This window comes from Lycium ferocissimum, chromosome 7 (genome assembly GCF_029784015.1).
Source record: "Lycium ferocissimum isolate CSIRO_LF1 chromosome 7, AGI_CSIRO_Lferr_CH_V1, whole genome shotgun sequence".
Lineage (NCBI taxonomy): Eukaryota > Viridiplantae > Streptophyta > Magnoliopsida > Solanales > Solanaceae > Lycium > Lycium ferocissimum.
This window is the reverse complement of record NC_081348.1, coordinates 2800828-2857393: the sequence shown is the minus strand read 5'-3', so window position 1 is coordinate 2857393 and position 56566 is coordinate 2800828. Positions and strand designations below refer to the sequence as shown.

The window sequence follows — 56566 nt, the reverse complement described above, 5'->3', positions numbered from 1 at the left end:
TTTTTTAAATTGCTTGATTTTGTTAATATAGGTTCACTTTTTTTTTTCCCGTGACTTTGGAAATGGTGGGTTTCAATTTTTTTTTTTTTTTTTAGTATTGGTTTGTGTTTAATATGAGACCCACACTTTTTTTTTTTAATGGACTGACGACTGACGACGAAAAAGTAGCCAACCGGCTCTTCTATATAGTTAAAAAATTGGTTCAAAGGCGGGGATAAAATTGACATTTTACAAGAATCTTAGTATTCCATTGTTTAGGAAAAAAATGTGTCCCAAAGCTTCTTATTACTCCTTCCGGTTCAAAAAGAGTGTCCGCTTAGCCTTTACTTCTTCCAGATCTAAAAAAGTGTTCACTTAGCCTTTTTTTTCTTAGGTCAAAAAAAGTGTCCATTTATTAAATTAAGAAACAATTAATCTTATCTTTTCAGATTTGCCCCTATTAAGTGTTATGTGATTAAATCCCAATGCCTATTTAATTAGGGGTAGTTTAGTCAATTTACATATTTTTTTTTCTTGGAGTGAGTACTTTCTTAAGGAGTGTGCAAATGGCTAAGTGGACTCTTTTTTTTATCCGGATGAAATATTTTTTTGTTCAAAAGAAGTGTCCACTTACCAAATCAAGATAGAATTAATCTAATTTTTCAGATTTGCCCTTATTAAGTGTTAAGTGACTAAATCCCAATACCTATTTAATTAGGGATGATTTAGTCAAAATACCTAATTATTGTCTAGGAGTTAATATTTTCTTAAGGGATGTGCAAATAATTAAGTGGACACTCTTTTGAACTGGAGGAGTATAATTTAGGATAAATATATTTGGCACAACCACAAATGGCACAACTTGGCACAACTCCACCTTTTTAGGGGTATTAATGTCATTCCACATCGCCTTTGAGGGTGTAACAGTAAATTCTTCTTTTTTCTATTCCATTGATACCCTTCCTGAAAAGTTAGAGAAAAAAGTCAAAATAATTCAAATTTTACTCTCTTTCTTCAAGACCATAATTACTCTTTTCTTCCCAATAACATTCAACAAGAAAAAACGTGCAATAAACCTATTCCAAATCCATAAACAATACTAGTAAGACCTTTCTTTTTCTTTCTGCACTACTACACTTCATTAAGTTTAATGAAGCAGATTCCGATTAAAAGTACATATTTGCATGCCTATTTTTTTTTTTTAAATACAACTCCAAAAATATCTTCATTGGATAAAGCAGATAATTATCATATTCGTATGCAACATATTGTTGACATGTTGAAAAAATTCAAGCTCAATCTAAAGTCTAAGGAATTTTTTTTTTCCTTCTTATAATAATTGTGGTGGTTATCAGATGCTTCTCACTAATTTTGTCAATTTAAAAAAAATGTATGTAACAAGTAGTCAACACCATGGTTGGGACGAAAAAATGAATCAACTAGAACATAATCTAATCTAAAACCTAACGTTCTCTTCTCTCTCTACACAGAGGCTTGAGGGCGCAGCCATTGCTGCCACAACTAGTTGACTTTAACTAAAACATTAAATTATAGCAATTTAGCTAAGATTAGATATAATTGAGTAATAATTAGTAAGTTTTGATTTAATTCAATAACTTTTTTTTTAAAAAAAAAAAAAAAAAAACAGTGGATGTAACAAGTGTTCAACACTATGGTTGACTTTAATTGAAACATAGGATTGATTCAATTTAGCTAAGTATTATTTAAGATTACATAAAACAAGTTGATAACTATTGATTCAATTTCATCAATTTAAAAAATAAAAATAAAGTGGGTGTAAGATTGTCAACACTATGGTTGACTTTAATTGAAACATTAAATTATCTCAACTTAGCTAAGTATTAGATAGAATTAAGTAGCAATTAGTAAATTTAGATCTAATTTAATCAATAAAATAGTGGATGTAACAAGTACTGAACACTATGATTGACTTTGATTGAAACATTGAATTTCTTCAATTCACCTAAGTATTATATAAGATTGAGTAACAATTAGCAGCTTTTGATTTAATTCTATCGATTTTAAAAGAAAAAAGTATATGTAATTAGTAGTCAGTATTATGGTTGACTTTAACTGAAACATTGAATTATCTCGATTAGTTAAGTATTAAATGGAAAATAGTAACAATGAGCAACTTTAGATCTAATTCAATCAATTATTTTATTTTATTTTAAAAAGAGTGGATGTAACAAATAGTCAACACTACGGTTGACTTTAATTGAAATAATGAATTATCTCAATTTAGCTGAGTATTAGATAGAATTGAGTAGCAACTAGTAAGTTTATATCTAATTCAATCAATAAAACAGTGGATGTAACAAGTAATCAATATTACGATTAACTTTAATTGAAATATTGAATTGCTTCAATTTAGCTAAGTATTATATAAGATTGAATAACAATTAGCACCTTTTGATTTAATTCAATCATTTTTTTAAAAGTACATGTAGCAAATAGTCAATACTATGGTTGACTTTAATTGAAACATAGAATTATCTCAATCAGTTAAGTATTAAATAGAATTGAGTAGCAATTAGCAAGTTTAGATCTAATTCAATCAATTTAAACAAAAATAAAGGATGTAACAAGTAGTCAACACTATGGTCAACTTTCATTGAAACATTGAATTCCTTCAATTTAGCTAAGTATTAAATAGGATTGAATAACAATTTACAACTTCTGATTTAATTCAATCAATTTTTTTATAATAGTAGATGTAACAAATAGTCAATACTGTAGTTGTCTTTAATTGGAACATTGAATTATCTCAATTAGATAAGTATAAAGTAGAATTAAGTAACAATGACCAAGTTTAGATCTAATTCAATCAATTTGAACAAAAAAATGTAGATGTAACAAGTAGTCAACACTATGGTTGATTTTAATTGAAATATTGAATTGCTTCAATTTAGCTAAGCATTATATAGGATTGAGTAACAATTAGCAACTCTTGATTTAATTCAATCAATTTTTTTTAATAAAAAAGTAGACGCAACAAGTAGTCAATATATGGTTAACTTTTATTGAAAAATTGAATTATCTCAATTAGTCAAGTATTAAATAAAATTGAGTAACAATTGACAAGTTTTGATCTAATTTAATCACTCTAAACAAAAATAATGACAAGTAGTCAACACTATGATTAACTTTAATTAAAACGTAAAAATTATCTCAATTTAACTAAGTATTCGATAGAATTGAGTAGCAATTAGTAAGTTTAGATCTAATTCAATAAATAAAATAGTGGATGTAATAAGTAGTCAATACTATGGTTGACTTTAACTGAAACATTGAATTACTTCAATTTAGCTGAGTATAGGATTGATTAACAATTAGCAACTTTTGATTTAATTCAATCAATTAAAAAAAAAAAAGTAGATGTAACAACTAGTAAATACTATCGTTGACTTTAATTGAAATATGAATTATCTCAATTAGTTAATTATTAAATAGAAATGAGTGACAATTAACAAGTTCATATATAATTCATTCAATTTAAACAAAAATAGTGGATGTTACGAGAGTTAACACTATGATAATGGTTAACTTTGATTGGAGTATTTAATTATCTCAATTTAGAAAAGTATTAGATATGATTGAGTAACAATTAACAAGTTTTGATTTAAGTCTTTTTTTTTTTTTTAAAATATGAATGTAACAATTAACAAGTTTTGATTTAAGTCAATTTTTTTTTTTTTTAAAATATGGATGTAACAAGTAGTCAACACTATGGTTGTCTTTAATTACAATATTAAATTATCTCAGCTTAGTTAAGCATTAGATAGGATTGAATAACAATTAGCAAGTTTTGATTTAATTTAATTTATTTATTTTTAAAAAAAAATATAGACGATGTAACAAGTGGTGTCTCGTCGTAGACATTTGATAAAACTGAAACGATACAAAGAAACGTAACAAGTAGTCAACACTATAATTGACTTTGATTGAAGTTGAATTATCTAAATTTAGCTAAGCATCAACCATTATTAAGTAAAAGTTTTCCCAAGTGTTGATTCAATTCAATCATTTTTTTTTTTAAATAAGTGGATATAACAAGTAGTCAAACACTATGATTGACTTTAATTGAATTTTGAATTATCTTAGTTTTTCTAAGAGTTAGATAAATTTGAGCACCAATTAGCTAGTTTTTATTTAATTCCATCATTTTTTTAAAAGGATGTAACAAGCAGTCAACACTATGGTTACTCTAATTGAAATATTAAATTATCTCAAATTAGCTAAGTATTAGATATGATTGAGTAACAATTATCGGCTTTTAATTTAATTCAATCAACTTTAAAAAAAAATAATGGATGTAACAAGTAGTTGACATTGTGATTGGCTTTAATTAAAACATTGAATTATCTCAATTTGTTAAGCATTAGATAGGGTTAGATCGAATAAATATTTTGTAAGTGCTGATTTAATTAAATTAATTTAAGAAAATAAAAAAAATAGTGAATGTAACAATTAGTCAACACCTAGTTGACTTTAATGGAAACATTGAATTATCTCAATTTAGCTAAGTATTAGATAGAATTGAATAACAATTAGCAAATTTCGATTTACTTCAATCAATTTTTTTAAAAAAAAAAATAGCGGGTTTAACAGGTAGTCACACTATTGTTGACTTTGAATTAAAGATTTATTCTAGCAAGAATTTAGACAAGTATTAGATATAATTGAGGAACAATTAGCAAGTTTTAATTTAATTCAATCAATTTTTTTCAAAAATGACAAAAACTGGATGAAACAAGCAATCAACACTATGATTGACGATAATTGAAATGTTTAGTTACCTCAATTTAGCTAAATATTATATAGGATTGAGTAAATATTTTTACTAAATTTTGATTCAATTCAATCATTTTTTATATAAAATAATTGCAATTTTGTCAAAAAAATAGACAATTTTTGTATTTAATTTAGGACCTTTTTTATATTGTTTAAAAAATATTTATAGGGTACATTAACTTGTAGTTTGTATTGATAGACCATATATATAGGTTGACCAAATAACTAAATTAGGTGTATGTATAATTTTTTTTTTTTTAAACAAACCACTAAGTAGAATTAGTGGATATTTTATTAGGAAACCAAACAAAAAGAAACGTAAAACAAAAGAGTCTTAAAACAACAAACAAAAACAATTGTCAGCTAAGAAGCCTACCAAAAATGCTTTCTAGCTCCATGCTATGTATGAATAAATTATATAAAAATATTAGAGGGAGATAAATTATGGGTTCTAGGTATTGGAAGAATTAAAAGCTTAAGCATGCTATGTGTAATAATTGCTTTGTCTTGGAGGAAAAAAATTTGGAGGGAAATACCACTTATTGGAGCCAAATCTTCATTAAGGGTAATTAAGACTTTTTAATAGAGTTGTGCCGAGTTGTGCCAAGTTGTGCTATTTTGGGTTGTGCCAAATAGCAGCACCCTATAATTTATTACTAATAATTAGCGAAAAATAAGTAACATCTGTAACTTTTTTAACAGCTTTGCGAAAGTGAATCTGTTACACCTCGAAAAATTCTCCGTTGATGCACAGTGAATAGGCTAACGAAGGGCACGAAGTATACGATATTTCAATAAGTAAGAAATAGCATTTGATGACCCTAACTGAGATTGCAAAGACATTGGAGGTAAGAGAAGAAAGTTTGCCAAGGAAGGCAAGGTATACGTTATGTATCGGAAAGGATTTACGAGTACCGAATTAATGATGACTTAATGATGTCTTGGAGAAGAGTTATATCGTACCTTAGATTGTTAATGAGGTGCTAAACAAGTGTTAAGAACGTTCCATAAGGATTGGAGATTAAACGAATCAACGAGAACGAGTTCGGAAAAGGTGGGCATTATACGCCCAACATACTGGCCGTATAAAATATACTGGCCGTATGTTAGGCTGTATATTCAGCCCAGATTGGCAGCCTTCATTGGACCAAAATTACGTCCAAACATACGGTCAGTATAATTTATACGGACCGTATGTTGGTCCGTGAAATCAAAGCGGGACAGATTGTGAGATATTAAAAAGGGGACCAAGTTCATCTCATTTCATTTCATCTTCACTCCCCTTCTCTCAAGAACTCTCTAGAACATTTCTCCACACCTTTCCCACAAGAATTCAAGATATATTAATGATCAACTTCATCAACCAAGAGAATCAAGTGTAAGAAACTCATTAAAGTTCATCCTAAACAAGGAATTCAAGTGGAAGTGGAACTAGGGTTTTGCTCAAGTGAAGTGTCTCCACCCAAAGTCCATTCCTACACCATCTAAGGTAAGTTTTATGGTCATTCCATGTTGTTTAAAGTATTGAGGGGTCGAAAGACTCTGATTGTAGAAGGAGATAGGAAATGGGTCATGAATGTGAGAATAGTATCATTTTTGAGTAGTAGCTTGGATTGAGTCATAATTCTTGATATGTTGTGATTATGATTATGTTATAAATGACATTAAGAACATGGGATAGACATTGTATATGAGTGAATGTAATAGTGTGCTATGACCATGGATATGGATGACTTGAAGCGAATTGAGGAATATGGATAATGTAGGTGAATGAAGACTATTGCTATGATGTTGTGAATGCTATTATAGATGTTTGAGAGTTGATATATGATATGGGGGAAGTTGTATAAATAAAAGAGATGCTGCCCAATTTTCTCTAGCTTTAGTCAAGTATGCTAAGCTATCTATTTTCTAATGTTAGTATAGCTCTAATGAAGCTAGAAACGTGAGCATTGAAGGAGAACGTCCAAGCGATAGAATAGTTGAACGAAAAGGTATGTAAGGCTAACCCTTCTTTCAATAAGGCATAGTTCCTTGACCATATATCTATTCTTTCATGAGCCTATGATGTCCTCCAAAGGATTCTATCTTCAAAGCTACTAAAGCTCATGATTCTCGTTATGTTACGATTCTACTAAGTTCCTTATATGATGAGTAATCTTCTAAGGATAGATGGAATAAAACGACGATAGCAATGATGTCAAAGATACTTATGAGCTCCTACGTATATGTGTCTATGTATGACTATTATGTAACACCGAGCTTATATGGCCGGGTATGATATGTATCGCGCGCGCACCACTACAGTTGGGTACGGATAACCCTGAGCCTTGGTAAGGCCAGGTATGTATAATCACCGAGCCTTGCCATGGCCGGGTATGTGAAACACCGATCCTTCATGGTCGGGTATGCTATGAATACGAATATGAATACGATTATGAATATGAATATGGATATGGAAATGTAAATAAGTATGGATACGAATACGGATACGGATATGGATGTATGTACACAACCACGCATTAGAAATGGAAGGTCCCTATGAAAAGCAAGTAAGTGTTTATGACGATGGTTCTACTACCTCCCATCTTATGCTATTCCTTATGTTGTCTTTTATGCTTCTATAATGATGTTGATCATGCTTTACATACTCAGTACATTATTCGTACTGACGTCCTTTTGTTTGTGGATGCCGCGTCATACTGGCAGTGGCCGGAGACGAGCTTGATCCATAGCTCTATTACTCGGGGACTACGTAGCGAGCTCTACTTCATTCGAAGCTACGGCTTTTGGTATCTATTCTTTTGTGTATATACTTATGGGCATGGCGGGGTCCTGTCCCGCCTAAATGATGTGACATACTCTCTTAGAGGCTCGTAGACATGTGTATATGGTTAGATGTGTTTGGCCTTGTCGGCTTATATTTTGGATATCGTTTTGTTAGCCTCGTCGGCTTATGTACCTTGATATGGGCATAGTTATTGATGGTGATATAAATGTATTGTTGCCCAAAGGGGGTTAGTATGAATGATGGATAGGAAGTATGATTTAGCTATGTGGCTCACCTAGATGTAAATGGGAATGTATGATAAGAGGTGCCCGGGTGGGTTAGCACCGGGTACCCGTCATGGCCCTTCGGTTGGGTCGTGACAGAATCACTATCCGAATATTAGGTACAATTAAAAACAAGAGAGTTAATACTCCTTCAGGATAAAAAAGAGTGTCCACTTAGTCTTTTTTTTTTTTGAGTCAAAAAGAGTGTCCACTTATCAAATCAAGAAAAAATTAAGGTTATTTTTTCAGATTTATCCGATTAAGTGTTGTGCGATCAAATTTCAATATTTATTTAATTAGGGGCAGTTCAGTCAAAATTGATAATCTTTTTTATTCGAAGGGAGTAGTAATTAATTAAAGAATTTCTAGGAATTTTCCACTTCCCGAGTCAATTGTGTTAATCAACAACGTAATCAAGTTAGTAGAAAATTCAGGGGAGAGACAAATTAATATTCAAAAATTCTGGGAAGGTAGTAGCTAGGAAGCTGCGGAGGGATGATAGCAACTGAAAAAACATGGACTTCATGTTATTTTTTTTACTTGGTCACCAAGCATATCAAACAAGCTAAGCCACCTTTATATATTAATATTTGCCTATAAATACTTCTTGATGGATTATCAGCTCTCAGCAGTAAACAAAAACATTCATAAGATATGGCTCTGTTTTCAGGGTTTTTGAGCTGTTTCAGTAGCAGTGTTCCTTCTTCATCTTCAAGAGTTAGTGATGATGCTTATAATAAGTCAAAATCATCAGAGAAATTAGCTGCAAAGAGCAAAAAGAAATCATCTAGTGGTGCTCCAATTCCTGTTTCTTACTTCCCTATCAACTCACAGTTTTCGCGCTTGTAGTATATATTAATAATAACCATAAAGTTTCGTAAGACTTGGGAAGGTTCAGTTTCTTGAAGAATATATGGAGATATCCAAGTTGTTTGAGCTTATAGTAATAACTAGTTGCTCTCCGGAGATTAACTTGTTATTACCGTATTGAAAATTCATCAAAAGGCGAGTTGGAAGTTGAGGTTTTGATGAATTGGATTTCTACAGAGAAGGAAAACAATTGGATCTATCTATGCTAGTCTCACTGTATTGTAGCGCTAGTTGTGTGGAAAAAGGGGAATTTAATTTGTACTTTTACCAATATTCTTGTATTATTTGATTTGATAAATTTGAGCGATTTATTTTCAAAGAGCTCTAGAGTACCATTTGATGAATTTTAACGCACAAAATACTCATAGAGGTTTGTTTGATATGACTGAATATTTCACGTACATAGATTTTCTAGTGTTTGATTGTCAAAATATAAAATTCACTAATTAGGGATGAGAGTCGTTTCTTTCACATCTATCTTAACTTTTAACATCATACTGCTTCAACTACATTATTTAATCTTCAACACTCAAAAAATTCACCAGAACACTATATGTTTGCTAACATTATTAACTATGAATCTCTAATAAAGATAATATTTTCTAAATACTTTTTACTCAACAACTAAACATTGGAAAACACTTTTTGAGGAACATATTTTCGAAAAGTATGTTCCATTTAATTAGAAATTAACTTATTGTCATACCAAAGACATGCGAGTCTAGATAAGAAAGAACAATGACAAACGGAAACTCATACCATAAACACCATTAGATTAAACAATTAGGTTAAACAGGTTAATGTATGGACATAATCAATATAGTGGAGCTCATTAACAGGGTAATTTTATTCCTCATTGATCTATAAGCGCGCTTAACCAAAATTATTGTTTTGAGAAAATAAGGAACAAAAGCTATATATCACTTGATTAAAAAAGAAAAAAAAAACATCTTTTACCCCAAAACAACATAATTTTAGACTAATAGTAGAGTTAGTGGGGGAGATGACCATAGGGAGGATTGTGACTCGACCTATATATGTTTTAAGTATGAAGTCTTTTTCTTTTTAGTCAATAATATAGCTTAAACAATACTTCTAAACAAGGAAATGTGAGTGACTCCATGAATATACATTTGAAATTTGATTATATAAGATAGAAAACGAGTCAAATAGTCATGGCACAATTATATAAAAGTTAAGAGGAAATTAAAAAAAAAAAAAAAAAAAAGAGTTTACCGAATATTGATTACTTGCAAAATTGTATATACATACAAGAAAGATATAAAATGAAATAAAGTGCATAGAAGTCAGCTGATTGTCCTTTTCGTGAAGAAAACTTGAGGGTCGATGTGGCTTTTGTCTAGAGAGAAATTAAACGTACTTATCCGGGGTATTATAGACATACTACGTGTGCAATGTCCATTATAACCTTTTCCTCCTTTAATGGTTGGAGTCGATTCCACCTTGCCGTTACAAAAATGAGTTAGATCAAGCCTAATTGGCTAACGACAGAAGTTTTTCAATACATGGATCTAAGGATCATGTTTGCTCTTAAACTATGTGATCAAATGATTGAAATTTGCCGCTAAAAGTTTCAAAATAGTTTAAGATCTGACCATCATTTTTATTAGCCCCATCCCTCTAAATTGGTCACAACCACAACAATTGATTCTCTACACTATCAGAACATCACGTGGTGATAACTCTTACTCCAATACTACTCATCATCCACGAGACTTATAAAAGAACACAATAATTCCATAGAAACCCCCACCCCCATTCAGACGATTTCTCTTACACTTTCATCTTTACCACCTTTTCTCATGTCATTCGCTAGAAGACCACCGTCTTTCAGACATTACAACTCAACTTTGATTGCCAAATTACTAATGCCAATGATGAATTCTATGAGCTTGGGTTTGTTTTAGTATTAGGAAGTCGATTTGGAGCTCTCGGATCACTATTGGTGATGAAGTTGTGTCGTTGGAGTTCCGAAGGAGGTGGAAATTCAATTTGATGGCACAATTATCATTAATGTTTAAGTTTTATTTGGGCTTATTTGAGGCTTGAAGGTGCGTGGTTAAATTGAGTTTGGCGGAATAGAGACATGATTGTTGTATGTGTTGATTAGGGGTGTAAATGGACCGGGTTGGTTCGGATATTTCAACTACCAAATCAAACCAATTGCGTTGGGTTTTTAAATTTATACACCAAACCAAACCAATAAAATTCGGATTTTTCAACTTCGATTTTTCTCAGGTTATTAGGTTTTTTTTCTTTTTCGGAGAAGTCTTCATATAAAACATAGAACTTTTACTTCAAATGTTTCTTTAATCCTAGTAAGATACAACTATATAATTAAGGTGTTTCTTTAGAAAAAAAACACAAAATGTGACATGAGTGATGACATTGTATTAAAATATTCAACAAAAAAGATAATAAAATCGGTTAAAATAAATATTGCTGATTCTAAGCCATAAAGAAAATGACTATAATCTAAAAACGCTAAGTCATGCTAAAATAAAGCTAATAAGTATTAATTACATGACAAAGAAAAAAATTTAAGTTATGTATTTTCACTCTCTAAACCAATTATGCAAAACTAAATAATAGATATCCAACATTATTGTCATTCATAGTGTTAGAATTGAATTTCTTTTGTTAGCATTAGTGTTGAGTTGGTTTTGGTTTGAACTTTAGTTGAGTTATTAACATCCATGTGATATAAAACTTATTGACATTCAAAATTCTAAATTCAACAACAACAACAACCCAGTGTTCTAAATTCAAGCTTGGAATAATATGATAAAAGGTAAAAAATTATGAAAAATTTAAGAAATATTATAAATTACATTATAAATAAATATTTTTATGTATAAAATATTTTAAAAATTGAATACATGTAATGTTGGGTTGGTTTGGTTCGGTTTGACTTTTTTTTAGCTAAAATCAAACCAAACCAATTATGGGCGGGCTTTTCTTTTTTTTTCAACACCAAACCAAGTCAAACCAAATCATTAATCGGATTTTTTTTCTCGATTTATCAGTTTGGTGCTATTTATCGATTTTCTTTGTACACCCCTAGTGTTGAGTATTGAATATGACGGAGGTGCTGCAATGAGAACAATAACCCTGTTTTTCAAAATTTAGGGGCAAATCAAGGAAAAAAGCCCACATAGAAAAACTTTTATCATTAGTTAATAAGGGCAAATCTAACTCATTTTGATAATAGTAGGGTTAGATCTGCCTCCCACTATTAATGAAGAACAAACTTAAACTGTTGTGCAAATTTCAAGAACAAATTTGACCCTTTCCCAAATTTGAATTTCATTTCTCTTCCTAGCGCACATTTTTAGGTACCTCAAAAAGGAAGCATACAAGTCTTTAGAAGGGATAGTTATCCTAGGCGAACTTAGTGAGCTCCATAGCATGAGAGCTTGTTTGCGACAGTGTGGATGCTCTTTGGTGGACTAGAATCTAGATGCAGAGAACACCAAATTGTTCTAGCTAGCAAACTACAGTACTCATGTAACAATTTAGATTGTGGCCTAAATATTCTTTTTTAATTTTACCTTCTTTTGAGAAATCAAAAAATGGTTACAAAATTGCCTATACCATGCGAGAAGATGGTGATGCGAAGTTAAAGAATCTGCTATGGACTTGTTTGTTGGACCAACTACTACATTATCGATGTATATAACATACCCAGTGTAATCTCACAAATGGGATCACTACATTAATGATGTATAATTAAAGAAATCATAAAGTTTGTCTAGATAACAGAGAATAAGTGTGTCTCAATGCAACATGTTCTAAATTAATTTTGCATCATAGCCCAAGTCGAGAATAATCCAGAGTCTTTCTTTCTTAACATGGATTTGAATCAGAACCCTGATGGGTATCCAAAAAAGATTTGATTTAGAGAAATCTACACCGAGTGGTACATTGAAGACAGAGACTAAGAGATCACGAAAACCCAACATGAACAGGGTAACCAGTACTGTCCACTCAAGAGTAGCCCATTTATAAACATTTCATTAATACCGTTTATTTTTACTTGTCCTCTATACTAAAAATAGATGTCCATTTTTATTTGTCCAGTTGAAAAATCAAGAAATAATTTACCATTTCAAATCCTTATTATTAATTATTGGGTTGAAACTTCAAGGAATTGTTAGTGATTGCCTAACTTTTAAAATATTTTGATTGATTTCAATCATTACATGACTTAGTAATAATTAGGGGCGATATAGTAAAATTGTCATTTTATTTATGGCTCCTTACAGGATGTGCCAAGTCAATACAGAACAAGAAAACATGGACGGCGAAAGTATTTTATTTGCAGGGATCTAAAACATTCAAATAATCAAACAATGTTTCTTGCTATTGAAATCCAAAACATATATGGTAATAAATCTCAACCACCTGCAGTAAAGGTGTCACGACCCAAGCTAGAGGGCCACGACGGGCACCTGACCGTACTAGTCAAGCACCATCTGAAATACATCTGTGGCATCAACATGAACATAGGTGGGCCGATAGGGCCATCATATGATTCTCGATAAACTCATAAGGAAACATGCATGTATCAATTAATCTGAAAGACCCGTCTATATGAATTTACTGGACATACTGCATGAGCAGATAAGGCTATCATAATCATCTGTGTGACAACATATGAAACCTTAAGTATAGACATCGCCTGACTGTACATAACTGTCTACAAGCCTCTATTGGAAAACATAACATAATGTGGCCGGGACAGGGCCCCGCCATACCCATACATATGTATATGCATAAGACCATGTTGTCCTCTGGCATCTCCGGAATAAATGGAGTACATCAACCTCATCCGCTGAGCTGACATCCTAATAGAATGATCACCAACATGTATCTCGGACCTGCAGGCATGAAACGCAGCCCCCCCCCCCCCCCAAAGCAATAAGGGAGTCAGTACGAATAATGTACCGAGTATGTAAGGCATGAAAATAGCATATACATGGGAATCATGAAAGGAATCTAAGACATGAGAGTCAACCTGTATTTCTAAATATATCTGTATAACTCTATATATCTGAAAGTGCCTCTGAGGGCATATGCTAGGCATGCTTTCTTTTAAAATCATATACATAAATCATAATGCCATACCCGACCATATAATATAGGCTCGGTGTTATTCATACCCGGCCATGACAGGCTCGGTGTTATTCATACCCGGCCATGGCAGGCTCAGTGTTATTCATACCTGATCATGACAGGCTCAGTGTTATCCGTACCCAACTGCAGTGGTGTGCGCGCAATAGATATCATACCCGGCCATATAAGCTCGGTGTCACAAAATAGTTATGTACATATATGACATACATGAGTATCCAAAGGAAACATTACAACTCTATCGAGTTGACATAAAGTCGGTAAACCTCCAATTTGCTATGATGGAATCACCATCATCATCATCATCATTATCATTATCATCATTGCTATGAAGAGCTTTTACTAATAATATCTCAAGAATCTTGAAAGTCATGAACGTCTAGCATTTCTAGGAGTAGGACATTGCAAATATCTTAGATGGCATCTCTAGAATTTAAATTATCATCATATTCATTTTCATTATCATCACGAGGAACATTGTCAACAATATCATGAGAATCTTGAGAATTATGAACTCCTAGCATTTGTAGGAATAGGAATATTGTGGATATCATGTATAGGTTCACAAAGCAATATCATCATCCTCATCACTATACCTTTCCTTAAAGGATCAACTATCGTAGGATGAGATCAATGGTATCATAAGAGTTATCAAGAACTATGAATTTTAGCACTTCTAGGAATGGAGGCATCATGGAAGACATGGTGAATTTCATGTATAGGTGTACAACAATGGAATCATGCCTTAAGAAAGAAGGGTTAGCCTTACATACCTTTATGTCTTCTTAACTACTTAATGTTCACCTCCAAAGCTTGAGAAATCTACATTTAAGAGGGTTCATATCAAGGTTAAGTCTTAGAGACACTCTTAAATTCAAACTAGAATAATTCATGAGCTAGCGAAAATTGGGCAAAGATTTCCCCTATTTCATCTACTTCTACCAAATTCCAAAACAACTCCCAAACAACAATGACATTATCGACAATACCATAATTAAGAGGCTTCATTTAAGTTAAGCATCAACCAATCCTCAAAATCTCCTTTTCAAGGTCATTCATAACCATAGCTACAACACAACGCCATATTCACTTACATACAATACTTCCTCAACATCATTAGTACCACCCATAACAAGATTATACTCATAGCATACTAAGAATCATAACTCAAGTTAATTTACTACTCAAAATATCATTAAATTTATAATTGAACTTCATCTTCCACTTTCTCCCCTTACTCAAGTTGTTCAACAACCAAGCATACTTAATAACATGGAATAGACATAAAAACTAACCTTTTATCACATAGGAATGAGCTTTGGATCAAGTTACCAACTTGAATGAAACCCTAACTTCAACACCCAAGGAATTCTTGAGTCCTACAAACCCTAGTGAGTCTCCCAACACTTGAATATCTTGATTCTTGCCTCTTGATCTTTGATTTCACTTGGGTTTGGTCCAATATATGTATGGGAAGGTTCTAGAGCTCTCAAGAGTTTGGAAAAGGTAAAAAATGAAATAAAAGTGTAAGGGTCAAATATATATATAATTTAGAAAAACTGGCTCGACCCGAATATACGGCCAATTATACGGGTTGTATAAATTATACGGTCCGTATAATTGGACCGTATAATCCCATCATAGGTTCACCCTCTTCTGGAAGTATTCTACGGACAATTATATGGACCGTATAAATTATACGGTCCGTATAAATGACCGTACAATCCTTTTTTTTTCGAAACTTATCCTCATCGATTCGTTCAACCCCCAATCCTTATGGAACCTTATTGGCACTTATAAAACACTTCATTAATCATCTAAGGGGCCCTATAGCTCCCCCTCAAGACATTACTAAACAAATTATAGCTCGATTGTTGTGAAACCTTCCCAAACATGACTTACATTTCACTTCCTTCGACGAACTTAGTTTCACCGATCCATATGACTTCGAAATCTTATGGTACGCGCTTAAAGTTATCAAATACTCTCCTTAATCTCATAAGGGCTTCATGTTAACCTTAAGCTCGCGTTAGTCTACTCACAATGCAATGATTCGAAATCTCCGAGATGTAACAAAAGGTAGTTTTTAGGGAAAATAAAATGAGTCAATCCCACTTTACCCCCTAACATTTAACCCCCTGTTTGGATGGTGGTTTCCCGTGGTTCATTAATATATGGTTTTTTATGAAACCATGTTTGTTTCCATTGTTCTTAAAATTATGTAGTATGGTGTTGTAAACCCGTGGTTCATTCCATGATTATACAACCATGAAAAGTCCTAATTTTTGTAACCACGGATTTGGTGGTTTTTCCGTGGTTAAGTATTTCATTTCTCCATTATACCCCACCCTCCACCATCCACCCCACCCCCACCCCCACCCTATCACTCACTCTTACCCCACCCCACCCTACCACTCACCTCCACCCCACCCCCACCCTATCACCACCCTCACCCCTAACTACCCCACTCCTCCGCCACCCACCCCAACCACCACCCGCTACCCCTCACCACCGTCCAACCCCACCCCACAACAACTCACCCCCAACCTACCACCCACTACCCCCCGCCCTCATCCTACAACTACCCACCTCACACCACCCAACCCCACCCCCACAACCACTCACCCCCACCCTACCACCAATTACCCCCATCCTCATCCCACAACCACCCACCTCACACCACCCACCCCTCCACCACCCCCACCCACACCCACACCCACAACCTACTTATTTTTTAAAGTTCCTATTTTATTCTTTACCTGAGTTTTATTAATATATATAAACTAATTTCTAATTAAGAGTTAAGGGTATTTTAGTAAACTTACAAGTTATTAGACAGTACCATACGGTCAAACCAAACAATACAAATGTTATTAAACCATAACAAACGATACAGTCTATCCAAACATTGTGTTCATAATACAACACCATATTGTACCATACCATACTGTACATTAATGAACCACAGGAAACAACCATCCAAATAGAGGGTAAGAGTTGGGAAATGATACCCCCTCCAAATATTGAAAGGGAACGATAATCCCCTTATGCAATATTTTTTGGTAAAAAGTTTCTTTTTTTGAATAATTTTTTTTTCTTTTTCATTCTAGAACTAAAATGCGAAATTATATTGTCCCATTCACTTATTCCGTTAAAAATAATATACTTCTTTTAGGATATAATAGCTACTTGGAATAATTTGTTAATAAATTTTAAGCTATGTGACATTCGTTTTACCTGCATGCGCATTAAAATTTTGGTTTCTAATTGCACATCGACAGTCTACCTAATTTCACCATCTAATTACCTTTGCGTCATCGATGAATATTTTGTATAGTAGTAATTAATTCCATCGCCTAAGATATATTTCACAACAATTTCCACATCAATCGATTATTCAAGCATATTTTTTATTTTCAAAACCACTCAGATAAGCCAAGCAAATAATTTTTTTTCTTCTGAAAATCAATCTGATAAATTGATTTTTATCCTAAATGAAATATTTTTTTAATTATATTTATATAAGCAGTTCTTTGAGGGTTACGGACGAAATGCCTTTGTTACATGAAATCAATCGGCATCTTATTTGAGTTGCTTATGTTTATACAAATGTATGGGCAACTTATATCTAATAAATAAGAGTTATATATTTTTGTAGTTTTTCGTAAAAAAATATCTTTACTCAAAAAATGAAAAGTCTCACTGGAAAACATTATATAAGGGACCGGGTTACTATTCTCATTCAACATATGGAGGAGGTATTAATATTATGGGGGTAAAGTAATATTGATTCGTAAAGTAAAATTGACTCTTAGCTTAAACTCATCAAAAATGAGGAAAACACAAGCTTAAGCTAATCAAGAAAAGTACCAGAAAAGTTTTTTTTTTTTTTTTTTTTTGTTTTTTTGTTTTTGTTTTTTGTGTTCAATATAACAATGGAAGGGGCGAATAAGAGAACTCATAGATTACCCAAAGGTAATGTTAGAGGGGGAAATTAGGTAGACTGTTGATGTGCAATTAGAACTCAAAATTTAATGCACATGCAGGTAAAACGAATGTCGCATAGTTTGAGATTGTTTAACAGATTATTCTAAGTACAGATTATTCTAAGTAGTTGTTATATCCTAAAAGAAGTACATTATTTTCAACGGAATAGGTGAATGTGACAATAATTAGAGTTATATATTTTCATGTTTTAATTCTAGAAAGAACAAGAAAAAGAAAAGATCTTTATTCAAAAAAAGAATTTTTTTTACCGAAAAATATTGCATAAGGGGGTTATCGTTCCCATTTAATATTTGGAGGGGACATCGTTTCCCAACCCTTAAATGTTAGGGGTTTAAAGTGGGAATTATTCACATATATTTATATTTATATTGGAAATTTTACATGGCATAGCTAACTCTAAGAGGTATTTATGGTTAATAATTACTAATTAATTTAAGTACTTTTCGTAGCTACCGTGAATTTTTAATTTACATATCATAGCTATATTGTATTTAGTCTTCTCTCACTTTAACTACTAGAATACTATTATTACTAAGCAGTCACAGTCTCACCAGTCACTGCTATATCCTTCATCTCTTCTTAGTAGAACTTACTTCTTCAGAGAGACGTTTTCATGGCTAGGGGTTTTCTAGGGTCCCTTTGCTCTGTCGGTTTCCCGTTTCTTCTCCAAAGAATACCCGATACTTCCTCACTTCAACGCAATCGTGAAATCAACAGCTCGACTTTTTTTTTTTCCGCCTCAGTTAGTTTCAGATCTGGTCGCCGCCATGGCTAGATCTGTTCTCCTACTCCCTCTGCGCTTCCATCGGAGTCCTCTTAAATGGATTTGAGTGTATTCATCGATCTGAGTGATGGCCGCCGTGCTCCGCTCCTTTGTCCATCGCCATGACAGTAGCATTTGATGTTTACCAATTGCTTCAAAAAAATACAGTGTTCGGAGTGCCTTTACCCTTCAGATCTGGTCACCGCCATGGCCTCGAGTCGCCGGAATACCTTCGCCCATCAAATCTGGATATTTCTTATATCTCCAGATCTAAGTGTATTTGAGTGTGCTCGTCATTTTTTTAGGGTATTGCAGTATCTATGGAAGCCTGTATTTCTATCAAATGTATTATAAACAAATACGTGTGTATTTGTGTGTATTTATGCATTGCAATATCTATTGTAGTATGTATTTTCTGTCAGATGTATTTCTCACAGATACATGTGTATTTTGTTTGAATTTATGCATTGCAGTATATATGCAATTCTGAATTTTCTGACCAATGTATTACATATAGATACGTATGTATCTGTCTGTACTTATGCATTGCAATATCTACGCAAGTCTGTACTTCTGACTGAATTTTTTGTATTCAACTTTTATATATACATAGCACTTAATATGAAGAGTAAAATGCATAAATACATTAATAACTCATATCACCACCAATTCGGAGCATTTATCTATACACTTATGAATATAGGCAAATACACCAAGTTACTCTGTTTTACCGTTTATCTATACACTTATGAATACAGTTACATACATCAAGTTAGCTCGCTAAAATATTTAGATACAACGGAACAGTATATTCGAATACAGTCAAATACACTAAGTTAGCTCGCTCAAAATTTAGATACAATGGAACAGTGTATTCGAATACAGTCAAATACACTCGAAATAGCTAAAATCTAGCTACGAAATATAATTAACAAAAATGTAGCTACAATTGTACTATAGCTATTTATGTAAGCTACTCGTTATATTTTGTCGAAGAATATATGTGGGCCATAATTTGTGAAGACCAATTTTATCATTTTTTTTGCGCGGATTGCCCTTCAAAGGCGCTGGTGTTTAATTTTTGCTCCTCAAATTACTGGTCTTTAATTTTTGTCTTTCGCTTAAAAAAGTGGCTGAAAATATCTCGAGGTTCTGGGTTCGAACCCTCGCTCAGTGAAAAAAAAAATGTCGCAAGGCAAGGCTTGGCGAAAATTCTGCTTTATAAGGCAGAATTTGCCTTGCGAAATTTCACAAGACAGATTTTTTTTTTTTTACTCTGCTAGGATTCTACAGAATTTAGGCCTTAACACCTAACTTTTAATCGAATATGCCTAATTTGCTACGAAATTTTGCCTTGTGATTTTTTTCTTTTTATATTCAGCTGGGGTTCGAACCCAGAATCTCAGGAGTATTTTTGGCCACTTAAAATGTCGAAGGGCAAAGATTATAGACCAGCAATTTGAGGGGCAAAAATTAAAGGACACCCCCAAATAAGGGTATTTGTGCGAATAACCTCAATTTTATTGGAGCTTTTTGATGTGATGTGACTAGCACGTGAGTGGTGTCGTTAGTTTATTAACGGAGTAAAAGAAAGGATGAAAGTTTAGTTTTGAATAAGCACGATTATTTTCGGGAGGAATGGTTTTTTGATCATTTACAAAAGAAAATTTAGTTTGATGACTTCTTACAAGAGAATTTTTATTTTTACACATAAGAGATTTGGGAAAAAAAATACAGAGATCTAAAAAAGTCACTTTCTTCTGTTTAAATTGTAAGAGGACAAGAGATCTTACTTTGCTCATTATTTTCCCAGGCTGTGTCTATTGAGGCGTTTGGCCATGAGTTTTGAAACCATGGTTTCAAACCAGCGTTTGGACATGCGTTTGAAACCATGTTTTCAAACCTCAAATCATCCAAAAAGGCATGATTTGGGGTTTGAAACCATGGTTTCAACTTTTTAAAATATAAAATTTAACCCATAAGTTTATATTTTATAAAAAAAGATCCAAAAGTTGGTAGATATTTTTAACAATTACCTCCAACAATCATTTACCAATCTCATTAACTTCCACCAAATTTTATTTATATCTACCAACCTTTTAATTTTTTTAAAAAAGACCCATAGTTTAATTTTATTTATTGAACTAAAATTTAATCAATTGATATTGTATTTTTAGAAAGGTCTTCTAGTATTAATTTTGAGCCGGTTGTTACGAATTAGCGTATTAATTTTGTTATGAACTATGACTTGCTCATTTGGTAAGATTGTATAAGAATTGAGAATGTTTTGATAGTTTTCACAACTTGTGAGATTTTTATGTCTATAAGAGAAAATACTTCTTAAAATATCCAAATTACATGTTCAAACATAATTTGATATCATGTCCAAACGGGCCTATGTATGTGTGTGCGCTATCAAGTGGGGTTCCTTGGCGTCACACTGAGGAGCTTATATGGTTAATGAATTCGAAATTCGCAAGGCGAATCTCGTAATTTTAATAGAATGAATTTGGTCCAAATTGATGCCTCCATACAGACCAAGTAGGCATTGGCCCGCCTTCAACCCTCTCCTATTTAGACTCTTTTCATTTCCCTTTTCTATTTCCTCCAAAGGTCAAATCTTTCTGTCCTAGTTGGGGCTTTTTCACCAATCATAGCCCCAGGTTGTTTCATTTTCTTCACACATTTCTTGAAATTACAGGGCTTCTTAATTTATTTTTACATTAATTTGCTTTCATCAAATAATGAAAAAGAGTCTCTACCGTCAATAGACGAGTTAAAAGCCCCCAAAACCAAAAGGATGCTTGTCCCTTTCAAAGCATCAAAAGCCTACTGAAATTGCCTTCTCATGGCCTTTAAAGCTCAAAATAAAGGTCCCCAATTCAAACCCAAATACCCCCTTTTGACACATGCACTTACATATATATATTCCCTCTGAAATCTACATTTTAGAGAAAAAGTTTACACCTTTAACCGCCATTTGGGTGTCCCTCATCTTCTTGAAAGAAAAGGGTATGGCTCTTGTGAGTAGAATTCCTTCAACTTCTCCTTCTTCTGGACCAACCCAATTGAGAAATAACAAATCTTTTGGCCTTAATCCTATCTGTTGTATCAACTATGCATCACATTCATCTTCCCCTTTTACTGAGAAGCATTCAATTGAGAGATATCAAAGAGATAGCTGGATTTACAAGAATGAATTGGAGAAATCTGGTTCTTGCCCAATTCTACCTGATCCAAGCTATGTTAGGGACTATGACATAGCTTTGCAGTTGCCTGAACTGAAGAAAATGCTTCAGGTTTTGAAGGAAAAGAGAGAAGAAGAAGGAGGGTGTGATAAAAGAGGACCTGGAAATGTGTTTTTGGTGGGTACTGGACCAGGTGACCCTGAGTTGTTGACAGTTAAGGCTTTGAGAGTTATTCAGAATGCTGATCTTTTGTTGTATGATAGATTGGTTTCTAATCAAGTCTTGGATTTGGTTGGTCCTCATGCTAGACTTCTCTATGTTGGTAAAACTGCTGGTTACCATAGTAGAACTCAGGTTTGTGCTTATTCTCTCTTGTTTTGGAACATTTATGCGTATGTTTGTTTGGTTTGGAATTTTACATTCTTTGTATAATGTGACTGAATTCTAGATTTCCAGTTGAAAAGGCATGATAAATTTGGGTGATGTTGATTCTTGGAACGATGCTTTTGTTGTCACACTTGTAAATTTAGTGGGAACTTAATCATTTAGAAAATGCTTGGGATGGTTAGAAACTGAGTTCTTTTTTAGGTGAAAACTTTTTTTTTTTTTAAAAAAAAAAAAACTTCATGTGAGAAATTATACTTTACGACCATTGTTTTTCAGTGCTGGGGTTTTCTCAATAAGAATATATATAGTCATGAACTGTAATAGTGGAAAAGCTATAGCCTTTCTGCTTTTCTGTGTTTTAGCTGATACCCGAATTAGCCTAGATATGAAATCTCATGGCTCAAGTGGTATAATTTAGTGAGGGCATTGATGGTTTGAAATCTAACTACCACAAGCTTCTTAGCTGAATGTTAAGCCAGCTTGCAATTTCCTTATGACATCTATGTGTATTTTGCATTTCGCAGGAAGAAATTCATGAGTTGCTTCTGAGTTTTGCTGAAGCTGGGGCAAATGTTGTGAGACTAAAAGGCGGTGATCCATTGGTATGTCTCCGGCTTAGATGTTTGGTGTATGCTTATTCATTTATATAGTTGAATTTTGCAATTCCAGAGTTGAAAATTTGGAGCATTTGTTGGATTATCAGGTATTTGGACGGGGTGGAGAAGAGATGGATTTTCTTCAACAAAAGGGAATTCAAGTTAAAGTTATTCCAGGTATGATAAGTTTGTGAATCTCGCAAAGAACTCGATTGAGCAATAAAACTGCAGAATGTAAATCTTCCCAAGTGTCATTCAGCTGGCTGGCTTGCAAACATCATCTCACTGATGGTGTTCTTTAATTATGAAGAGATGTTTCATTTTAGAGAAGAACATACTGGTCGGAGAAAGTATATTTACTTCAGTATTAGTTTAGGGAACAAAAAAAAGCAAGTCTCTCTGTATTAAGCATAGCTTGCAACTTCAAGTAAATCACGTCTTTTTCTGAAAATATAATCTCTCATTTCAGTTTAGATGCTATTTTATAACTTGGCCTCTGTTGAAGAGGACGTTAGTTATCCTAAAAGAAATTTACACATTCTCTCTTGAGAATCCTATATCTTAACTTATAATGAGCTGTTTTGTTAGCTAAAAAAATGTTTCTCCAAAAGGCAGTTATTGACCGCATCTGGCAACACTCAAAATCACTTGTGCAGTTATATGTTACCAATATTTTTTTTTTGATAACCTTGGTGTCCGGGCCAGCTTGCGTGCACCTCGACTAAGTCCACGTGATATTTGCCACTTCCCACCAACAATAGTTACAGGTAACTCTATCCACCTAGGCTAGAACATATGGGAAGAAATCACTTAGTGTTTTTGTCTCTGCTGGGAATTGAACCTGAGACTTCATGGTGCGCAACACAGTTCATAGACCACTCGACCACACCCTTGGGTGCTATGTTTACCAATATTTTGGTCACTGGTAGTTCCTTTTGTTGATTCAAGGATTTAATATGCTAAAAGAGACCACCTGTACTTTCAAGTGTAAATCTTTTATAGGTGAGAATGGCTTAGTTGCGTGTCGTGTGTAAGTTAATACATAATGGAAGGAGTGTGACGTACTGGTCAAAGTGAAATCTGTTTCTGCCATCACACAACTTGAGGTAGGCCTCATTCTGGTTATTTCATTTCAGGTATTACTGCAGCATCTGGGATATCGGCAGAGTTGGGGATTCCATTAACCCATCGTGGTGTCGCAAATAGTGTTAGATTTCTCACTGGTCACTCGAGAAAAGGAGGAACGGACCCGCTTTTTGTTGCAGAGAATGCAGCTGACCCTGACTCTACATTAGTTGTTTATATGGGCTTGTCAACTCTTCCCTCCCTGGCCTCAAAGCTCATACATCATGGGTTGCCAACTGATACACCAGCTGTTGCCATTGAGCGAGGGACAACACCTCAACAACGTATGGTAAGCGAGCCCAATTACTTCACTTATACCTTCATTATTTTTGTTGCTCTTGTCAGCTACTTCTGAGAATAACTCAATTGTTATTCGTTTTTGCAAGCGAGAAATTGGAATAACAATTCCTACACATACATTTAGGGAGAGGATGTTTAATGAGTATACCTCCTTTATGAAACATTTCAACCCCTCTTCCTGAGAATTTGATATGCTACTTCTATTTGATCCATTGATTTGTTAGTAGAAGGTTACAAAAGGTATTACAGAAAAAATGAAGGTTACAGCAAAGGGTCCTTCTGCCAAAAGGACCTCTACTTTTTCCCCAAGGTTTTGATATTTTTCTGATGTTGACCTTCCAATTGAGACAAAGCACTTCAAGTTGCAAAGATATTGCAACGTGCAAGGATCCTTGGTCCTTAATTGGGGTACACTGGCACCAATTTGATAGCCTCTTTAAAGACTAATTTAAGCTTGGGCTTAGTAGGTATAAACCAGAACAATGTTGTTGTTTGGATAAATGCTCATGATTGTCTTCTTTGTCATGTTGCCACCGCATTAGTGTTACTCTAGGTTTTATGAATATTGGACTCATAGCCTTCTGCATTAGAACTACCACCTCTATTATCACATCATGTTCAACTTTATTGGTTACTATAGTGAACTGGTCGTGAAAGAAACATTTATATGAAGTTTAGAAATGCGTTAGGAGGTTGTGTCAGATCTCTAACTTGGAGAAGCTATTTGAAATAAAGCTTTAAAAGTGATTTAGAGAATAGCATTTACATTCAAGGATTAGACAAAGTTATATTGCTTATTGCTGTAATATCTGAAACAACTGGAGGAAGTGTGTTATTCTTTGCTAGTATAGGTGTGATTATTTTTGCCTATTTAAGCATTCAACATGACGAGGATGTGGGTTTGCATGGCTGATTACAGTTCCCTTGTAATTCATTCAGGTGTTCGCAGAACTGAAGAATCTTGCTGAGGATATCGCATCTCACCGGTTAGAGTCACCAACCTTGATTATCATCGGGAAGGTTGTGGCTCTTTCACCATTATGGCCACATTCTGCCGAAGAGACTCCCATCTTTGTTGAGACTCAATCGTCCTCCAACACACTGCAATAGAGCACCCTGCTGAACACATGATTGATCCCAAAAGCTCCTCTCTTTCCTGCAGCGAAGCTAGACACTGCTGCATGCTAAATGATGCACCTGATCAATTTTGTTTCAGAATGCGCAGTGAAGTCTAGTACAATAGAGGCAATCTCATTTCGTGGTGCTATGGCGGAATTTGGAGGAAAATCTCCGGCCAGCATGAACTCAAAAGGGTCCGATGTTTACTCTCATTCCAATAACTTGGCAACTCCGACTATATTTTCGAGAGCCAACAAATGATACTAAGATTTTGTCAATACCAGATTCTGTAAGCAAATACTAATCCACAAGCATTCATCAAGAGGCACGGAATATCTATGAGTAATTGATAATTTTGTAAAATGAGTTGAAAGTATATTCTGTTCTTTGAGCCTTCTTAGTGGTGTCTTTTTAGAAGTTGCTTCTTTCTGTTTTAGTTGGGTGCCATCATTGATTGTATTTCTTATCCTCTTCTTGTTGAGCAACACTGCCTTTCCCGTAAGGTGTTTCACTTGTTTCCTTAATAGTTATACGGAGAAAATTTAGCTTTCAATTTTAAGCCCAGACCAAACTCCAATTGCTAACTGGGCAATTTGCAGGATTGTCCTTATTCAGGGGATGGTCTTTAATTTTTGGCCCTCAAATCGCTGGTCTTTAATTTTTCGCCTTCACCTAAAATATTTCGAGGTTCTGGATTAGAATGCTGGCTCAGTCAAAAAAAATCGGGCAGAGTTTTTTTGCAAAATTAAGCCTATTCAGGCAAAAGTTAGGCTTGTAGAATTCCAGCAGAATAAAAAAAAAAAAATTACCTTAAGGCAGTGGTTTGGTTCAAGGGAGGACTCTTTCCGCGAAATCTTGCCTTGCGATTTTTTTTTTTAACTGAGAGGGGGTTCGAACCTAAAATCTCGGGGCATTTTCAGCCACTTCTTTTAAGCAAAGGGCAAAATTAAAGACATGCAATTTGAGGAGCAATAATTAAAGACCAACGCCTTTGAAGGGGAATCCGTGAAAAGAAATTTTTTTTTTTGCGCGGAATGTCCTTCAAAGGCACTGGTCTTTAATTTTTGCCCTTCGCCTAAAAATTCATGGGTTTCGGGTTTGAACCCCCGCTCAATCAAAAAAAAAAAAAATTAAAAAATCACAAGGCAGGGTTTTAGATTCACCAGGCAGAGTTTGGACAAAAGTCTCCCTTAAGGCCTAACTTTCGTCCGAATAGGCCTAATTTTGGGTAAAAGTTTGCCGTAAGGAAAACCTCTGCCTTAAGACCTAATTCTGCTACAAACCTCTGTCTTACAATTTTTTTTTTTTAATTGAGCCGCGATTCGAACCAAGAACCTCGAGGTATTAGGCGAAAGGCAAAAATTAAAGACCAGTGCCTTTGAAGGGCAATCGTGCAAATGACCGAAAAACAATGTTGCTAACTACTCCCTTCGTCCCATAATAAGTGTCGTCTTAGCCAAAAAAATTGTCGCATAATAGGTGTCACTTTAGGAAACCTAGATATAAATTGACTTATTTTTTCCAACTCCACTCTTAGACAAAAAGTGACAAGTTAAAGTAACATCTAAATGATGATTGGAAAAGCCACATAGTAACTTGATATTGCTAGATTCCCAATATCAAAAGAATTACTACTCATGCATGGTCTAATCAAGAGGAAAAAGTAATTTGTTTTTATTATATAGAGGTAATTTATTAAACTTCACATTATATTGTTTGTTTCTTAATATGCGTGTTTTTGGCTAAGATAACGCTTATTATGGGACGGAGAGAGTAGTATTTAATTCCAAAGTACCAAGCCATCAAGTTTCTGGTCCCTATCCAAACGTTGATATGTAGAATTTAACTACTCTGAATTTCACTGTTAGTACCATTTTCTCCAACTGAAATTTTACTCTTGATATTTCCTTTTCTATATTTATTCTTTTATTTTCTTGTCTCTTGTCTATTCCCTATTGATTGATGTTATCGGTATAAATACAACAAACATATCAAGGTTGTGTAATCGAGTCTATAAGCAACTATTCAAGTATGACATGAGAATTAATATTTATTTGAAGCATTAATCGATGAAGTTTGTTAATGCATCGTCAGCAATTAAATTTGTAAGTGATAGATAGGATGTGTGGTTAGATTAATTTATCAATAATGTAAGACAATAGCAAGTAAATGATAATATATTGATAAATGATAGTAAAGAAAACTTAAGAAGCCAAGTTTATGAACTCCGAGAACTGGTCCAGTTTGGAGGTTGTCTTCTTTAACCGAGCCAATCGTCTAAGAAGATTCCACTGCCACCTTTTCTGATTACAAGTGTCAAGAATAATGAAAAGCTAACCTGAAAAAGAAGGGAGTATATCCCTATTTATAGCTAAAAAAAATGGGCCTTAGTACAATCTAAGAAAGGCCTTTCTAGAAAAAACCCTAAAATGGATAAGGCGGCGTTCGTACTGTCTGACACTCGTACTGTTGTTAGCGCAAATGGTGGAACGGTCAGATGACGCGTGGCCTGTCCCATAACGGATGCTCCGAGCCTATGTTGAGTGTGTTCGCTTCAGGCTCGGGATTTCTGTGCCCATCAACATACCCTCGGTTTTGACACCGAGTTGAATGAACTCACGACCCCTCGGTCCTCGTTCCCATCGATGGCCAATGACCTTATTCTTCCTCGATCACATACCGGAAAGCTGTAACGTTTACCCCGATTTTCGCTAAATACAAATTACTTCAATTTTTACCGTATACAAATAGTCCCCACACTTCTCGAATCGAATTTTGTCGAAGTGACGGGAAGTGGAACGATTGCCTCGGTGACTTCCTCAGTAAGTCTCTTCTTTGAAAACAGGCGGGAAACTAAACATCCCTTCATGTCACGTCTCTCTGACTTCGGCCACGTGTCTCCTTTTGGTTGGATGACTTAGGTAACCGCCTCAAAACTTTCTCTATATAAGGCGTTACAGTGATTTCATTTTTTACTTTTCACCTTTCACTTCCTTCTATCCTCTTTCGTCTTTCGATCAGATCATTTACTTTGTTCTATTCTTGCTTCCCTTTGAATCTTTGTTCCGAAATTCCGTGTCTTCGAAAAGTTGTTGAGAAAATTCATCCGAGGTCCTAAAATCTTCTTCATTTTCTGGAAAACCTTCCTTAACTCCATTTGCTCATCTCCAAATATTCATATCTTCATCCCCAGATCTTCATATATGCATATCTTCATCATCCAAACTCAAGAAATGGCAACGGATACCGACTCTACTTCCCAAAATGTTCCTTTGGTTTCTTCTCCGGATGCCGAGCATGTCGTCAGCCCCGGCGACAAAACACAAACCATTTTCTTCGAACTCACGACCAAAGACATAATCCCCTCGAGATATAATTTCAACCACGAATTCGCCATCGAAATTGATGTAAAGAAATCTGACCGGGGTTATGACGTGAGACATTATCCATCCTCGATCAAAGAGAAGCACTTTCCTCGAGTCTAGACTGAATGTGGTTGGGATAACTCCTGCATAGAGATTTTTGTTCCCAGTGATGATGAGTCAATCACCGACTTTAAGGAGGGGTTTTCATAAGTCTATACATGCCCTTTCACCTTAAAACATAACCCTCTAATAGATCCGGTTATCCTTGAAATGTGCTAGACATATAAAGTATGCCTTGCTCAAATAGGCATGAACCTTTGGAGGATCGTGGCCTGCCTCCGTCTTTTGGCTGATAATGCCAAAATCAACTTCACCTTGCACTATCTGATGTGGTTATATTGCCTGAGGATCTTCCACGGTGGTGTTATAAAATTCTCCAAATGAGGAAGGAACCCCATTCTTTCCTGTGTCGATGAGAACAGGGATCGGGGCTGATACGAGCGTTTTGTCCAGGTTAAGACCGAGGACGTTATACTGGCTAATTACATGCCTTTCCCCGAAAGGTGGAATGACGAACGTAAGTTTTATGGTCTTATCTCCCTTTTACATGTCTTCAAGCACTTCTTCTAACTTTTTCCAACGTTTCAGCTGATGCATGGCTTCCGGATGCGATTCCCGAATTTGCCAGGTGGATTGAAAAAATTATCGGCCAACACCCGCACGAAGAGCGGACATGGAGAGATTTGTCCCGTGACCGATGGTTAGCACAGAATCACGGTATCCTTTTCTTCCCTTAATTCTTGTTATTCTCTTTCGTTCAACTTTACTCCGATTTAATCCTTCGATATCCAGGTTTGGGTTAAGGCTCTTCGACCCCACGGCCAGTAACAGTGGACGAGCCCGCCACATCGGGTTTGAATTTTGATATATCAGGATCAGCACGGCTCATTGCCAAGGCTGAAAAGAAAAAGACCAAGTCTAGGGGCCAGAAAAGAAAGAAGAGCTCAAAGGAAGCCACAGGTTCATCCGAAGCTCAAGGCCTGAGAGATGACCCTGAAGATGATATTTGGATTGCGAACATCGTATCAAGTCCTACTGCCACTGGGGCCGAGACAGCATCAATGGAGGTCCCGGAAGGAAATGTTGCAGATGATTTACCGGGCTCGATCACAGGTGGGGAAGTCGAGTCCCCTTTTCCCCCGTTAATCGAATACCTCCAAGCCTCAATTCCACTAAGGTCTATCGATTTTATCGACGTTACGGGTGACACTTCACCCGAGGTGGTACCTTTGGTAAAGAGGTCCGAGAAGACCACAACGGACGAAATGCCTCTAAGGGCTGAAACAGTTATGACGGCCGAGATACCATCAAGGGCCGAAACAACTTCACCTCCTCCTTCTGCTCTGTCTTCAGAACAGGAGAATCTTAATGACATGTTTACCAACACTCCTCCTGCAACGGCGGAAGCCTCGTGGTTTGGCTATCTCTCTATTCCACGAGCAACAAAGAGGCCTAGCCGATCTTCTGAGTCAGGTTCGAGATCTAGACTTATAGATATATTTTTGGCTCTAAGTGTAGAGCCAAAGAGGACCTGGTCGACCATGGTCACTGTTCCTGAAGATTACCGTTTTTTATCTCGCCTTGTGGGGGTGGCCAGTTATCTAAGACCTCTCGTTTCAGATTCTGACAAGGAGAAAATGGATGGACTCTCATGGCAGTGCCTTCTAAAGGAGGGTATGCATACCGGCAATCGGGTAAATATTCTTTCCCCCTTTCAATAATTTTAAACTTATCTGGTGTAAATTGCGCTGTTTGCCTATCTCTAACCTTGTTTATTTAATTCTTGCAGAGTGTTGTGCTTGTGAACCAAGGTTTCCTGCAAGCTCAGCACGAGATAGATGAATTACGGGCCCAATTAGATGCGGTCATGAGACGGAGAAGTTCAAACTTCTCTTGAAACAAAAAGAACATCAACTGAGCCAAGTCGTAGCTCCTCCAACTCTCCAAGCCGAGCTCGAAGCAGCCAAGGGGGAGAACCTCCGGTTGAAAACTGAGCTCGACGAAGCAGTCGAAAAGAAAAAAGTCCTGGAAGAGCATAATAAACATCTCAACCGAGGGAACTCTGAATATGCCACCAAGCTTGGTGAGTTTGAAGCCACTGTCACCTAATTGAGGGAAGGGCTTGATTCGGTTAAAGGCGAGGTTGCAAAAACGGAGGGGAAGTTCAGGAAGCTCAAAGTCGAGAGGGCCACCGAGAAAGACACCTTAAAGGTTGTCCAAGACAAGGCCGAGACTCGAGCTTGGATCTGTGGTGAACTCAAGAGTGAGCTTGAGGTCGCTATCCGAACCAATGATGCACTTCTGGCCGAGCTGGCAGCTTCCAACGAGGTTCGGGTCACTCTGAATGATATAAAGTTCGAACTTGAGGAAAAATTAAAGAAAGCTCAGGCCAACCTGAAAGGAAGCCCACAAAGAAGTTGAGGCTACCGAGGCTCGTTCCACCCTTCTAGTAGAACACAAGAAGTGGAGGTCTCAAAAGTCTACACTTGACACGGCTCATCGAGGTATTGAAGATATCCCTGCTCATATAGCCGAGGCAAATATGATCAAGGATAGGGCCAGGAAAGCACTCGAGGATAGCTCCGAGAAAGACCCTAAAGGGTCCGGCTCTGATGACTCGGGTTCTTCTTCGACAGAGTAAATAGGGCTCATAGGACCTTTGTTTTTGTTTTTGATCTTTGTGATTTTCACAAGTGTAAAGCTTCGACCCTTTGTGTTATATAAAACTCGTATGGGCTTTTTCCTTTTGCCAGCATTTTTCCCAATCTTTAAGTCGGGTATAATTTATGATATTGTTCTGTATTGATGTTTGCTTCGCAAAAAATAGCTAAGGTTCGACCTTAATCCCTCAACAATTTTTCTTTTAGAATATCGAGCCAACTTATCTTTTGAGTTTTGGGCTTTACTTTAACCGGTTCCTGTTTGACCGATAACTTATTGATAACTTTATCCGCGGAAGCCTTTTTATGCTTTGTGAATTCAGACGTCTCCGAATCACCTCGGGCATTTACGTCGAGGTCTTTAATTATTCGACCCTCTTTCAGCTGTTTGAATTCTTTGTAAGTTGGCCTCGGTTAATTATAACTTTAGTGCCTTCGTCTATTTTGTGACGGTAGTCCCCAGTCGAGGGTAAAGTTCATAAAAGAATATATTTGAAGCGTACTTTTTACCGAAGTATTTCGTATTTCAAATATTTGTTTCGTACAAAAACTAAAGACTTCATCTGACCCCTTCTGCTTTTTGCCGTACCAACACTATCTGGGAACGATTCATTCAATCGTTTGGACCTTACAACGAAACCTAATGTAGAAGGTCGGTCAATACAAAAGAGAACAAAAAATTGTTTCAACACTTTGCTTCTTTGAGCTCCCTTCGGTCTTATTGTTCCTGACGAGGGTATCATAGTCCCCTAGTGTTTGTTCGTGAAGCATGGGCGGAGAAACACTATATAAAATCGATGTTGTTGAATGCCCAGTCCCCAGTACTTGGCTGGTCTTCGAGCTCACGGCACTTAGCCTTGCTCTTCAGTACTAAGGTAACACGTTGTACTTGTTGCCTCGTTAAAAACCTTGCTGGAAAACCCACTTCAGGATAAAATCGAGCTAAGGAAAAGAGTGCAACACGCGTTTTCCTACCTAATTCTAATACCTCCGAATTCACTCCGTTTTGATCCTGCAAGGAAAAAAATATGAGAATTACTGAAATTCACAAAGGGTTAATAGATCGTACCTTAGCAATAACATTTCTTCAAGTGCGCTACGTTCCAGTTGTTGTGCAGTTGTTGGCCATCTTCGGTTTCCAATTGATATGATCCCTTGCCGGTTATTCCGCTTATCTTATACGGTCCTTCCCAGTTCGGACCTAGTTTTCCATCATCGGGATTCTTAGTGTGCAGGGTAACTTTCCGAAGCGCTAAGTCCCCAACTTGAAAATGTCGAAGGTTCGACCTTCGATTGTAATATCTCCCCATCCATTGTTTTTGAGCTGCTAAATGGACCAGCACGTTCTCGCGTAGTTCATCGGTTAAGTCAAGCTTCACGGCCATAGCCTCCTCATTTGACTGGTTCATTGCATACCTGAATCTTAGGCCCGGTTCCCCAACTTCTATAAGAATTAAAGCCTCGGCCCCATAAACGAGAGAAAATTGTGTTTCTCCGGTGCTTGATTTTGATATTGTTCTGTAGGCTCATAATACCTTCGGCAAAACTTCCTTCCACTTGTGCTTTGATGACTCTAGCCGCTTCCTTAGATTTTGAATTATGGTGTTATTTGTCGACTTCGCCTATTCATTTGCACTCATGTGATACGGAGTCAAAAAAATCTTTTTGATTTTCAATCCTTCGAGGAAATCATTAACCTTATTGTCAATGAATTATTGACTGTTGTCGCAAGTTATCTCGACAAGAATGCCAAACTGACAAATGATGTGGTCCCAAATGAAGTTAATGACCTCCTTTTCTCTGACTTTCTCAAAGGCCTGCTCTTCAACCCATTTGGAAAAATAGTCAGTCATGAACAAAATGAACTGAACCTTACCTAGAGCCCATGGCAAAGGACCAACAATGTCCATCCCCCATTTCATGAATGGCCACGGGGATAGGACCGGATGAAGAAACTCTCCGGGCTGGTGTATCATCGGCGCGTGCCTTTAGCATCTGTCACATTTTCGTATAAAATTTTTGCATCCTCCTCTATCTGGTTCCAATAATACCCTGCTCTGATTATTTTTTGGACCAAAGCCTCGGCTCTTGAATGATTATCGCAGATCCCTTCGTGGATCTCATGTATCACATAATCTATTTCTCTAAGCCCCCAAGCATTTAGCCAAAGGTCTGTAAAAAGATTGGCGATATAAATGGTCGTCGACCAAGCCGAATCTTCCAGCTTTGGCTCGAAGGGACCTTGATTCCTTAGGGTCGGTCAGCCCAATCCCATGTCAAGCTGTTTGCATTTACCTCAGTGTAGCTATTTTCTACTGCCGAGTTCATCAACTGCACGACTATACCAGAATTGAATTCCTCTGCTTCGACTGACGAACCTAAGTTGGCCAATACATCCGCTTCATTGTTCTGTTCTCTCGGCACATGTTGCATAGTCCATTCTTTGAACCGGTGTAAGATTACATGAATTTTTTCCAAGTACTTCTGCATTCTCTCATCGTTGACCTCGAAAACACCGTTGACTTGATTTACGACCAGAAGGGAGTCGCATTTCGCTTCGATAACTTCAGACTCTAAGCTCCGGGCCAATTCCAAACCTGCGATCATAGCCTCATACTCGGCTTCATTGTTAGTCAATTTTAGAGTTGTAATTTATTGTCGAATAATGTCGCCTGTGGGGGCCTTAAGAACAATCCCCAATTCAGACCCTTTTACGTTCGATGCACCGTCCGTATACAGGGTCCAGATCCCGTAGGTTTCTCCCGAGGTTAACAAAAGCTCTTTTTATACCTCGAAACTATTGTGGGGGTAAAGTCCGCTACGAAGTCAGCGAAAATTTGGGATTTAATAGCCGTTCTAGGTCTGTACTCGATATCATAACCGCTTATTTCCATGGCCCACTTAGTCAACCTACCCGATAGTTTCGACTTATACATGAAATTTTTTAACGGGTAAGTAGTTACTACACATATGGGGTGGCATTGGAAATAAGGTTTTAACTTCCTCGAAGCACTTACCAAGGCCGAGGCTAATTTTTTGCGGTGAAGATAGTGAGTCTCCGCATCTCCTAATGTCCTACTTACATAATAGATAGAGAATTGAGTACCTCCTTCTTCTTGGACCAAAACCCCACTTACCGCAACCTCGAATACTGCCAGGTACAAGAACAGTTGTTTATCTGCCTTCGGTGTGTGCAGCAAGGGAGGACTCAACAGGAACCGCTTTAGATTTTCCAAGGCTTTCTGACACTCCGGTGTCCACACAAAGTCATTCTTCTTTCTTAGCAATGAAAAGAAACGGTCACTTTTATCCAAAGACCTCGAAATAAAATGGCTCAGAGTTGCTATTCTTCGGGTCAACCTTTGCACTGCCTTCACATTGTTCACTACTTCGATGTCTTCAATGCCTTTGATTTATCCGGGTTAATTTCAATCCCTCGGTTGGACACCATTAACCCCAAAAACTTGCCTGATCTAACTCCGAAGGCACACTTCTCCAGGTTCAGCTTTATGTTGTACTTGCGAAGTATATCGAAGGTATCCTGCAAATGCTTTAAATGGTCCTCTATTTCCAGGCATTTAACTAACATGTCATCAATATAAACCTCCATTGTCTTACCTATTTGTTCTTCGAACATTCGGTTAACTAGGCGTTGATAAGTTGTTCCGGCATTTTTTAATCCAAACGGCACTACATTGCAGCAATAAGTCCCATATCGGGTTATAAAAGAAGTTTTCTCTTGATCCTCCAGGTCCATCCGAATCTGGTTGTACCCGGAGTAGGCATTGAGAAAACTTAACATCTCATGCCCGGCCGTCGCATCGATCATTCGATCAATGTAAGGCATAGGGAATGAATCCTTCAGGCATGCTTTGTTCAGATCTTTATAATCAATACACATTCTAAATTTATTACCTTTCTTTTTCACAACGATGACATTAGCTAACTAGTCTGAGTTATTAACCTCCAGGATAGAACCTATTTTTAAAAGCTTTGTTACCTCTTCTTTAACGAAGGCATGCTTTAATTCGGCCATCGATCTTCTTTTCTGTTTGACCGGAGAATTTTTTTTTATCGAGGCTGAGCTTATGCATCGTCACCTCCGGTTGCACACCTGTCATGTCTAAATGGGACCAAGCAAACCAATTGGTATTAGCTTGAAGAAATTTAATTAATTTGCGCCTGAGCTCCGAGGTTAACCCCATGCCCAGGTATACCTTTTTGTCCGGCAGGTGCACGAACAAGATAATCTGTTCCAACTCCTCTATAGTAGACTTGGTTGCGTCAGAATCATCCGGTAATACAAACGATCTGGGCACACCGAAATCATCTTCTTCAAAGCTCAGGCTCGTCTCTTCCTTTTCTTCATTCGAGCCTGCATTTTTTAATTGCTATTTAGTATCTTTGCCTTTGGTTGGCTCACCAGCTTTTTGGGCCAGTTTCTTCAGGATGAAGAGGGCTTCTTCGACCGCGAACATCCCCCTTACTGCGGGTTGTTCACCACAGACCGTCTTTATCCCTTCCGGAGTTGGGAATTTTAATATCTGATGTAATGTCGATGGTACTGTCCTCATGCTATGAATCCACGATCTGCCGAGTAACGCATTATACTTTATCTCTCCCTCGATGTCATAGAACACAGTTTGTTGAATAGTTCCGTCAATGTTGACCGGCAAAGAGATTTCTCCTTTAGTAGTTTCGCTCTCCATATTGAATCCGCTGAGAACTCGAGCTATCAGAACAATTTAGTCCAAAGAACCTCAGTTGTTCTACTACTCTCCATCGGATAATGTTCGCCGAACTACTCGGGACAAACAACATACGTTTAACTTGAGATTTAAAAATAAGGATAGAAGTTAGCAACGCATCATTGTATGGTTGAATGATGCCTTCAGCATTCTCATCATTGAAGAATATAGATCCCTCCGGCACATAATCCCTGGTCCGATTCTCTCGTATAATTGAAACCTTTGTTCTCTTCATCATCGGTCGTCGTAGTATAGCCGTTCCTCCGATTATCATATTAATCACGTGTTGTGGCTTCACGAGCTTGACTTATTTATGATTTTCCCTACCTTTATAGTGTCCTTTGGCTCGCTCACTCAAGAATTCACGAAGGTGACTATTTTTTAACAACGGAGCCACCTCTTCTCTCAATTGGCGACAGTCTTCGGTCCTATGGCCATGAGTCCCATGATACTCACACATCACGCTTGGATCTCTTTGAGCTGGATCGGATCTTAATGGTCTCGGTCACCTGGTGTCTTTGATAGGGCCAATAGCTGAGACAAGATCTGTTGCGTTAATGTTGAATTTGTACTCGATAACCTCGAAATGTCCCCGTTGTTGGCTGACCCACCGACGTCACCTCTAAACAAAGAAGCCTCGACTGCTTGATCCGCGATCAGCTCGCCTATCACCTCTACTCGAAAAATGACTAGGGCCGCTTCTTCCCTTATCTGGCCTAAAGCTGGATTTCTCCGGTTGAGCATACGGTCAATACCTATCCTTTGATGACCTTATCTCCGATTTGAAATTCCTCCTCGATCTCTCAGAATTCTTACTTCCACTTATTAGACCGGTGGAAAGTTCAAGTTGATCATCCTCTACCCGAATCTTGGATTCGTACCTGTTATGGACATCAGCCCAAGTTACTGTCTCATATTCCAACAAGTTTTCCTTTAATTTGAATGAGGTGGTTAAGCTTCGTGGGTTGAGACCCTTAGTAAAGGCTTGAGCGACCCACTCCTCCGGGACCGGAGGGATTTCCATTCATTCCCTTTGGAACCTGTTCACGAACTCTCAGAGTAGCTCATTATCTCTTTGGGCGATTCTGAAGATGTTTGCTTTCCTTGCCTGTACCTTCTTAGTTCCATCATGGACTTTGATAAACGCATCTGCGAGCATCTCAAAAGAAGTGATGGAATGCTCGGGCAGATGATTGTACCAAGTCAGTGCCCCTTTAGACAATGTTTCACCAAATTTTTTCAACAACACCAATTCGATTTCATCTTCTTTTACATCATTGCCTTTTATGGAACAAGTATACGAAGTCACATGCTCCTGTGGGTAGTGCGTCATCCCATCATGCCTCGGGATATCAGGCATTTTAAACCTCTTCCGGATGAGCTTCGGGGCCGCACTCGGAGGAAAGAGCCTTTGGATATATCTCTTTGAATCTGGTCCTTTCAAGATTGGAGGTGTCCCCGAGATTTGATCCACTCGAGAGTTATACGTCTCCACCCTTTTTTCAGTTGATTCGACTCGTTTAGCCAATATGTCAAGCATTTTCAAAATCTCCGTAGATGTGCCAGCCCCGGACCCGTTATCGCTCTCGACTATCCGGGCCTCTTCTCGCCTTGGTTTGGTAGTCCGATTTGGCTTTGCCGATGCTGCTTTGTTGTCTTTGTTCTGGAGCTGAGCTATAGCGATCTATTATTCTTGCAACATTTCAAATATCAAACGTAAGCTAATTTTATCCGCAACATTCGGTGTCTTTCGGGCTTGCGCCCAAAGCAAAGTAGCTGAATTATTGCTATTCAAAGGATCTGTGGCCGGAAGGGAGGCATTATCCTGGTTGACGGTATTCTGGTTAAGGCCTTCGGTCGAGTTGACAGCATTTAGGTTGGACGGGTCAGCAGCTGGTGCGTTCGGGTTTGGCAATTCGATGTTGTTTTCGTTTTCAGTGACTATTTCATTGTTGTTCACATGTCCGGATTGACCACTGAACCATCTCGAACGTATCTGAAACACAAACTTTCAAAGAACAAGTGAAAGAGGGAGTAGCAAATTAAATCACCACTATTATCCTATGCCCCACGGTGGGCGCCAAACTGTTTACCCTCGAAAATGGATAACAATTAAATTTGTAAGTGGTAGATAGGTTATGTGGTTAGATTAATTTATAACGTAAGACAATAGCAAGTAAATGATAATATATTGATAAATAATAGTAAAGAAAACTTAAGAAGCCAAGTTTATGAACTCTGAGAACTGGTCCGGTTTGGAGGTTGTTTTCTTTAACTGAGCCAATTGTCTAAGAAGATTCCACTGCCACCTTTTCTGATTACTAGTGTCAAGAATAATGAAAAGCTAACCTGAAAAATAAGGGGTTATATCCCTATTCATAGCTAAAAATAAATGGGTCTTAGTACAATCTAAGAAAGGCCTTTCTAGAAAAAACCAAAAAATATAAGGCGGCATCCGTATGATCTGACACCCATACTGTTGTCAGCGCAAATGGCGGAACGGTCAGATGACGCGTGGCCTGTCCCATAACAGATTCTCCGAGCCTATGTTGAGTGTGTTCGCTTTAGGCTCGGGATTTCTGTGCCCATCAACATACCCTCAGTTTTGACACCGAGCTGAATGAACTCACGACTCCTAGGTCCTCGTTCCCATTGATGGCCGACGACCTTATTCTTCCTCGATCTCATATCGGACAGCAGTAACGTTTACCCCTGTTTCTGCCGAATACAAATTACTTCGGTTTTTACCGTATACAATGTCATTAACCAAAAGAGCTGCTATCCTGTATTGTATCTTCTTACTTTTTCTTACTAGAGAAGCGAACAGTAACTCTTAAGAACTGTCATGCGAAATAAAATGTTCATTAGTAATTCGGCGCAGCTCATCCTTAAATGTATCTTATAATTAAAAATGTATTAAGTACATTACTAAATGATTGAACATCTTCATTTTCTTTGCCAAGTTCAATAGGAACTAAAGAGTAGGTCAAGCAATATGCTCCCAAGCTCCTTTGTCTGTTAGTATCAATGTACAACTGGGAGTCTGCCTGAAACCATAATGATTATGATTTAAATTCTTATTTGCAATGATTTGTCAATAATAAGTTAATTCCATAAGATGTTAGACTGAAAGAAAAGTCCAATATGTACAGAACATTAAATATTAAGTACTCAGTAACTTTCTCAATGGCGTGGAACATTATAATTATGTGTCAAAAAGAACTTTATCGTGAATTATTTTGTCTCTTATTCTTTTCTTGTTTAAAGAAAAGGATTTCTGAAACTTAAAAAAAAAAAAAAAAAAAAAAAAAAACTCTTTATGTACCGACTTTGAGTGGCTAGGGACAAAGAAATTGTTTTTTCAAATTTAAAACAAAAATGTATTTCAGCCCCATTTCTAGGTCGTTTGCATTATTGCCCACCTAACCAGCTAAATCTTTTCACAACCCACATATTCTCCTACATTCCATATTCCCAAGCAAATTTATTATTAGGAGTAATATTTGAAGAAGATATTATATTCTGCTACATTATATATTCCCAAGCAAACTTATTATTAGGGATTCCTGCCATCAGGCTTTAGCTATGTTTCTGGGAGCAATTTCAAGAATACTCTCAAGTTTGACAATGCAATAGATTTACAAAGACTATTCAACTGGCTCACAAGATATACAATCAAAATGACATATATACCTCAAAAATTTGTATGACTATATACATTAATACATGTATTACATATACCTTCACTATGGTAGATTACATTGATATTTTCTAAAGAATGAATGAATAAAATGAAGCTGTGTTTCATTTAAACATTATAAGATATGGTAAGAGATATAATTGGACTTGTATAATATGTTGCTTTTGCATCAGAGATTTATCTTCCCAGTTCTGCTGCATCAATGTCATGTTACCATAAGTTATAACCACCACTGATTTGCCTCAAAAGATAGTTGAAAAAATAGTATTGCACCTCAAGCAAGCTCGTCTGCTTGTCAGAATCATAGTGAGGCTAATCCAAAATTCTCTGTTCTTTCTGGAACTCTCAGCATGTTGTAAGAATGTATGATTAGCTGCAGAAGACGGGGTACTTCATCACATGTTATTCCCCGATAAGGAGTTAAACCGATGAATGGTTCTTAGTGCTATTGCACATGCACTCTGGGACAGGGTACTTTGTCACATCCCTTCCTGCTTTCCTCAATTCTGGCTGACCTAAGGAATCTCTATGCAAGTCCAGTATAATTCTGTTGAACTCTGTCTCAGAGAGTGATGAGTTCAGAAAATGTTGAAGCATCTGTCTTTTGTTTGGTGTGATAGTCTTTTTGTGCCCCGCATAGGCCCTTTGTCCCTATTGCAAAGCCAATAGTTAAAGAAAAGCTCATACATATTTAGATCATCCTATTAAACAAAGAAAGCAAATGCAGTGGAAGGGGAGGCAATACCTGGATAGCATGTCCCATGTTTCCACCATGAGATGGCATGAAAACATTGCTATTCTCAGATACTATGTAGTCAAGAGCAGCCATAAGTGATGCTTTCTTTGCAAATGGCTCAAGTTCCCCGGACAAGGCAAGATCCTCTTTGTTATAGAATTGAGGGAATTCACTTGTCAATGGTTGCAAGGCTTCTTTTCCACCCAAAGGAATTCCTCCAGCCCAATAGATTGTTGCACTCTTTGGTGCTCCCAGAGCTTTGAGCAACCTATACACAAATTATAGATTTGTTAAGTAGGGAAATATTTTGAAGTGCATCGACAAATTTTTTTTATGAAGGCTAATATGCAAACCTTGTAACCTCCAAAGCGTTCAGGGGGCAGAGACCAGCAAGCTTTCTGTCATGGTAGGTCATGTTTGAACGTGAAGTTAAGAGCTCGGGCCTTCGCTTCCTCTCATTGTTTATCATCTCATCCATCTCATCGCTTAAACCAGGAAGGCATCCAGTCCTCACCCACACATCCTTCTCCATTCGCAAATGCAGAGCGAGAAATGGTCCCTTGCTCCTCATCCTCTCTGTAAGTTTGTTACCGAGTTCTAAGATTGATGGCGAAAACCTCAAAGCATGAAATGCCACCTACAAGATCACAAAATCAGTATTTTGTCAATGACAGTCCCCTACAGAAGGAGTTAGGTGGGCTTCAATTATAATTAGAAAGGGACATGTCCTAAATTATACTACATGGTATGTCCATATCTTAATACGATCAACCAAACATTCGATGATAAATCGGATAATCTAGTTATTACTGTTTGCCCTATATCGACTCATGTATCACTTTCTCGCAAAGCAAATGTCCCATAAAAGATAGTTTCCATTATTCCCTAAAATGCTACATGCGATGGATGCAGAATTTTTATGAGATGTGTAAATGAAACTCAATTACAGAACAAGGAGATTTAAATTTACCTTGCAGCGAAGTTTTTGAAGATCAGCAGGAAGATCCTTAGAAAGTCTCGAGTCAAGGCTTCGCAAAAGTAGAACACCATCTCTCCTAAGCTGCAGGAAGATCAATTCAGTAATCAAAATAAGATCTTCTGTAATTTTTCCCAAATAATAATAATATAAAAAAAAAACCTTGCTTTCAACTTCAATTCACCAAACACTCTTAGATAAAATTGAAAAATAAAAGCACCTATCTGCATAGTAGATATCCTTTTGAACAAGTCTAAGAGTTGAATTGGTATTTGCATTTTTGGTTTAGATATCTGTTCAAGAGTATAGATATTCATTCCAGCTGCCATATTGTCAACTTGAAGCCTTTGTCCAACTGGCCAACTTAAAAAGATACTAGTACTTCAATATCTTCCAAAGATCTCAACTTTGGTATTAACCAAATAACAAGCAATCTTGATTTTCTCTAATCACAATGGAAATTTCAAAAGCCATCACGCTTTACAATACTAAAGATCATTGATCATACATTGAACCTCGACTGCCAAATGAAATAAAATCATTAATCTTTTTTTTTCTTCCCATTTTTGGTATATTGTTTTCAATTATTTTAGGCTGTTGGACCAAAAGCAGTGGTCCTAGTTGTTAAACCAAAACCAGGAAAGTAATAACTGCACACATAATTGAATGATTCTTCTTTTACCTTTCTGGTATAATGTGAACGAATCCATTCAGGGGAAGCATGGAGAGGAGTCCGTTTCTCCTCCACTGGCCTTGTCATCACGTGTGTAGATGGAAGTGATGAAACTATTCTTACATCATTTGCTAATACTTCCTTAAAGTGATCCATGTCAAAAATATCAGAGAACTCACTGCAAAGCAAACACCAAAAGAAACAAACAACATACGTTAAGAAATCAAAAACAGCCCACAATAGCAAAGAAATCTAACTTAGCCAATTACAACGTTACTTTATGGAAATGTCCATTTTTCCACCAAACTCTGAAATTTTTCAATAAGTGATGTTTCCAAATAGACAAAATTACCATAAGTTACTTGTTAGTGTTGAATACAAATTTTGACAGGGACTAACTAACTGTCCACAAATAGAAGCTTGTCAAGTTGAGTAAAAGTTGCCTAAATTCAGAGAATTAGGCAGGAAACCAGGAATAACAAAATTCTTTTGCCAGCTAAAAGAATCAAAACAAACAAATAAAAAGATAAAATTTTGAGCTGTAAAACAAAGAAAGATTGTTTTAAAAAAACAAACCTTTCATCACCCCAAATGACATTAACTTGCAAAATGGGAACAACAAGAGCAGCACCAAGAATCCTTGCAATCACCACAGCATCCACAATCTGATTTCTTTGCTGATTCATTCCACCAGAAACCACAACCATCAAATATCTAGTCCTTCCTTTTACAATATCCAAACTTGTTTTTCCATACTGTGCACTGAAATCCAAACAAGGCCTATAACCCAACCCATCAGGTTGTTTCCAAAACTCACTCTTTTCATCCCCTTCTTCTACTTTGACAACATTCACAGCTCCAATACTGAGCTGAGAAACTTGCTGGTCATTTGAAAATGAGCTTTTTTCTTGAAAAATCCCACATGGGTTTGGTGTAAAAGGAACTAAAGTTTCAAAATGAAACCACATCCTCAACATACCAACAAAACCGAAAACAAAAAGAAATAAAACCCAGAATCTTGGATTATTGAGCAAAAGTTTGAGCTTTACAGAAAAAGAAGGATTTCTTTTCTTAGGAGATAGTAACAGAGACTGAAGTCCTGAAGAAGAAAGTGAATTTATTATCTGAGATGGTACTGCTATGTAACATTGCTGCTTCTTTTTGTTGGTCTTTGACACTGCCATTTTCAAAATGGCCCTGTCCTTCAAGAACTACAAAAACAGTAAAAACAAACTGTTTTTCTCCTTTATATATGTGAAATTCTTTGTGTATTTAGGACAAGATTTTCTCAGAGACTTTCTTAGAAAGTTTCTGGAAAAAAAAAAAACAAGAGTGGAAAAGAACGGCGGGAACACGAAATGCGATGACTAATGCGCGTTTGGTATTGGCTGAAAAATGGTACAAGTCAGAGAAGGTGTCAGATGGCTATTCTTTTTTTTCTCTTAATTTTTTCTTAGTGGGAATTGAAGAGCTGAGGGTATTTATATAAGTGTGTGGAGTGGGGTAAGAAACTAGTACTCCCTCGGTCTCAAAAAAATTGTCCTCTTTTAACTTAAAAATAAGCCTTAGATATTTATATGACTGTAAATTATCTTATAAAGTTAAATTATTTTTAAATATAGAAATGTGTCAATTTTTTAGGACAAACTAATAAGAAAAGTAAGACAATTTATTTGGGACTGAAGGCGTATTTGAAAATAATTAGTATTTCATTCTTCTTTTAAAAAATAAAAGGTCTACTATTTAAAAGTTAAAATTGTCTTTTACATGTATTTAACTTAGAAAAAAAAAATGTGAGTAAAAAGATATTTCACTTAAAAACGGGTTAAAATCATCAAACTTTCAATTAATCTTAAAAGAAAGAAAAAAATAGTCTAATATAACAAAATGCTATATTTTGTAAAAAAAAAAATCACATCCAAACGGATCATTACTGTGTTTAGTCTAACTTCTTGGTTTTTCGAATGAAAAGCGACTTAGGTGTGTCAAATGACGATATTGCTCTTGGTCAAAAGTAGAATAAGAATAGAATAAGAAAATCTCAGTCCATGAGGGAATTTATTATGATTGTTTGTTAGTATATTTCTTTTTTGTTTGAGTTGTTGAATTTCTTAAACTGTTGGACTAGTATATTACTCGTGAAAACGAATAATTGTAAAGCAGTGATAATGATATCTCTTGAGTTATTTAAGAGTTTTCACATTTGTTCAGGGGCTATTGGCTAGTCCCTCTTTTTCTTTTTAAGTGATTTTCTAGGTTGGTTAAAATGGTCCAAAATAAATACTTTTTTAAGAAACTAAGAAGGTATTTTTATTTTTTATTCCCCTCAAAATTACCCTTATCTAATAGAGTAAATGATCAAAAGAGATTTTAAGAAGTATGTACAATTTCTCATGAATAAATTTAAGAAGAGTTAAAAGTTAATGTAATCAATAGTATTCTCAATTAATATTCTAAAATTATTTTCTTAATAATTGTGCGAAAAATTAAAAATCAAATAAAGAGAAATGGAGGAAGTAGTAATGAAGAAGAAAAGCGAAATGAGAGTCTAACTTTATAAACTTGACATATTTTTTCCGTTTAGAGATTTTGATCTGGTGGAATTATTTTACTTTGAAAAAGAATAATTCTCTAATTAGGCGTTTCGCCATAATTTAAATATTTTTTTCATTTTATTTGAAATTTATGAGGTTAGAGTTGAAGATGGAGTGGTATTTAATTATAATTTTTGCAAAGGAGATAAGAGAACATCTTATTTGAAATTTATAAAAATGGAGTTGGAAAACATGCTTAGTGCAAATTTAAAATCAACTTCAAATTGAATTTGAAAATTTTATAATCAAATACTAATTTTAAAATAAAATGAATAATTATTTTGTAAAAGAGTGAATAATTCTCATGACCAAACGGCTCTTAAGTTTATTTATTACTCTAGTGTTGCACTTAACAGTTGCAACAATTAGCCCTTCGGCACAACAGATACTACATCCAGTGGAATGGCATGATAAACGTTGAGACTTCAGCATTTTCCAAATTCAACTGTTTTTAGACCGTCACATTTGACCACAAAGGGTTAAAAGAAGGAGAAGATAACTATTCCCATGCCCTCCATCACCGCCCAACATTTTTGTTATTATTTTTGTGACACCATTTAATTTGATTCAAAATTTAAGAAACAGTCTTCTCTTGTAATTATTTAGTCATAAACATTAAATGTCTGATTATGAAATTTTTTCAATTAAGAGTTAAATAAATTAATTTTTAAATATGTCATTGTTTTTGCAAGGCTGATAAGAATATAACATTATAAAATAAAATAATATATTATAAGAAAAACATTTTACCTATTATTATACTTGAAAAACAAAATGTCAAATGTAATTCTATAAAATAAGAATGAGCTAGCGCACGCCATTTAATAAGTAAAAGAAGCTTGATTCATTACATCTTTATATACTCTCTTCGTTTCAATTTATATTATCTTTTTTCATTTTCAATCAGTTCAAAATGAGGCAAAAGGAATGACGCATTTCTATATTTAGTAACAATTTACTCCCTTTATCACATTTTAACTGTTGATTCAATTCATTTCACGTCCACTAAGAAAATAATAAATATATTATTTTTCTAAGCTGCCCTTATTTAATAAACGGAAAAGGGCCAAATATACCCCTGTACTATCAGAAAAGGTTTAAATATGCCCCCTCGTTATACTTTCAGGTTAAATATACCCTTGTACTATGAGAAAAGGTTCAAATATACCCTTCCTCCGTTAAGATTGTCAGGTGGACATCCAATCTACGTGCACCGACGTTTGATGAGGTGGATACCACGTCGCATGCCATCTCAGCGCCGCTAACCCATTTTACCCATCTCCTCTATTTCTTTCCCCTCCACCACTAAAATTCCCTTCCCCTCCAATGGTGGCTTTACTTTCTTAAGTGTTAGTGCTTAGCTGAACTCAACACATAAAATGAAACTACTGACAGAGCAATTCTTAATCAAGAAAAAGGATTCCTTTTGTGAAGATCCAAATTTTCTCCAGTAACATCTAAAAGTCACACATGTGTACTCCAAGTGGCTTTTCAAAGGAGTGTTAATTTAATTTAGTACCTAACTAATCCAGAGCATGACATTTTAGAAAGATGGTTGTTTAATTGATTAAGGCTGAATCTACAGTATGTAAGTGTAGAGATTTGTCCTTCTTGTCCAATTCCACCATTAAATTAAGGACAAAAGTTCTGTTTTAATGCATTGACGATAGTTAATTTAGTGGTGGAGGGGAAGGAAATGGGGGAGATGGGTAAAATGGGTTAGCAACGCTGAGGTGATATGCCACGTGGTATCCACCTCATCAAATGTCAGTGACACGTAGGATTGGATGTCCAGCTTGGACAATCTTAACTGAGGAAGGGTATATTTGAACCTTTTCTCATAGTACAGGAGTATATTTGAACCAATAGTATAACGGCAAGGATATATTTTGATCGAAAGTATAACGAGGGGTATATTTAAACCTTTTCTCATAGTACAGGGGTATATCTGGCCCTTTTCCGTTTAATAAAAGAAGATTGGGTGTTATCTCTTAAATACCATGTAGTCTTCCTTAATATTAAGAGCATAATTAAAAACAATAGCCAGCTTCTTAAATTCTTAACGTGACAATTATGGTGGGATAATTTTTTAAAAGTGACTAAAACTTTAAACTTCTCATTTTACCTTTAATGAGATGATTTATAGTCACACAAATATGACAAGGGGCGATGCTCAGATGGTAAGCATCCTCCACCTATAACCTGAAGGTCGTGGTTCAAGTCATCAAGGGAGAAAAAGAGGGGAGCACCTGGGAAGGGTAAAAAAAGGAAAAAACGACAAATATCAATGACTTTTATTTTAGATAACAAGTTTCAAGAATTTTCATTTCATTCTTAAATTTTGCACGGAATTAAACACCTTCACATAAATTAGGACAGAAAAAGTAAAAAATGCAATTTATAGGACTCTTCATGCAATTTTGGGTATTTATGTTCTACGTTAAGGATTGTACCAAAAATAATGTTTCTCTTTATAAATTCAAAAATAATTTAATCTCAAATTACTTATTTTTCATAGTGAATTTTTCTTACTGTCATACTTATGTTATGACATATTTAAGATTATAAATTATAAATATTTATAATCACATAAACATTATATTATTTTTAAAATGTTTGTTATTTGGAAAAATGCCAAAACAATCTGAACTATTCGAAATAAAGTTTTTTTTTTTAAAAAAAAAATCTATTATCGTTATTAACTAGTTCAAAAATGCTCTCCAACTAGTTAAAAAGCTTAAAAATACCCTTCCTACTATTGATTACTCAGAAACAAGGAAAAATGGGCCAATTATGTCCTCCATTAAAGTTCTAGATAAGTGTTCTTAATTATTATAAAGACTTGAGAAAAAATTTATATCAAAGCTTATGAGATTACTTTGATTATTTTAATCGATGTTTTTATACAATGTCATATATAATATAAAATTTAATTACCAACATTAATTTCTAATTAAATGTTTATGCTACTATTTTCTTTCAAAACGATTATGCCGTCGGTTGAAACATGGGATGACTTACATTTACCATAACTAATCTAACGTGTTAAGGCATAATTGAATTTGATTTCTTTTTATCATTTTATTCTTAGAGTTAGTAAAATAAATATATATTATTAATGTAGAAAAATAAACTTTTAAATTGATGTATTAGAAAAGGTATATAATTTTATGTTAAAAAATAATAACTCATACCTATTGCGTAAGAAATTATAAAAAAGAAGAAGCTATATATCATTGTTTTTGTTTATTAAAAAGGATTTTTATACTATTTATAATATAGCATCCAATGAAATAGCATCACATGTTATTTAAAAAAAAAAAAAAAAAAGAAGAGGAAAGAAATAGCATCACATAACATGAAACGGTTGATGAGTCGAAATAGTGTCAACAGTAGTAAATCCTGACCAAACAAATAATTATTAAAAAAAGAAACGCCAGAGTAATTTACAAGGCAGCGTGTGGGGGCAAGGCTTCTCGCGTTGCCTTTGTGTTGGGTTGGGTCTTGGAGGGCGCTTTGAATAGAGTTCGGCCTCTAATGGGACAGATTTAAGCCAAATCAATGTTAAATATGACATTTATATTCCGCATACTCTTTAATTACATAATGAATTAATATATAGTTATATTTTATTTACTACTTAATTATGAAAACACAAATTAAGCCAATGTGAACATCAAATTGAAGAAATTACCGATAAATATATACACCTCTCAAAGGAAAAATATTATACTATTTAATTTCAAGCAATTTAATTTATCTTTTATTAACATCAAATACTACTTTTATTTTTCACAATTCAAAGTATTGTTCAAAGACCAAGAAAATGGGTGTGGAAATGGGATAATGACTATCTCCAGGAAGAATGGTGTCGTCGTGTAATGAAATGGCCAGCTGGCTAAATAAACAATGGGGTGAAAGCATCATGTGACCTGCCGTCTTTGCACCTTTGACAGCCTGTTCTCTCTTTTGCTTTCTAAACTTTCCTTTGATAAATGAAACCTCAGCCCAATAGCCTTGAATACCTTAGGGGTCATTTGGCAGCAGATTAGAGATATGCAGGATAGTTAATGTATTATTCTATATAGTATTAATTATGCAAGTTATTCATGATTTATTTATGTTATTTTAAAAAGAGTGAAAACAAAACATGTATTCTAAGTTTTAAATATTTGTGTAAAATCGTTTTAAATCAATTTGTTTTATTAAGAGGTGTTTTCAAATTCAAAATTAAAAAGGAAATATGTTCACATAAATTGAAATAGAGAGAGTATTAGTTATTCCACTTTCTATCATGTTTAAAGTAATACGTAGGTTAAAGTATTAGTTATGAGAACTTAAATTGAAAATTAAATACGCATTAATTTTATTTAACTACCTCATAACCAAGATAGGATTTAATACCTGCATAACTCCCCTCCAAACACAACTACCAAACGACCCCTTAGTATAGTTCCCAATAATAATCTGATACTAGTTCACTTTCCTATGCCAGCTAGACAGTACAGTATCTTACACGCTGGCGTTTGGGCCACCGTGTACGACAGTGACATTTCAACACCCTACCACGTCGGATTTAAATTGCAGGTGCCTTTGGCTGATTCTCTTATGGGTCCCTTTCCGCATTCAGTTTTGTCTTTGTTTTGGGGTGCACCAGATGAGGTGTTTAAGGGATTTATTTGCTTTGATGAATTAGCTACAATTTCAAGAAAAAGGTACGTACGCCTATAGAGGCATAAAATTGAAAAATGTGCAAATTGCGAGAGGAAGCCAGGAAGGGAGTCTTATTAGGTGTCTGAAGACTTCGTTTATTTTGGTTGACGTAGGACAAATTAGTCCCTTGAGACCAACAACAATTGATAAAGAGTGGGCCTTACTTTGTATAATTCAAAAAACAGACCTCCAAAACCAATTAATCTCAAAGTGGCTATGTAAAAAAAAATATAACTCTCTCCTTTCTTTTTACTAATCCTCTACTTAACACTTTCTTTTAAAAAATTACTATTATTAGGGGTTTGTGTTATTAAATTATTCTTATTGATTTGCTAAAATTGAAAAATAAAAAAGAATTGGTATTTCCTCCTTTCAAAATAACTGTCGTGTTTTTATTTACACGCACTTAAGAAAGCACTAATAAGGGAAACATTTTGATTATTTAACTCTCTTAAAATATTGAACCATATTATTTCTCCTCAATAAATATTTATTACAGTACATATCTATGTCAACTTCATATCACCGTTGTACTCACTCTTAAATAATGTAATTAATACAAAGGGTAAAATGAAAAAAGATTACTTAATTTTATCTTAATTTTTTAAATGACAAGTATTTTGAGATGTATATTTTTAGTAAGGACAACAATTATTAAGACGGAGGGAGTATAAGGAACTACTCCCTCCGTACCATATAGATATCACATTTTTCTTTTACATGTCCCTTAAGAAATCATAAATAAGAAGTATTTTTTTTACTAATTTACCCTTATCCCTCTTCATAAATAAGGCTAATCTAATCTTAGTAGTCTTTGAGCAATCACAACATCAATCAATAACACTTGTTTGAACTCTTCAAAAATATAATTTTTATGCCATATAATTAATATTGTTCATTTTCAATAATAATTAATATTAAGAGCAAAATGGGAAAGACTCAATTAATTTAATTGTGATTTTGTAAAATGACAAGTACTACTCCCTGTGTCCATTTTATTTGTCCTATATTAGCTTGTCACACCCCTTAAGGGACCATAAATAGAATGACAGTTTTATTATTTCACCCTTAATTATTACTAACTCATCTAATGATTGAAATCAATCAAACATACTTTAAAGGTTCCGCAGCCACTAACAATTCATTAAAAATTTTAACTAATAATTAATAGTAAGCGTAAAGCAAGTATGGAATGGAAGATTATATCTTAATTTTTCAAACTGAATGAATAAAATTGAACATTTAATTAGTAGAAAAAACAAGTAAAAATGAACTGAAGGATTTCAAAATACTATTTATAATAACCTCAACAACTATGAGACGGAGGGAGTAGTAAAAAGAAAACGAAGAGAGTAATTTGTTCTCTACAAACCAAGCGTATGCGCCTCCAAATTAGTAATAAAAATAAAGTTTTGCATTTCTGGGGTCGAGCTAGGATACAGGCTTAGGGCCATAGTTGCATATCAAACTGCGCATGTTATGACTTGTCGGAGCCCCTTTGGCACTAGACCATATATCGGGCACCACCACAATGAACTTCAAGAGTACTACATATTTGATCTAATTTTATTATTCCATCTTATCCAATTATGTGGCAATACGAATATAAAGAGAATGTCAGTATATATTACATATTTATTACTAATAATATAACTTTAACATTCTTATTTTATTCTTAATTAATTGATTTATAATCACAGATTACTAATTAGGATTGTTTTAGGTTAGAAGTCTGAAAGACTTCCTATCTTTTTCAAACTTCATATCCAGTCAAACAATACCACATTAATTGGGATGGATCTAGCAGTATATCAGTTTTTAAGTTGATATATATCTAGATCTATTTTCTAATTAATTTGTTTCCAATTTCTAGAAGGTAAACGTTAAGTGTTGATATAAATTCCACTTGATTCGTTTTCTACAAATATACAGATTATTCATTTGCTAAATTTGAATGTTAATGTTTTACAGAACGACAAAATCATTTATAAAAAGGCGATTTTAATATTCTAGTGGGTAAAGTTTTTTGAGTTTATTGTTATAGACTTATAGTAGGTACAATTCAATTATTTTAGTGTAAATCTTACAATTTTGTTGTTATAGTAAAAATTTACCGGTCATACAAATATTTATTAGTAGAATAGATTGCTCTTGAAGCATACATCAAGTGTTTTAGTGAATGGTTTTATGTCTCGTGACATTATTAATATGCTGTCACACAATTGGTTGGGAGAGGGTGGGGTTTAAGAACAAGGCGTCCCCTTCGACATGTTAATTATCATATGTTGCTGTTCCTTTTTCATTTTTCTAGGGCCAAGTTTGGGACACTCCACACTGTGTACTGTGACACTCCTAGTGTTTTCCATTTTTGAAAAAGAAGAAGAAGAAGAAGACGATTCCTGTAATATTGCAATTGAAGAAACAAGAAAAAGTAGGGACATGTGCATTAGTTTCAAAAATTGGGGTAATAATTTACAAATAACAACCTCTTTGTTTTAACACTTTAATTATGCTTTCCAGGTCATCAAGAAAGTAAGAAGATATCTTTGGGAACCATCTCTTTTCCTAACAAACTTATGATAACTATGGATTAATCTAGAAGCAGGATTCTGACTAGACTAAGCCAAAAAGGCACTGTGTTTCAAAAGAGCGCTTTGAGTTTCAAGGCTCATAAAGTAAAGAATTTAAAAGACTTTACCGTTAGAAGAATGGGATTTGGATTTATTACTATATCCTTGTAACCACTCTTAAATTGGAAAAAAACTTAATGCTCCATTTTCTTCCTAAATAAAAATGTTTCATAGTTGAGTTTTTATTACTATATCCTTGTAACCACTCTTAAATTGGAAAAAAACTTAATGCTCCATTTTCTTCCTAAAAACTCAACTATGAAACATTTTTATTTAGTTTCGTTTATTTTAATGTGGGAAAAAAAATCTAGTTCAAACTCATTATTTTAAGGCTTGGAAAGTCAGAAGCTCTATGGCACCCTTTAAGGCTTCACCACAGACTGCAGTACGTAAAATCCTATGCTGACGAATTTCTAGTGTTGGCCTTACACAGTTACAGGCCAATAAAAAGAGGACAATCATTTCTTCTTTTTGAGTTTCTCACCCGTATTCGTTTTGGGGTTTTAATTAATTCACATACGCATTGTATAGGACTCTTTCAATGAAAAACACTCATTTTTTTCATTTTCAAGGCTCAATTCCGATAATTCTAATTTTTCAGGATGGACGGATTATATTTATCCCACCATATGACCAATCAATTCATTTCATGAGCTTGACAAGTGGAAAAATGGTTGGGAAAAACTATTTCAAAACCAATTTTCTAGTTATCAGATAGAATAAAAATTTATATTGATAGGAATAGATGCAAGCTTTGATTGTAGCCATTTTTCAGTTGCGTTTACTTTCAGAAAAGCACAAAAAGAAAAAATGGATTTCACTATCATGAGACCCCATTTTTTATTTCATGTTTCTCTGAAAACTATTTTTTGTTTTTTTAAAAGAGAAGTAAGTATAATTAGTTATGTGAATTAGGTTGCAAGGAAAATGACTGCCTACTTTCTCACAATTATTTTCCACATGGTGATTCCCAGCTAGCTAGAAGTCAATTACAATATACTAATTTTGAAGTGGATCATTATTCATGGCAGATTGATTTGTATTCAAGCAAAGCAAATTTATAAATTTGAGAAATTATGACTCAAAATCATGAAGATCCATTATAGAAGCTCTCAATCTCCAATGAAATTGTAAAGACACAGAATATACTACCTTTTTGGGACTAAACTGGATGGAAGTTGGAGTAAATTTCAAGTGTTCTTGCTTTACTTCGTAGTTGTTTTTTTACTTAAACGTTTCTCTTTTCGCAAAATTTGCTTAAACTGAACGAAAATGTAGAAATTATTACATAAATAACATCAGAAGTCATTCCCTTTTATTCCCACGATTGAAAGATTGCAATATCTTATAAAACTAGCAATCAAACATTTTTTTCCTTTCTCCAAGTGTTTTTAGTTAGAAGATTTATGTTGAGTTACAAACAAGATATAATGGGCTTTAGCAAATAGTTTTACATAATATTCATGAGATAACACTTAAAATTTTAAATAACAAACTTAGTTTCCTGTAGACTTAATAAATTATGATATTCCACATGTTAAAAATTATAGTAGAACAACTTTGATACTGAACATGAATTTGATGGTACACCTCTCGTTTTCGTCATAGGAGAACTTATGGTTTCCTAGTCGGGTATGCCTTTGGAATAGAGACCCGTGTCCGAGTTTTGGAGATAGCAAGTGTCTTACCCCGTGTACAAAGGTACTAGCAGGTGTTCCTGGCAATTTACAAGATTAGAAGTTGAACGAATCGAATCGACGCGATCCGAATCGAAACGGAGAAGTCTCTCCGGGGACATCATCGATCGTCGACATGTTGTTGGGCGTCGTTAATGGGGCGTCGATGGGCTTCGCGGCCACGAATGCAGGGCGGTCGACGGAGCACATCGACGGGTCGTCGACCCGCACCGCTGTAACTTTTTAACTTCCAAGTATAAATATATGACCCACGACTTTATTTCTCATTTTCCTCCATTCCAAATCAGAGAAACCCTAGTATTTTCTCTCCCAACATTTTCCATCATTATTAGTGGAGATTTGGTAAGATCCGAGCCCCATGAACCCGTGCTTGTCAAGAATAAGGTTGTTTCTAGGGTTTCTTCAAGTTGGAAAGCTTAGGAAGTTGGAGTTGAAGTTGATCCTTGGAATCTTAGGCCTCTCAAGGTATGTAAATGATTTCTACCCTTGTATTTAAGTTAATTATCAAGGATTTTAGTGGTTTTAAGCGAAGAGAGGGTATTTGTGGAAGTGGTAAGTTGATGAAGGTTAAGATAGTGATTTGGGGCTATTTTAAGAGATGATTGGGAATAGATTTGAGTATATTTTTATATATAAGTGTTGTTATTGTTGTTGTGGTTGATGTTGGATTGAATGGGAAGTTGAAGGGTTGTTAAGCTTATAAGGGAAATGTTGCCCATAATTTGTTAAGCTCTATTCGTATTTAAAATGATTAGTAAGCGAGGTAAATAACCTAATTAAGGCCTAGTTATCTTGATTGTAGATTTACGAGCTCGAGGATTATAAGTTGGACGATTGGATATAGTTCGAGGTATGTTAAGGCTATCCCTTCTTTCTTTTGGCATGATTCTATAATATGAACCAACAAGCAAGCAAATGAGCTTCCATATTAATGTACTCTTAGAAGCATTAGGAGTACTTCAGTCTTTGATGAATCTATACCCCGATTATGATTGCTCCTTCTGTTCATGGGTCCAGTTTATGTACACAGTTATTCATGCATTACATTTATTTACATATATTCATATGCATATTGACTCGTGACCAGAAGGCGTTATATACGCGTATATTATATGTCTATGGGGTATGAGGGAAAGCAGAAAGGCGTTATATACGCATTACTACCTGATCAGCTGGTGCACAGTGATGATGGCCGCAAAGAGGCCGATGGGATATGAGATATGGATCGGGCTGAACGTTCCTCAAAGATTTATATATATATATATATATATATATATATATATATATATATATGCATGAGCATGATTACCATTGAGAGTATGCATACTATGCGCCCACAGAGGCATTGTCAGTTATACAGACTTATGCAGATGCATACAGATACTATTCGTACAGATTCATGCAGACACTCATTTCAGCTTATGAGTTTCGGATTTCATTTATACCTCTTACTTATATGTTGCTCCTATGCTTTACATACTCAGTACATTATTTGTACTGACTCCCCGTTGCTCGGGGGGCTGCATTCATGCCCGCAGTTTCAAGTAGACCGACAGGTGGTCCAACTTAGTAGGACTTCTATCCAGCGGTGGTTAGTGTGCTCCATTGATCCGGAGCTGCAATATATTTTGGTATGCTAGCCTTTTGAGATATATATGCACATGGGTATAATGGGGCCCTGTCCCGTCCTTTCTATGGCTTTTATTCCAATAGAGGTCTGTAGACAGATGTATGTATCAGTTAGATGATGTAGCCTTGTTGGCTTCCATTCTTTTGTGTACGGATATGTAGCCGACCCTAGGCGGCTTGGCCATTTTTTCAAGCACGTTTATGTATATACAGATTGTTCAGAGTTCATGATGTCGCCTATTTATGAGATCAATTTTAAGTCATTTATGGGCCCTTGATTTTCAGTAAGATTCAGAGCATGAAAGATAGTAAGTGTTTGGTCGCTGTGAGGTCAGACACTTCGTCACGTACCATCGGTTCGTCGTGATGTAAGTAGTATCGTAGCGGGGGCTCACCCTAGGGGTTGCTCCGCGACCGTGTCTAGTGCAGTCTCGTTTATGGATGCAGCGCAGGACCACACTTATAAACAAAGGAGGTCATTGGTGATACCAGTGTCTTCATTCTTTTTCCTTCTAGATCGTGCGACAGAGCAACGTGTTGCCCTTTCGTTTCGACATTTTTTTCGATTTCCGATGCCCCGAAGAAAGCCAAGCAACTACCCCGGAAAGGGGGGGGGTCGCGAGGCCACTACCGACTGGGGCCCGGGTACCAAGGCCCCGGCGGGTCCCGGGGGCGAGAGTCCACCTCGCACCGGGGGGGCCCGACCTCGCCCCGCCTGGGGCCCGGGGGCATCCCAGGGCGGCGGGATGCCCTCGCTTCGACCGTATTAGAGCCGCCTGTGCCCCGGGCCCAAGGGGAAAAAGGCCGACCAAAGAAAAGGGGGCCCGGGAGTTCGAGGGTTAAGACCCCCTGGATTGGGACCCCAGTTTTCGCCCTAAGGCAAAAGACCCCAGGGGTTTTACCCAGCAGGCCAGGACTTCGAGGGTTCGATTTCCACCCAGGTCGGGAAGGGGGAGTTGGCTTCACATAGACCCGGATATCACAAAACGCCGGTTTTTTACCGGGGGTTATCTGGGGAGAATGCCCC

At 35.6% G+C, this 56566-nt stretch overlaps 2 protein-coding genes across 2 annotated transcripts; one reads left to right on the top strand and one right to left on the bottom strand.

The window, feature by feature from the left end:
- Positions 1–21565: 21565 nt before the first annotated feature.
- On the top strand, positions 21566–25860 carry LOC132063108 (S-adenosyl-L-methionine-dependent uroporphyrinogen III methyltransferase, chloroplastic). Its single transcript, XM_059455532.1, has 5 exons — positions 21566–22185; positions 22743–22820; positions 22922–22991; positions 23951–24228; positions 25179–25860. Exons 1-5 carry the CDS (start codon positions 21658–21660, stop codon positions 25347–25349), a joined length of 1125 nt encoding a protein of 374 aa, XP_059311515.1. The 5' UTR covers positions 21566–21657; the 3' UTR covers positions 25350–25860.
- A 13999-nt stretch (positions 25861–39859) lies between these two features.
- Positions 39860–43715, bottom strand: LOC132063106 (O-fucosyltransferase 20-like). The gene is made up of 6 exons (XM_059455531.1): positions 42853–43715; positions 42286–42454; positions 41598–41687; positions 40981–41264; positions 40637–40895; positions 39860–40542 (listed from the first exon to the last, which is right to left on the bottom strand). The coding sequence occupies exons 1-6, from the start codon at positions 43458–43460 to the stop codon at positions 40312–40314; spliced, it is 1641 nt and encodes a 546-aa protein (XP_059311514.1). The 5' UTR covers positions 43461–43715; the 3' UTR covers positions 39860–40311.
- Positions 43716–56566: the final 12851 nt, after the last annotated feature.

What these genes read in the sequence shown, in the direction of transcription:
- LOC132063108 (XM_059455532.1), top strand. Translation starts at nt 21,658, where the DNA reads ATGGCTCTTGTGAGTAGAATTCCTTCAACTTCTCCTTCTTCTGGACCA. An exon ending in GTTACCATAGTAGAACTCAG is followed by an intron (nt 22,186 to 22,742) that starts GTTTGTGCTTAT and finishes TGCATTTCGCAG; the next exon opens with GAAGAAATTCATGAGTTGCT. An exon ending in CAACACCTCAACAACGTATG is followed by an intron (nt 24,229 to 25,178) that starts GTAAGCGAGCCC and finishes TAATTCATTCAG; the next exon opens with GTGTTCGCAGAACTGAAGAA.
- LOC132063106 (XM_059455531.1), bottom strand. Translation starts at nt 43,460, where the DNA reads ATGGCAGTGTCAAAGACCAACAAAAAGAAGCAGCAATGTTACATAGCA. An exon ending in GTCATTTGGGGTGATGAAAG is followed by an intron (nt 42,455 to 42,852) that starts GTTTGTTTTTTT and finishes TTTGCTTTGCAG; the next exon opens with TGAGTTCTCTGATATTTTTG. An exon ending in ACATGGGACATGCTATCCAG is followed by an intron (nt 40,543 to 40,636) that starts GTATTGCCTCCC and finishes GCTTTGCAATAG; the next exon opens with GGACAAAGGGCCTATGCGGG.